The sequence below is a fragment of the Calonectris borealis genome, unplaced genomic scaffold, assembly GCF_964195595.1.
Source record: "Calonectris borealis unplaced genomic scaffold, bCalBor7.hap1.2 HAP1_SCAFFOLD_272, whole genome shotgun sequence".
Lineage (NCBI taxonomy): Eukaryota > Metazoa > Chordata > Aves > Procellariiformes > Procellariidae > Calonectris > Calonectris borealis.
Window position 1 is genome coordinate 1 of NW_027441656.1, and position 50,630 is coordinate 50,630.

Consider the following 50,630-nt stretch of genomic DNA (forward strand, 5'->3'; position numbering starts at 1 on the left):
CCCCTCTGCCCCTCCCAGCCCCCCAGACCCCCCCATTGACCCCCCCAGCCCCCCGTGACCCCCCCTGCCCCCCCAGCCCCCCCCATTGCCCCCCCTGACCCCTAATTGCCCCCCCCAGCCCCCCCCATTGCCCCCCCCGACCCCCAATTGCCCCCCCAGCCCCCCCGACCCCCCCGACCCCCCATTGCCCCCCCTGCCCCCCCCTTGCCCCCCCAGCCCCCCCTGACCCCCCCATTGCCCCCCCTGACCCCCTGACCCCCCAGCCCCCCCCATTGCCCCCCCCGACCCCCAATTGCCCCCCCGACCCCCCCTTGCCCCCCCTGACCCCCCCTTGCCCCCCCAGCCGGGGCCCTGCCCCCCCAGCGCCGCGGGGCCGCCCTGCGGCAGCTCCACGCCCTCCTGGCCCCCCAATACTGCCCCGAGGAGGGGGGGCCCCCAGGTGAGGGGGGGGGGAATGGGGGGCTGGGGGGGGCCCTGGGGGGTTGGGGGGGGCGGTTGGGGTCCGGGGGGGGGGGGGTCAATTGGAGGTCGGGGAGTTTGGGGGGCCTGGGGGGGGTCCTGGGGGGTCCGGGGGGGTCCTTGGGGGGGGCCTGGGGGTTCTGGGGGGGTCTGGGGGGGTGTTTGTGGGAATCTGGGGGGTCTGGGGGGGTCCGGGGGGGTCAGTTGGGGGTTGGGGGGTCCCGGGGGGGTCGGGGGGGTCAGTTGGGAGTTGGGGGTCCTGGGAGGGTCCTGAGGGGCCCGGGGGGGGTCCTGAGGGGGTCCTGGAGGGGGTCCGTGGGGGTCTGGGGGGCCCGGGGGGCCCAGGGGGGTCCGTGGGGGTCAGTTGGGAGTTGGGGGGTTCTGTGGGAATCTGGGGGGGGTCAGTTGGGGCCCGGGGGGGTCTGTGGGGGTCCGGGGGGGGGGTCAGGTGGGAATTGGGGGGTCCGGGGGGTCCAGGGGGGTCCTGGGGGGCCTGGGGGGGTCCGGGGGGGGTCTGTGGGGGTCTGTGGGGATCTGGGGGGGTCTGTGGGGTCTGGGGGGGTCTGTGGGGATCTGGGGGGGTCCGTGGGGGGTCAGTTGGGAATTGGGGTCCCCCGGGGGTCCCCGGGGGTCCCGGGGGCCGGCGGTGACGGCGCGGCAGGGCCCCCCCCCGGGGCGGGGCTGTGCTACGCGGCGCTGGGGACCCACACGGGCTGCGCCCTCCTGCGCCCCGACCTCCTGCTGCTGCTGCTGCTGCCCCCCCGCGCCCCCCGCCCCCGCCTGCGGCCCCTCGCCCTGCGCGCCCTGCGCGCCCTGCGCCCCCCCTGAGCCCGCGGGGCGCCCCGACACCGGGGGGCCCCGACCGGGACACCTGGGACCCCCGACATCGGGGACCCCCAACGTTGGGGACCCCCGACATCGGGGACCCTTGACCTGGACACCTGGGACCCCCGACATTGGGGACCCCCAACGTTGGGGACCCCCGACATTGGGGACCCCCTGACCTGGGCCCTGGGACCCCCAACATCAGGGACCCCTGATATTGGGGACCCCCCATATTGGGGACCCCCGACATTGGGGACCCCCTGACCTGGATACCTGAGACCCCCGACATCGGGGACCCCTGATATTGGGGACCCCCAATATTGGGGACCCTCGACCTGGACACCTGGGACCCCCAACATTGGGGACCCCCAACGTTGGGGACCCCCGACATTGGGGACCCCCTGACCTGGACACCTGGGACCCCCGACATCGGGGACCCCTGATATTGGGGACCCCCAATATTGGGGACCCTCGACCTGGACACCTGGGACCCCCGACATCGGGGACCCCTGGTATTGGGGACCCCCGATATTGGGGACCCCTGACATTGGGGACCCCCTGACCTGGATACCTGAGACCCCCGATATTGGGGACCCCCTGATCTGGACACTTGGGTCCCCCAACATTGGGGACCCCCGACATCGGGGACCCCTGACCTGGGCCCTGGGACCCCCAACATCAGGGACCTCCAATGTTGGGGACCCCTGACATTGGGGACCCCCTGACCTGGACACCTGAGACCCCCGACATTGGGGACCCCCAACTCCGGGACCCCCCAGTCACGGGGGTCCCCACCTGCACAATAAACGTGTTGGCTCAGCCAGCGAGTCCTGGGGGGGGGGGGCTATGGGGCAGGGGGGGACCCTATGGGGCAGAGGAGGGGCTCTATGGGGCAGCTTTAGGGCTCTATGGGGCAGAGGGGGGCCCTATGGGGCAGCTTTAGGGCCCTGTGGGGCAGGGGGGGGGATCTATGGGGCAGTGAGGGGCCCTATGGGGCGGGGGGGGCCCTATGGGGCAGCTTTAGGGCTCTATGGGGCAGAGGGGGGGATCTATGGGGCAGTGGGGGTGCCCTATGGGGCAGAGGGGGCCCTATGGGGCAGGGGGGGGCCCTATGGGGCAGCTTTAGGGCCCTATGGGACAGGTTTAGAGCTCTATGGGGCAGAGGGGGGCCCTATGGGGCAGCTTTAGGGCCCTATGGGGCAGACGGGGGCCCTGTGGGGCAGCTTTAGGGCTCTATGGGGCAGGTTTAGAGCTCTATGGGGCAGAGCGGGGCCCTATGGGGCAGAGGGGGTCCATGGGGCAGCGTTGGGGGTCTATGGGGCAGTGTGGGGGGGCTGTGGGGCAGCTCTGGGGCGCGTGGGGCAGCCGTGGGGCAGAGGGGGCCGGGTTTGGGGGCCGGGGCCCCCCTTTATTCACAAGAGCGACAGACGCGGCGCGAGACGACGGACGAGACACAGCTCAACGCACGGCACGGCGCGACCCACGGCGCGACCCACGGCGCGACCCACGGCCTGCCCCACGGAGCGCCCCACGGCGGGGGAGGGGGGGCGGTCCCAGTCCAGGGGACGCCCCTCGGGGGCTGGGGCCCGTGGGGCAGCCCCACGGCAGTTGGGGTCCCCGCGGGGCAGTGGGGTGCCCCACAGCGGTTGGGGGTCCCCGTGGGGCACCCCGCTATGGCGTGGGGGTCGCTATGGGGCAGCCCCACGGCGGTTGGGGGTCCGGGTGCCCCCCTAGAACTGCAGCGCCAGGAGATCGCAGAGGTGCTTCGACACCGACTCCTTGCTCGTCCGCAGCGTCAGCCGGTACATCTGTGGGGCAGCCCCACGGCGTGACCCACGGCGCGTGTCCCCAGCCCCACGGCGCGTCCCCAGCCCCACGGCGCAGCCCCACGGCGCCCCACAGACCTGGGCCTGGGCGTTGGGCTCCAGCCGCAGCAGGCAGCCCCCCACCCCACGGCGCATCCCCCCAGCCCCACAGCGCCCCACAGACCTGGGCCTGGGCGTTGGGCTCCAGCCGCAGCAGGCAGCCCCCCACCCCACGGCGCGTCCCCAGCCCCACAGCTGCCCCCCCAGCCCCACAGCAGCCCCCCAGCCCCACGGCGCGTCCCCAGCCCCACGGCGCAGCCCCACAGACCTGGGCCTGGGCGTTGGGCTCCAGCCGCAGCAGGCAGCCCCCCACCCCACGGCGCGTCCCCAGCCCCACGGCAGCCCCCCAGCCCCACAGCAGCCCCCCAGCCCCACGGCGCGTCCCCAGCCCCACGGCGCAGCCCCACAGACCTGGGCCTGGGCGTTGGGCTCCAGCCGCAGCAGGCAGCCCCCCACCCCACGGCGCGTCCCCAGCCCCACGGCGCGTCCCCCCCAGCCCCACGGCGCCCCACAGACCTGGGCCTGGGCGTTGGGCTCCAGCCGCAGCAGGCAGCCCCCCACCCCACGGCGCGTCCCCAGCCCCACGGCGCCCCCCCAGCCCCACAGCAGCCCCCCAGCCCCACGGCGCGTCCCCAGCCCCACGGCGCGTCCCCAGCCCCACGGCGCAGCCCCACAGACCTGGGCCTGGGCGTTGGGCTCCAGCCGCAGCAGGCAGCCCCCCACCCCACGGCGCGTCCCCAGCCCCACGGCGCGTCCCCAGCCCCACGGCGCAGCCCCACAGACCTGGGCCTGGGCGTTGGGCTCCAGCCGCAGCAGGCAGCCCCCCACCCCACGGCGCGTCCCCAGCCCCACGGCGCCCCCCCAGCCCCACAGCAGCCCCCCAGCCCCATGGCGCGTCCCCAGCCCCACGGCGCGTCCCCAGCCCCACGGCGCAGCCCCACAGACCTGGGCCTGGGCGTTGGGCTCCAGCCGCAGCAGGCAGCCCACCTGCAGGCTCTTGGTCTGGATGATTCCGGCGCCCACGAAGTTGTCGGGGTTGGGGTCCACCCCCTCCAGGAGGGCGCTGCCGAAGCCCAGCAGCTGGGGCCGGGGGGCGGGGTCAGCCGCGACCCCAGCGAGGGACCCCCGCCATGGGGGGGGGGGGACCCCCGGACCCCCAAAAAGCAGGGGGGCAGCCGGCATCCCCCTCTGCCCCCCAGCAGGGGATGCAGCAGTTGGGGGGACCCCCCTGAGTTAGGGGATCCAGGGGTTTGGCCCCCCCAAGTGTGGGTCCAGACACCCCCAAGTGTGGGTCCCAGCCCCCCAAATGTGGGTCAGGCCCCCCAAGTGTGGGTCCTGGGCCCCCAAGTGTGGGTCTGGCCGCCAAGTGTGGGTCCAGACACCCCCAAGTGTGGGTCCCGGCCCCCCCAAGTGTGGGTCCCAGCCCCCCAAATGTGGGTCAGGCCCCCCAAGTGTGCGTCGGGCCCCCCCAAGTGTGGGTCTGGCCCCCTCAAGTGTGGGTCGGGCCCCAAAATGTGGGTTGGGCCCCCCAAGTGTGGGTCTGGCCCCCCCAAGTGTGGGTCGGGCCCCCCCACGTGTGGGTCTGGCCCCCCCAAGTGTGGGTCGGGCCCCCCAAGTGTGGGTCTGGCCCCCCCAAGTGTGGGTCCCAGCCCCTCAAGTGTGGGTCCCAGCCCCCCAAATGTGGGTCAGGCCCCCCAAGTGTGGGTCGGGCCCCCCAAGTGTGGGTCCCGGGCCCCCAAGTGTGGGTCAGGCCCCCCAAGTGTGGGTCTGGCCCCCCCAAGTGTGGGTCTGGCCCCCTCAAGTGTGGGTCCCAGCCCCCCAAATGTGGGTCAGGCCCCCCAAGTGTGGGTCGGGCCCCCTCAAGTGTGGGTCCCAGCCCCCCAAGTGTGGGTCGGGCCCCCCAAGTGTGGGTCTGGCCCCCTCAAGTGTGGGTCGGGCCCCCCAAGTGTGGGTCGGGCCCCCCCACGTGTGGGTCTGTCCCCCCCAAGTGTGGGTCGGGCCCCCCAAGTGTGGGTCTGGCCCCCCCAAGTGTGGGTCGGGCCCCCCAAGTGTGGGTCGGGCCCCCTCAAGTGTGGGTCCCAGCCCCCCAAGTGTGGGTCGGGCCCCCCAAGTGTGGGTCGGGCCCCCACCTTGGCCTTGGTCACCTCGGGGTCCATGGGGTGAGCGGCCTGAAGATCTTCTGGGCCTCCTGCTGCGGCCTGGGGGGAGGGGAGATGGGGGGCAGAGGGGGTGGGGGAGGGGATGGGGGGGTAAAAGGGGGGCACAGGGAGGTAAATGGGGGGCACGGGGGAGGGGAAGAGGGGGTGCGCTCCCCAACCCCCCTTGGCAGCCCCTCTGCCCCACACGCAGCCCCTGCGACCCCCAAGTGCCCCCAGGACCCCCAAGTGCCCCCAAACCCCCCCAATGACCCCCCCAGCCCCCCAAGTGCCCCCCCAGCCCCCCCAAAGCCCCCCCCAACAACCCCCCCAGGCCCCCAATGACCGCCCCAGGCCCCCAATGACCGCCCCAGCCCCCCGAGAGCCCCCCAGCCCCCCAAGTGCCCCTCAAGTGCCCCCCCAGCCCCTCCAAAGCCCCCCCCAACGACCCCCCCAGCCCCCCAAAGCCCCCCAAGTGCCCCCCCAGCCCCCCCAAAGCCCCCCCAACAACCCCCCCAGCCCAACGACCCCCCAAGTGCCCCCCAAAGCCCCCCCCAGCCCCCCAAGTGCCCCCCAAGTGGCCCCCACCCCCCAAAGCCCCCCCAGCCCCCCAAGGGCCCCCCTCGCCCCCAAAGCCCCCCCAGCCCCCCAAGTGCCCCCCAAGTGCCCCCCCGCCCCCCAAAGCCCCCCCCAAAGCCCCCCCCAGCCCCCAAGTGCCCCTCAACGACCACCCCAGCCCCCCAAGTGCCCCCCAAGTGCCCCTCCCGCCCCCCAAAGCCCCCCCCAGCCCCCCAAGTGCCCCCCAACGACCCCCCCAGCCCCCAAGTGCCCCCCCAGCCCCCCAAAGCCCCCCCCAGCCCCCCAAGTGCCCCCCAAGTGCCCCCCAACGACCCCCCAGCCCCCCAAGTGCCCCCCAAGTGCCCCCCCCGCCCCCCAAAGCCCCCCCCAGCCCCCCAAGTGCCCCCCCAAGTGCCCCCCCCGCCCCTCCAAAGCCCCCTCCAGCCCCCCAAGGGCCCCCCCCGCCCCCCAAAGCCCCCCCCAGCCCCCCAAGTGCCCCGCAAGTGCCCCCCCCGCCCCCCAAAGCCCCCCCCAAAGCCCCCCCCAGCCCCCCAAGTGCCCCTCAACGACCACCCCAGCCCCCCCAAAGCCCCCCCAGCCCCCCAAGGGCCCCCCCAAGGGCCCCCCCAGCCCCCCAACGACCCCCCCAGCCCCCCCAAAGCCCCCCCCAGCCCCCCAAGGGCCCCCCCAAAGCCCCCCCAGCCCCCCAAGGGCCCCCCCAGCCCCCCCAAAGCCCCCCCAGCCCCCCAAGGGCCCCCCCAGCCCCCCAAGGCCCCCCCCCACATGCTGAGCTGCTTCCAGCGCTGGAAGAAGTCCTGGGCCCCCATCTCGCTGGCCTGGAAGAACTTGTTGAGGGTGACGGGGAGCTTCAGGGTGAGGCTTTGGGGGGCCCCCCCGTGCCTGGGGGGGGGGGGGAGGGTCAGGGGCACCCCAAAACCTGCCCATCCCCCCTGGAGCACCTGGAACACCCCCCAGGGCTGAGCCCCCCCCCCCCTCCTGCCCGGGACCCTCGGGGCACCCTGAGACCCCCCCCCCCCTCCCCGCATCTCCAAAATGGCCCTGGAGAGTCTGGGGGGCACCCCCAGGGCCCCCCAAATCCCCCCAAGCCCCCCCAAAGTCCCCCAGGACCCCCCAAAATCCCTCCAAGACCCCTCCAAACACCTTCAGGACCCCCAGGACCCCCCAAAATCCCCCTAAGCCCCCCCCAAGTCCCCCAGGACCCCCCAAAATCCCTCCAGGACCCCCCAGGACCCCCCAACCCCCCCCCAGAATCCCCCAAATCCCCCCAAGCCCCCCCAAACACCTCCAGGACCCCCCAAAATCCCTCCAAGACCCCTCCAAACACCTCCAGGACCCCCCCAGGACCCCCCAACCCCCCCAGGACCCCCCCCACCCCCCCCCCCCAGAATCCCCCAAATCCCCCCTGGACCTCCCCAGGACCCCCCAAAATCCCCCTAAGCCCCCCCCAAGTTCCCCAGGACCCCCCAAAATCCCTCCAAGAACCCCTCCAAACACCTTCAGGACCCCCCAGGACCCCCCAAAATCCCCCTAAGCCCCCCCCAAGTCCCCCAGGACCCCCCAAAATCCCTCCAGGACCCCCCAGGACCCCCCCAACCCCCCCCAGAATCCCCCAAATCCCCCCAAGCCCCCCCAAACACCTCCAGGACCCCCCAAAATCCCTCCAAGACCCCTCCAAACACCTCCAGGACCCCCAGGACCCCCCCGGACCCCCCCGGACCCCCCCTCACCGGAAGCGCAGGGCGAGCAGGGGGGGGTCGCTGAAGTCCCCCAGGCACTCGATGTTCAGGACCTGCTGCACCTGCGCCCCCCCCTCCACCCCCGGCTCCACCGCCCGCGTCTGCACCGCCAGCTGTGGGGGGGGCTAAGGAAGCACCCCAAAACCTGATGGGACCCCCCCCCCCCGCACCCCAAAACCCACCGGGACCCCCCTCAGCACCCCTACACCCCATCCCTGCACCCCAAAACCTGCTGGGACTCCCCCGGGACCCCCACTCCCTCTGCACCCCAAGACCTGATGGGACCCCTCCGGCACCCCAAAACCCACTGGGACCCCCCCAGGGCACCCCGACCCCCCCCCGCACCCCAAAACCCACTGGGACCCCCTCCGGCACCCCTACACCGCCCTGCACCCCAAAACCCGCTGGGACCCCCCCCAGGGCACCCTGACCCCCGCCCTGCACCCCAAAATCCCCCCCCAGCACCCCCAGTCTCTGCCCCCCCCCATGTCCCCCCCTGTCGTCCCCCCCCGTCCCCCCTGTCCCTTTCTGTCCCTCCCCGTCCCCATGTCCCCCCTGTCCCCCTCTGTCCCCCCCTGTCCCCTCCTGCCCCCCCCCCCGTGTCCCCCCTGTGTCCCCCCCCGTGCCCCCACAGGACCTGGCCCTGCAGCCCCCCCTGTCCCCCCCTGTCCCCCCGTCCCCCCCTGTCCCCCGCTGTCCCCTTCTGTCCCCCCTTGTCCCCCCCCGTCCCCCCCCCAGGATATGGCCCTGCAGCCCTGCCTGTCCCCCCCTGTCCCCCCTGTCCCCCCATCCCCCTCCATCCCCCCCTGTCCCCCTGTCCCCCCCCGTCCCCCTGTCCCCCCCTGTCCCCCCATGTCCCCCCTGTCCCCCCATCCCCCCTGTCCCCCCCTGTCCCCCCCCGTCCCCCCCGTCCCCCCCCAGGATATGGCCCTGCAGCCCCCCTGTCCCCCCCCGCCCCCCTGTCCCCTGTCCCCTGTCCCCCCCCCCGTCCCTCCCCCCCCAGGATATGGCCCTGCAGCCCCCCCTGTCCCCCCCTGTCCCCCTGTCCCCTGTCCCCCCTGTCCCCCCCCCCAGGATATGGCCCTGCAGCCCCCCCTGTCCCCCTGTCCCCTGTCCCCCCCTGTCCCCCCCGTCCCCCCCCTGTCCCCCCCCCCCAGGATATGGCCCTGCAGCCCCCCGGGGCAGGTGATGGTGGGGACGAAGCCCTGGAAGGGGACGGAGGTCTTGTTCCCGTAGAACAGGTACATGCGGCCTGGGGGGGGGGGGGGGGGGACGGGGGGGGACAGGGGGGGACAGGGGGGACAGGGGGGACGGGGGGGGATGGGGGGACAGGGGGGGACAGGGGGGGACAGGGGGGACAGGGGACAGGGGGGACAGGGGGATGGGGGGGGACAGGGGGACAGGGGGGACGGGGGGATGGGGGGGGACAGGGGGACAGGGGGGACGGGGGGACAGGGGGACGGGGGGACGGGGGGGGACGGGGGGACAGGGGGGACAGGGGGGACAGGGGGACACGGGGAGCACCAGAGAGCACAGCCCGGGGGGGGGGACGGGACGACAGAGTCAGCTGGGACAGCGAGGATGCAGCCCCCGGTGGCCCCCCATCCCCAATGTCCCCATGTCCCCCATGTCCCCAATGTCCCCATGTCCCCCATGTCCCCAATGTCCCCTGTGTCCCCCCTGCATCCCCCATGTCCCCCCATGTCCCCCATGTCCCCCATGCCCCCAATGTCCCCCCATGCCCCCAATGTCCCCCAATGTCCCCTGTGTCCCCCCATGTCCCCAATGTCCCCCATGTCCCCATGTCCCAAATGTCCCCAATGTCCCTGATGTCCCCCACGTCCCCAATGTCCCCATGTCCCCATGTCCCCAATGTCCCCCATGTCCCCATGTCCCCAATGTCCCCCACGTCTCCCATGTCCCCAATGTCCCTGATGTCCCCCACGTCCCCAATGTCCCTGCTGTCCCCCGTGTCCCCCCGTGTCCCCAATGTCCCCCCATGTCCCCAATGTCCCCCATGCCCCTGCTGTCCCCATGTCCCCGCTGTCCCCCCATGTCCCCCCCATGTCCCCCCATGTCCCCAATGTCCCCGTGTCCCCCCCGTGTCCCCAATGTCCCCCCATGTCCCCCCATGTCCCCAATGTCCCCAATGTCCCCGTGTCCCCGTGTCCCCGTCTCCCCCCGCCTCACCCAGGTTCTGCCTGAACTCGGACTTGACCCCGACCTGCAGCACCCGGTTCTCGAAGAGCACCCCGCTGCTCCTGCAGACGAACCTGGGGGGCGGGGGGGGCCGGGGGGGGCCGGGCGCTGCGTCAGGGCCCCACGCCCCCCCCGGGGGGAAATGGGGCGCGGGGGGGGGCCCAGGGACCCCTGTTTTATTTTGGGGGGGGGGGAGCACCCCTTACTTGTTGAGCAGCTCGTCGGCCTCAGGCAGGGGCAGGGGGGGGTCCTCGGGGGGGGCGGCCCCGCCCTGCGGAGAGAGGGGGGTTCTGGGGGGACCCAGGCGTCCTGGATACCCCCCCCCCCCCCCAAAAACTGAGGAGACCCCCAGGGTGCCCCCCCACCCCAGGGGACGCCCATGTGCCCCCCCCAGGTGACCCCCAGCCCAGGGCCCCCCCCCCCCCCAAACCTCCAGGGACCCCCACCCCATAGACACCCCCCCAAACTCCCAGGGACCCCCATGGACCCCCCCAGGTGACCCCCAGCCCCTCACCCACCTCAGGGTGCCCCCCCAAACCCCCAGGGACCCCCATGGACCCCCCACCCCAGGGACCCCCCCCCTAAACCCCCAGGGACCCCCACATCCCCACCCAGGTGCTTCCCTACCCCCCCACCCCACCCCATAGACCCCCCCAAGCCCCCGGGGACCCCCCTGGGGTGACCCCCAGCCCCCCCCTACCCCAGAGTGCCCCCCCAAACCCCCAGGGACCCCCATATTCCCCTCCCAGGTGACCCCCAGTCCCCCCCCCACCCCATAGACCCCCCCCAAACCCCCGGGGACCCCCACAGACCCCCCCGGGGTGACCCCCAGTCCCCCTCCCCCCCCCGAGTGCCCCCCCAAACCCCCGGGGACCCCCATATCCCCCCCCCAGGTGACTCCCAGTCCTCCCCCACCCCATAGACCCCCCCCAAACCCCCAGGGACCCCCATATCCCCCCCCCAGGTGACCCCCAGTCCCCCCCACACCCCATAGACCCCCCCCCCCAAACCCCCGGGGACCCCCATATCCCCCCCCCAGGGTGACTCCCAGCCCCTCCCCACCCCATAGACCCCCCCCAAACCCCCGGGGACCCCCCCCAGCCCCCCGGGGGTGCCCCCCAGCACCCACCCGAGGAAGGCGTCGTCGGGGGGCCCCCCCGGGGGGGCGGGGGGGGTCTCCACGTCCACCAGGAGGCTGCTGCCGGCGGGGGGGCGGGGGGGGCCCCGGCGGGGGGAGGGGCGGCCCCCCGCAGCCCCAGCAGGTCGGCGGAGGGCGACGGCGTCGACTGGGGGGGGGGGGGGGAGGAGGGGGGTCAGGGGGGACCCGGGGGTCCGGGTGCCCCCCCCCCCCCAAAAGGGGACCCAGGTGTTTGGGACCCCTCCCAAAAGGCATCCAGGTGTAGGGGACCCCCCCCGAGGGCACCCAGGGGTTTGGGACCCCCCCCCAAAAGGGCACCCAGGTATAGGGAACCCCCCCCGAGGGCACCCAGGTCCCTGGGACCCCCCCCAAAAGGGCACCCAGGTGTAGGGGACCCCCCCAAGGGCACCCAGGTCCCTGGGACCCCCCCCAAAAGGGCACCCAGGTGTAGGGCACCCCCCCAAGGGCCCCCAGATATTTGGGACCCCCCCCAAAAGGACACCCAGGTGTAGGGGACCCCCTCCAAGGGCACCCAGGTCCCTGGCACCCCCCCAAAAGGGCCCCCAGGTGTAGGGGACCCCCCCAAGGACCCCCAGATATTTGGGACCCCCCCAAAAGGGCCCCCAGGTGTAGGGGACCCCCTCCAAGGGCACCCAGGTCCCTGGGACCCCCCCAAAAGGGCCCCCAGGTGTAGGGGACCCCCCCAAGGGCCCCCAGATATTTGGGACCCCCCCCAAAAGGACACCCAGGTGTAGGGGACCCCCCCCGAGGACACCCAGGTCCCCGGGACCCCCCCGCCCCCTCCCCCAAGGGCCCCCCGTTGTCCGCCCCCCTCCCCCCGGCCCCGCCCCCCTCCCCCCGGCCCCGCCCCCCTCCCTCCGGCCCCGCCCCCCTCCCTCCGGTCCCGCCCCCCTCCCCCGGCCCCGCCCCCCTCCCTCCGGTCCCGGCCCCTCCGCCCGGTCCCGGCCCCGCCTCTCCCCCGGCCCCGCCCCCTCCCCGGCCCCGCCCCCCCGCGCTCACGGCGGCGCTGGGCGCTGGCTCCGCCCCCCCGTTGAGCTCGGCCCCGCCCTCGGGCCCCGCCCCCGGGCCGCGGCGCCGCTGCAGCTTGGCCAGGATGGAGGATTCGCGCTCGGGGAAGGGCGGCATCTCCTCCAGCACCGTCGCCTGCGGGCCGGGGTCCCCGCGGTCCCCCAGTGTCCCCAGGGTCCCCAGAGTCCCCCACGATGTCCCCAAGTGTCCCCAAGTGTCCCCAGGGTCCCCCACGATGTCCCCGGGTGTCCCCAGGGTCCCCCAGTGTCCCCAGGGTCCCCCACAATGTCCCCAAATGTCCCCAGGGTCCCCACGATGTCCCCGGGTGTCCCCAGGGTCCCCCCCGGTGTCCCCAGGGTCCCCACGATGTCCCCGCGGTCCCCCAGTGTCCCCAGGGTCCCCACGATGTCCCCAGGGTCCCCCGGGGTCCCCAGGGTCCCCAGAGTCCCCCGCAATGTCCCCCAGTGTCCCCAGGGTCCCCCACGATGTCCCCGGGTGTCCCCAGGGTCCCCCCCGGTGTCCCCAGGGTCCCCAGAGTCCCCCACAATGTCCCCCAGTGTCCCCAGGGTCCCCCCCGGTGTCCCCAGGGTCCCCCATGATGTCCCCCAGTGTCCCCAGGGTCCCCCCCGGTGTCCCCCACAATGTCCCCAAGTGTCCCCAGGGTCCCCAAGTGTCCCCAGGGTCCCCCACGATGTCCCCGGGTGTCCCCAGGGTCCCCCCCGGTGTCCCCAGGGTCCCCAGAGTCCCCCACAATGTCCCCAAGTGTCCCCAGGATCCCCCACGATGTCCCCAGGTGTCCCCAGGGTCCCCCCCGGTGTCCTCAGGGTCCCCAGGGTCCCCACGATGTCCCCAGGGTCCCCCACGATGTCCCCAGGTGTCCCCAGGGTCCCCACGATGTCCCCAGGGTCCCCCACGATGTCCCCAAGTGTCCCCAGTGTCCCCAAGTGTCCCCAGGGTCCCCCATGATGTCCCCAAGTGTCCCCAGTGTCCCCCACGATGTCCCCGGGTGTCCCCAGCGTCCCCCGGTATCCCCAGGGTCCCCAGAGTCCCCCACAATGTCCCCAAGTGTCCCCAGGGTCCCCCACGATGTCCCCAAGTGTCTCCAGGGTGCCCCGGTGTCCCCAGGGTCCCCACAACGTCCCCAGGGTCCCCCACAATGTCCCCAAGTGTCCCCACGATGTCCCCAGGGTCCCCCACAATGTCCCCAGGTGTCCCCAGGGTCCCCACGATGTCCCCGGTGTCCCCCAGTGTCCCCAGGGTCCCCCACAATGTCCATGGTGTCCCCAGGAGTCCCCAGTATCCCCAAGTGTCCCCCAGTGTCCCCACATGTCCCCAAGGGTCCCCCACGATGTCCCCAGGGGTCCCCCACAATGTCCCCAGAGTCCCCAGTGTCCCCACGATGTCCCCAGTGTCCCCAGAGTCCGCCACAATGTCCCCAGAGTCCCCAGTGTCCCCACTATGTCCCCAGGTGTCCCCAGTGTCCCCCAGTGTCCCCAGAGTCCCCCACAATGTCCCCAGATGTCCCCAGTGTCCCCACTATGTCCCCAGGTGTCCCCAGTGTCCTCCAGTGTCCCCAGTCCCCCACAATGTCCCCAAGTGTCCCCAGGTGTCCCCATGATATCCCCAGGGTCCCGAAGTGTCCCCCAGTGTCCCCACGATGTCCCCAGGGGTCCCCCATGAGGTCCCCCGGGGTCCCCAGGGTCCCCCAGTGTCCCCACGATGTCCCCCACTGTCCCCCACAATGTTCTCAGGTGTCCCCCAAGGTCCCCAAGTGTCCCCAAATGTCCCCAAGTGTCCCCAAGTGTCCCCAAGTGTCCCCAAATGTCCCCAAGTGTCCCCAAATGTCCCCAGAGCTCACCAGGACGTCGGTGCTGGTGACGGAGCTGAGCTCGAGTCACCCAAGGGCGCTGCTGCAGCTCCACGTCGGTGCTGTTGGCGCCTCTGCCCCCGTCCCCGTGTCCCCCCAGTGTCCCCAAGTGTCCCCAAATGTCCCCCAAGTGTCCCCAAGTGTCCCCAAGTGTCCCCAGAGCTCACCAGGACGTCGGTGCTGGTGACAGAGCCGAGCTCGAGTCACCCAAGGGCGCTGCTGCAGCTCCACGTCGGTGCTGTGCACCCTCCTGCCCCCGTCCCCGTGTCCCCCCAGTGTCCCCAAGTGTCCCCAAATGTCCCCAAACGTCCCCAAGTGTCCCCAGAGCTCACCAGGACGTCGGTGCTGGTGACAGAGCTGAGCTCGAGTCACCCAAGGGCGCTGCTGCAGCTCCACGTCGGTGCTGTGCATCCTCCTGCCCCCGTCCCCGTGTCCCCCCAGTGTCCCCAAGTGTCCCCAAGTGTCCCCAAACATCCCCAAGTGTCCCCAAACGTCCCCAAGTGTCCCCAGAGCTCACCAGGACGTCGGTGCTGGTGACAGAGCTGAGCTCGAGTCACCCAAGGGCGCTGCTGCAGCTCCACGTCGGTGCTGTTGGCCCCTCTGCCCCCGTCCCCGTGTCCCCCCAGTGTCCCCCAGTGTCCCCAAATGTCCCCAAATGTCCCCAAGTGTCCCCCAGTGTCCCCAAACGTCCCCAGAGCTCACCAGGACGTCGGTGCTGGTGACAGAGCTGAGCTCGAGTCACCCAAGGGCGCTGCTGCAGCTCCACGTCGGTGCTGTGCACCCTACTGCCCCCGTCCCCGTGTCCCCCCAGTGTCCCCAAATGTCCCCCAGTGTCCCCAAATGTCCCCCCAGTGTCCCCCAGTGTCCCCAAGTGTCCCCAGAGCTCACCAGGACGTCGGTGCTGGCGACGGAGCTGAGCTCGAGTCACCCAAGGGCGCTGCTGCAGCTCCACGTTGGTGCTGTTGGCGCCTCTGCCCCCGTCCCCGTGTCCCCCCAGTGTCCCCAAGTGTCCCCAAATGTCCCCAAACGTCCCCAAATGTCCCCAAGTGTCCCCAGAGCTCACCAGGACGTCGGTGCTGGCGATGGAGCTGAGCTCGAGTCACCCAAGGGCGCTGCTGCAGCTCCACGTCGCTGCTGTGCACCCTCCTGCCCCCATCCCCGTGTCCCCCCAGTGTCCCCCAGTGTCCCCAAGTGTCCCCCAGTGTCCCCAAGTGTCCCCAAGTGTCCCCAGAGCTCACCAGGACGTCGGTGCTGGCGACGGAGCTGAGCGTCAGGTACTCGACGGCGCTGCTGCAGCTCCACGTCGGTGCTGTTGGTGCCTCTGCCCCTGTCCCCGTGTCCCCCCAGTGTCCCCAAGTGTCCCCAAGTGTCCCCAAACGTCCCCCCAGTGTCCCCAAGTGTCCCCAAGTGTCCCCAAACGTCCCCAAGTGTCCCCAGAGCTCACCAGGACGTCGGTGCTGGTGACAGAGCCGAGCTCGAGTCACCCAAGGGCGCTGCTGCGGCTCCACGTCGGTGCTGTGCACCCTCCTGCCCCCGTCCCCGTGTCCCCCCAGTGTCCCCAAGTGTCCCCAAATGTCCCCAAACGTCCCCAAGTGTCCCCAAACATCCCCAAACGTCCCCAAGTGTCCCCAGAGCTCACCAGGACGTCGGTGCTGGCGACGGAGCTGAGCTCGAGTCACCCAAGGGCGCTGCTGCAGCTCCACGTCGGTGCTGTTGGTGCCTCTGCCCCCGTCCCTGTGTCCCCCCAGTGTCCCCAAATGTCCCCAAGTGTCCCCAAGTGTCCCCAAATGTCCCCAAACGTCCCCAAGTGTCCCCAGAGCTCACCAGGACGTCGGTGCTGGCGACGGAGCTGAGCGTCAGGTACTCGACGGCGCTGCTGCAGCTCCACGTCGGTGCTGTGCACCCTCCTGCCCCCGTCCCCGTGTCCCCCCAGTGTCCCCAAACGTCCCCAAATGTCCCCAAGTGTCCCCAAACGTCCCCAAGTGTCCCCAGAGCTCACCAGGACGTCGGTGCTGGCGACGGAGCTGAGCGTCAGGTACTCGACGGCGCTGCTGCAGCTCCACGTCGGTGCTGTGCACCCTCCTGCCCCCGTCCCCGTGTCCCCCCAGTGTCCCCCAGTGTCCCCAAGTGTCCCCAAGTGTCCCCAAGTGTCCCCAAATGTCCCCAAGTGTCCCCAAACGTCCCCAAGTGTCCCCAGAGCTCACCAGGACGTCGGTGCTGGCGACGGAGCTGAGCTCGAGTCACCCAAGGGCGCTGCTGCAGCTCCACGTCGGTGCTGTGCACCCTCCTGCCCCCGTCCCCGTGTCCCCCCAGTGTCCCCCAGTGTCCCCAAATGTCCCCAAGTGTCCCCAAGTGTCCCCAAGTGTCCCCCAGTGTCCCCAAGTGTCCCCAAGTGTCCCCAGAGCTCACCAGGACGTCGGTGCTGGCGACGGAGCTGAGCGTCAGGTACTCGACGGCGCTGCTGCAGCTCCACGTCGGTGCTGTGCACCCTCCTGCCCCTGTCCCCGTGTCCCCCCAGTGTCCCCAAGTGTCCCCAAGTGTCCCCAAACGTCCCCCCAGTGTCCCCAAGTGTCCCCAAGTGTCCCCAAACGTCCCCAAGTGTCCCCAGAGCTCACCAGGACGTCGGTGCTGGTGACAGAGCCGAGCTCGAGTCACCCAAGGGCGCTGCTGCGGCTCCACGTCGGTGCTGTGCACCCTCCTGCCCCCGTCCCCGTGTCCCCCCAGTGTCCCCAAGTGTCCCCAAATGTCCCCAAACGTCCCCAAGTGTCCCCAAACATCCCCAAACGTCCCCAAGTGTCCCCAGAGCTCACCAGGACGTCGGTGCTGGCGACGGAGCTGAGCTCGAGTCACCCAAGGGCGCTGCTGCAGCTCCACGTCGGTGCTGTTGGTGCCTCTGCCCCCGTCCCTGTGTCCCCCCAGTGTCCCCAAATGTCCCCAAGTGTCCCCAAGTGTCCCCAAATGTCCCCAAACGTCCCCAAGTGTCCCCAGAGCTCACCAGGACGTCGGTGCTGGCGACGGAGCTGAGCGTCAGGTACTCGACGGCGCTGCTGCAGCTCCACGTCGGTGCTGTGCACCCTCCTGCCCCCGTCCCCGTGTCCCCCCAGTGTCCCCAAATGTCCCCAAGTGTCCCCAAGTGTCCCCAGAGCTCACCAGGACGTCGGTGCTGGCGACGGAGCTGAGCGTCAGGTACTCGACGGCGCGCTGCTGCAGCTCCACGTCGGCGTTGCGCAGCTGGCTGCCGGCCCGCAGCACCTCCTGCACGGTGCCCTTGGTCTCGGGGAAGAGGTTGATGAACTTGACGTAGGCGGAGAGCAGCAGCGCCCGGGTGGCCCCGCTGCAGAGGTGGAACTTGGAGTGCAGCAGCCCGAACTGCACCAGGGGGCTGCGGGGACAGCGGGGACGCTGGGGACACTGGGGACACTGGGGACACTGGGGCAGAGTCCCCATGGAGCCCCTGAACCAGCCCAAACTGCAGTGGGGGAGAGCGTGGGGACACTGGGGACACTGGGGACACCGGGGCAGAGTCCCCATGGAGCCCCTGAACCAGCCCGAACTGCACCAGGGGGCTGCGGGGACAGCGGGGACGCTGGGGACACTGGGGACACTGGGGACGCTGGGGCAGAGTCCCCATGGAGCCCCTGAACCAGCCCGAACTGCAGTGGGGGAGAGCGTGGGGACACTGGGGACACTGGGGACACTGGGGACACCGGGGCAGAGTCCCCATGGAGCCCCTGAACCCGCCCGAACTGCAGTGGGGGAGAGTGTGGGGACACTGGGGACACTGGGGACACCGGGGACACTGGGGACACCGCGGCAGAGTCCCCAGGGACCCCCTGAACCAGCCCGAACTGCACCAGGGGGCTGCGGGGACAGCGGGGACGCTGGGGACACTGGGGACACTGGGGACACTGGGGCAGAGTCCCCATGGAGCCCCCGAACCAGCCCAAACTGCAGTGGGGGAGAGCGTGGGGACACTGGGGACACTGGGGACACTGGGGACACCGGGGCAGAGTCCCCAGGGACCCCCCGAACCAGCCCGAACTGCACCAGGGGGCTGCGGGGACAGCGGGGACGCTGGGGACACTGGGGACACTGGGGACACTGGGGCAGAGTCCCCATGGATCCCCCGAACCAGCCCGAACTGCACCAGGGGGCTGCGGGGACAGCGGGGACGCTGGGGACACTGGGGACGCTGGGGACACCGGGGACACCGGGGACACTGGGGCAGAGTCCCCAGGGAGCCCCTGAACACGCCTGAACTGCACCAGGGGGCTGCGGGGACACTGGGGACACTGGGGACACTGGGGACACCGGGGACACTGGGGACACTGGGGCAGAGTCCCCATGGAGCCCCTGAACCAGCCCACACTGCAGTGGGGGAGAGCGTGGGGACACTGGGGACACTGGGGACACTGGGGACACTGGGGCAGAGTCCCCATGGAGCCCCTGAACCAGCCCGAACTGCAGTGGGGGAGAGCGTGGGGACACTGGGGACACTGGGGACACTGGGGACACCGGGGCAGTGTCCCCATGGAGCCCCCGAACCAGCCCACACTGCAGTGGGGGAGAGCGTGGGGACACTGGGGACACTGGGGCAGAGTCCCCATGGAGCCCCCGAACCATCCCGAACTGCACCAGGGGGCTGCGGGGACAGCAGGGACACTGGGGACACTGGGGACACTGGGGACACTGGGGCAGAGTCCCCATGGAGCCCCTGAACCAGCCCGAACTGCACCAGGGGGCTGCGGGGACAGCGGGGACGCTGGGGACACTGGGGACACTGGGGACACTGGGGACACTGGGGCAGAGTCCCCAGGGACCCCCTGAACCAGCCCACACTGCAGTGGGGGAGAGCGTGGGGACACTGGGGACACTGGGGACACTGGGGACACTGGGGACACCGGGGCAGAGTCCCCAGGGACCCCCTGAACCAGCCCGAACTGCACCAGGGGGCTGCGGGGACAGCGGGGACGCTGGGGACACTGGGGACACTGGGGACACTGGGGCAGAGTCCCCATGGAGCCCCTGAACCAGCCCACACTGCAGTGGGGGAGAGCGTGGGGACACTGGGGACACTGGGGACACTGGGGACACCAGGTTGGGGGCAGAGGCCCCAGCTGCCGTGGGGTCCATGGGGACACCGAGGTGACAGCGTGGGGACACCGTGACACAGCGCCCCCCCCCCAGAACCTCAAGGCTTTGGGGGGGCCAGGGGAGGGAACCCCTGCCCCAGAGGGGAAGCAGCCACCAGGGTCCCCCAAACCCACCCTGGGGGCCACCGATTGTCCCCAAACCCACCTGGGGGCCACCGAGCGTCCCCAAACCCACCCTGGGTGCCACCGAGCGTCCCCAAACCCTCCCTGGGTGCCACCGAGTGTCCCCGAACCCTCCCTGCGGCACCACCGATTGTCCCCGAACCCACCCTGGCTGCCACCGAGTGTCCCCGAACCCTCCCTGGGTGCCACCGAGTGTCCCCGAACCCTCCCTGGGTGCCACCGATTGTCCCCGAACCCTCCCTGGGTGCCACCAAGCGTCTCCGAACCCGCCCTGGGTACCACCGGTGTCCCCAAACCCGCCCTGGGTGCCACCGAGCGTCCCCAAACCCACCCTGGGTGTCACCGAGCGTCCCCAAACCCGCCCTGGGTGTCACCGAGTGTCCCCAAACCCTCCCTGGGTGCCACCGGTGTCCCCAAACCCACCCTGGGTGTCACCGAGTGTCCCCAAACCCACCCTGGGTGTCACCGATTGTCCCCAAACCCACCCTGGGTGTCACCGAGTGTCCCCAAACCCACCCTGGGTACCACCGATTGTCCCCAAACCCTCCCTGGGTGCCACCGGTGTCCCCAAACCCACCCTGGGTGCCACCGATTGTCCCCAAACCCTCCCTGGGTGCCACCGAGTGTCCCCAAACCCACCCTGGGTACCACCGAGCGTCCCCAAACCCTCCCTGGGTGCCACCGAGTGTCCCCAAACCCACCCTGGGTGCCACCGAGCGTCCCCAAACCCACCCTGGGTGCCACCAAGCGTCCCCAAACCCTCCCTGGGTGCCACCGATGTCCCCCGAGTGTCCCCCTTACCTGGAGCGGGGGTCCCCCGCGATGAGGTTCCCGAACTCCCCCAGGATGTAGCCCCCCACCTTCACCATGTTCTCGTGGCAGGCGGGCGCCTGCAGAGCCTAGGGGGGGGGGGGGGACGACACCCGATGACATTTTGGGGGGGGTGGGTGTCATTCTAGGGCTCCTTTCGAGGCGGGGGGAGGGTGCCGGGGGGGTGCCCCCCTCACCTCGAAGACGGTTTTGGCGGCGTAGCCCTGGACGTCCTCGCGGTTGATGACGATCTGGATGACGCGGTACCAGACCTCCTCGCTGACGTAGTCCCCCGCGATGCGGATCAGGTTGAGGATGGTGTCCACGTACCAGCTGTACTCCACCGCGTACTTCTCCGCCAGGATGGCCACCTTCAGCACCTGGGGGGGGGGGTTTGGGGGGTCCCTGGGGGGGTTTGGGGGACCTGGGGGGGTTTGGGGCGTCCCTTTGGGGGGTTTGGGGGTCCTTTGAGGGGTTTGGGGGGTCCCTGGGGGGGTTTGGGGGGCCCTTTGGGGGGTTTAGGGGTCCCTTTGGGGGTTTGGGGGGTCCTTTGGGGGGTTTGGGGGGTCCTTTGGGGGGTTTGGGGGTCCCTGGGGGGGTTTGGGAGGTCCTTTGGGGGGTCCCTTTGGGGCTTTGGGAGGTCCTTTGGGGGGTTTGGGGGGACCTGGGGGGGTTTGGGGGGTCCTTCAGAGGGTCCTTCAGGGGGTTTGAGGGGTCCTTTGGGGGTCCCTTTGGGGGTTTGGGGGGTCCCTGGGGGGGTTTGGGGGTCCCTTTGGGGGTTTGGGGGGTCCTTTGGGGGGTTTAGGGGTCCCTGGAGGGGTTTGGGGGGTCCCTTTGGGGGGTTTGGGGGGTCCTTTGGGGGGTTTGGGGGGCCCTGGGGGGGTTTGGAGGGTCCTTTGGGGGGTTTGGGGGGTCCTTTGCGGGGTTTGGGGGTCTCTTTGGGGGGTTTGGGGGTCCCTTCGGGGGTTTGGGGGGGTCCTTTGGGGGGTTTGGGGAGTCCCTGGGGGGGTTTGGGAGGTCCTTTGGGGGGTTTGGGGGATCCTTTGGGGGGTTTAGGGGTCCTTGGGGGGGTTTGGGGGGTCCCTTTGGGGGGTTTGGGGGGTCCTTTGGGGGGTTTAGGGGTCCTTGGGGGGGTTTGGGGGGTCCTTGAGGGGGTTTGGGAGGTCCCTGGGGGGGTTTGGGAGGTCCTTTGGGGGGTCCCTTTGGGGCTTTGGGAGGTCCTTTGGGGGGTTTGGGGGGACCTGGGGGGGTTTGGGGGGTCCTTCAGAGGGTCCTTCAGGGGGTTTGAGGGGTCCTTTGGGGGTCCCTTTGGGGGTTTGGGGGGTCCCTGGGGGGGTTTGGGGGTCCCTTTGGGGGTTTGGGGGGTCCTTTGGGGGGTTTGGGGGGTCCCTGGGGGGGTTTGGGGGTCCCAGGGGGGTTTGGGAGATCCCTGGGGGGGTTTGGGGGGACCTGGGGGGGTTAGGGGGGTCCTTTGGGGGGTTTGGGGGGCCCTGGGGGGGTTTGGGGGGTCCTTCAGGGGGTTTGGGGGTCCCTTTGGGGGGTTTGAGGGATCCTTTGGGGGTCTCTTTGGGGGTTTGGGGGGTCCCTGGGGGGGTTTGGGGGGTCCCTGGGGGGGTTTGGAGGGTCCTTTGGGGGTCCCTTTGGGGGTTTGGGGGGTCCCTTTGGGGGGTTTGGGGGTCCCTTTGGGGGTTTGGGGGGTCCTTTGGGGGGTTTAGGGGTCCCTTCGGGGGTTTGGGGGGTCCTTTGGGGGGTTTGGGGGGTCCCTGGGGTCTTTTGGGGGTCCCTTTGGGGGTTTGGGGGGTCCCTGGGGGGGTTTGGGGGTCCCTTTGGGGGTTTGGGGGGTCCTTTGGGGGGTTTAGGGGTCCCTTTGGGGGGTCCCTTTGGGGGGTTTGGGGGTCCCTTTGGGGGTTTGGGGGGTCCTTTGGGGGGTTTGGGGGTCCCTGGGGGGGTTTGGGGGTCCCTGGGGGGGTTTGGGGGGTCCTTTGGGGGGTTTAGGGGTCCCTGGGGGGGTTTGGAGGGTCCTTTGGGGGGTCCTTTGGGGGGTTTGGGGGGTCCCTTTGGGGGGTTTGGGGGGTCCTTTGGGGGTTTGGGGGGTCCTTTGGGGGGTTTAGGGGTCCCTGGGGGGGTTTGGGGGGTCCTTTGGGGGGTTTAGGGGTCCCTTTGGGGGGTTTGGGGGGTCCTTTGGGGGGTTTAGGGGTCCCTGGGGGGGTTTGGGGGGTCCTTTGGGGGGTTTGGGGGGTCCCTTTGGGGGTTTGGGGGGTCCTTTGGGGGGTTTGGGGGTCCCTGGGGGGTTTGGGGGGTCCTTTGGGGGGTTTGGGGGTCCCTTTGGGGGTTTGGTGGTCCCTTTGGGGGGTTTGGGGGTCTCTTTGGGGGGTTTGGGGGTCCCTTTGGGGGGTTTAGGGGTCCCTTCGGGGGTTTGGGGGTCCCTTTGGGGGTTTGGGGGGTCCTTTGGGGGGTTTGGGGATCCCTGGGGGGGTTTCGGGGGTCCTTTGGGGGGTTTAGGGGTCCCTGGGGGGGTTTGGAGGGTCCTTTGGGGGGTTTAGGGGTCCCTTTGGGGGTTTGGGGGGTCCTTTGGGGGGTTTGGGGGGTCCCTTTGGGGGTTTGGGGGGTCCTTTGGGGGGTTTGGGGGGTCCCTGGGGGGGTTTGGGGGGTCCTTTGGGGGGTTTGGGGGTCCCTTTGGGGGTTTGGGGGTCCCTTTGGGGGGTTTGGGGGGTCCTTTGGGGGGTTTGGGGGGTCCCTGGGGGGGTTTGGGGGTTCCTTTGGGGGGTTTGGGGGTCCCTTTGGGGGTTTGGGGGGTCCTTTGGGGGGTTTGGGGGGTCCCTGGGGGGGTTTGGGGGGTCCTTTGGGGGGTCCTTTGGGGGGTCCTTTGGGGGGTTTAGGGGTCCTTGGGGGGGTTTGGGGGGTCCCTTTGGGGGATTTGGGGGGTCCTTTGGGGGGTTTGGGGGTCCCTTTGGGGGTTTGGGGGGTCCTTTGGGGGTCCCTTTGGGGGTTTGGGGGGTCCTTTGGGGGGTTTGGGGGTCCCTGGGGGGGTTTGGGGGGTCCTTTGAGGGGTTTGGGGGGTCCCTTTGGGGGGTTTGGGGGGTCCTTTGGGGGGTTTAGGGGTCCCTGGGGGGGTTTGGGGGGTCCCTTTGGGGGGTTTGGGGGTCCCTTTAGGGGGTTGGGGGGTCCTTTGGGGGGTTTAGGGGGTCCTTCGGGGGGTTTGGGGGGTCCCTTGGGGGTCTCTTTGGGGGTTTGGGGGGTCCCTGGGGGGGTTTGGGGGGTCCTTTGGGGGGTTTAGGGGTCCCTTTGGGGGGTCCTTTGCGGGGTTTGGGGGTCCCTTTGGGGGTTTGGGGGGTCCTTTGGGGGGTTGGGGGGTCCCCTTGGAGTCTACAGGGGGCCTTTAGGGCTTTTAGGTGGTCTCCTGGGGCTTTTGGGGGTCCCTTGGGGGTCCTCTTGGGGCTTTTGGGGGTCCCCTTGAGGTCTAGGGGGGGCCCTTGGAGGTTTTGGGGGTCCCCCGGGGTTCCTCTTGGGGCTTTTGGGGGTTCCTCGGAGTTTTGAGGTGTCCCCTTGGGGGTTTTCATGGCTTCCTCGGGGCTTTTGGGGGTCCCTTGGGGGTCCTCTTGGGGGTCCCCTTGAGGTCTAGGGCAGGCCGTTGGAGGTTTTGGGGGTCCCCTGGGGTTCCTCTTGGGGCTTTTGGGGGTCCCCTTGGGGCTTCTGGGGGTCCCTCAGGGTTTTGGGGTGTCGCCTTGGGGGTTTTCTGGGGTTCCTCGGGGCTTTTGGGGGTCCCTTGCGGGTCCTCTTGGGGCTTTTGGGGGTCCCCTTGAGGTCTAGGAGGGGCCCTTGGTGCTTTTGGGGTGTCCCCCAGGTGTTTTGGGGGTCCCTTGGGGATACCTCTTGGGGCTTTTGGGTGTCCCTTGGGGTTCCCCTTGGAGGTTTTGGGGGTCCCTTGGGGTTCCCCTTGGGGGTTTTGGGGGTCCATTGGGGCTTTTGGGGGTCCCTTGGGGTTCCTCTTGGGGATTTTGGGGATCACTTAAGGCTTTTAGGGATCCCCCAGGGGTTTTGGGGGCTCCGCCTGGGGCTTTTAGGTGGTCTCCTGGGGCTTTTGGGGGTCCCTCGGGGTTCCTCTTGGGGCTTTTGGGGGGTCCCTCAGGGCTTTTGGGGGTCCCTCGGGGTTTTGGGGTGTCCCCTTGGGGGTTTTCTGGGGGTCCTCGGGGCTTTTGGGGGTCCCCTTGGGGGTCCTCTTGGGGGTTTGGGGGATCATTTGGGGCTTTTGGGGGTCCCCTTGAGGTCTAAGGGGGGCCCTTGGGGCTTTTAGGGGGTTCCTTCGGGGTTTTGGGGATCCCTCGGGGCTTTTGAGGATCTCATTGGCGTCTACAGGGGGCTCCTGGGGGTCCCTTGGAGGTCCCCTTGGGGCTTTTGGGGGTTCCTCAGGGTTTTAGGGTGTCCCCTTGGGGGTTTTCAGGGGTTCCTCGGGGCTTTTGGGGGTCCCTTGGGGTTCCCCTTGAGGGTTTTGAGAGGCCCCTTGGGGGTTTTGAGGGGTCCCCTCGGGGGTTTTGAGGGTCCTCAGGGGTATCGGGGGGGTCCCTGGGGGTCTAGGGAGGCCCCTAGGGGGGGTTGGGGCATCCCCTTGAGGATTTTGGGGGACCCTCCGCAGTTTGGGGGATCCCCTCGGAGTCTTGGGAGCATCCCCTTGGGGTACTGGGACATCTTTGGGGGTCTTCGGGGTCTCCTGGGGGTCTTGGGGGGGGGGGGGGGGCCCTCAGGGGTCTTGGGGGTCCCGTGGGGGGGGTTGGGGGTCCCGTGGGGGGTTTCGGGGGTCCCGCGGGGGGTGTTGGGGGGCCCCAGGACCCACGATCTCCTCGCGGATGGCGTAGTCGGCCGTCTCCAGGTAGCTCAGCATCTCGGCCACGATTTGCTGGGCGGTGCTGCGGTCGCACATGGCGTAGAGCAGGTCGGCCGCCCGCTGCCGCACGCTCACGTCCCGCTCCGTCTGGGGGGGGGGGCGGGGCGTTAAACCACGCCCCTTCCCTAGGCCACGCCCCTTCTGAGAAGCACACCCCCCCCCCCCCAGTTTCCCTCCTTGGATCCCACTGAGGTTGCACAAAGCTCCACCCCCAACCGCTTGCCCCACCCCCAAGCCTTGGCCACTCCCCCTTCGCTGGGCCCCGCCCCATCTGTGAGACTCCGCCTCCTCTGTTAGGCACCGCCCTCTTTATATAGCCCCACCCCCCCAGGCTTCTCCTGCCTTGGCTGGCATTGAGGAGGCAGCACACTAAGACCTGCCCCCAAGCCTTGGCCACGCCCCTGTGCCAAGCCCCACCTCCTCCAGCTTCCGCCCCTCCATGGCTGGCATGAAAGAGGTAGCACCAAGGCCTAGCCCCGCCCCCTCGGCTAGACTCCACCCCCATTTGTGAGGCCCCACCCCCTCACAGTCCCAGCAGAAGGCAGAGGGGGAAGCACCAGGCCCCGCCTCCGGGGCCTGGCCCCTCCCCCATGAGTCCCCACCCCCTCAGCGCTCTCCACCAGGCCCCACCCCTTCAACTTACCTTGAGGGCCAAGCTCCGCCTCCACACCAAGGCCCCACCCCCACCACACCCACCCTGTGGGTCAGGCCCCACCTCCACCCTGCCCAGACCCCAGCCCCAGCCCCACCTGCCCTTGAGGGCAGCCATGACGCTCAGGCCCCACCCACTCACAAGCTCCACCCCCAGGACCTCACCCAACCTCAGGGCTCCGCCCCCCCATCATGACAGCATTGATGTGGGAGGACTTGCGGCTGGCCCCGCCTCTCCCCTAGGCCCACCCACCTCCAAAGCTCCGCCCCTCACATTGTCAACGTGGGTATTGATGGGAAAAACTCAGAGCTGGACAGGCCCCGCCTCCATGACCGCGCCCACCGCCCCAGGCCCCGCCCCCCGCCCCAGGCCCCGCCCCTCACCTTGAGGGCCCCGATGACGGTGTCGATGTGGGTCTTGACGGCCTCGTGGGAGAACTGGGAGCTGGCCAGGCCCCGCCTCCCCGGGACAAGCCCCGCCCCACGGCCCCACCCACCGCCCCAGGCCCCGCCCCTCACCTTGTCAATGTGGGTCTTGAAGGGAAGAACTCAGAGCTGGCCAGGCCCCGCCTCCATGACCGCGCCCACTGCCTCAGGCCCCGCCCCTCACCTTGTCAATGTGGGTCTTGAAGGGAAGAACTCGGAGCTGGCCAGGCCCCGCCTCCATGACTGCGCCCACCGCCCCAGGCCCCGCCCCACGACCCCGCCCCCTGCCCCAGGCCCCGCCCCTCACCTTGAGGGCCCCGATGACGGTGTCGATGTGGGTCTTGACGGCCTCGTGGGAGAACTCGGAGCTGGCCAGGCCCCGCCTCCCCACCCCACGGCCCCGCCCCACGGCCCAGGCCCCGCCCCTCACCTTGAGGGCCCCGATGACGGTGTCGATGTGGGTCTTGACGGCCTCGTGGGAGAACTGGGAGCTGGCCAGGCCCCGCCTCCCCGGGACAAGCCCCGCCCCACGGCCCCGCCCACTGCCCCAGGCCCCGCCCCTCACCTTGAGGGCCCCAATGACGGTGTCGATGTGGGTCTTGACGGCCTCGTGGGAGAACTCGGAGCTGGCCAGGCCCCGCCTCCCCGGGCCAGGCCCCGCCCCACGGCCCCGCCCACCGCCCCAGGCCCCGCCCCTCACCTTGAGGGCCCCGATGACGGTGTCGATGTGGGTCTTGACGGCCTCGTGGGAGAACTCGGAGCTGGCCAGGCCCCGCCTCCCCGGGCCAGGCCCCGCCCCACGGCCCCGCCCCACGGCCCAGGCCCCGCCCCTCACCTTGAGGGCCCCGATGACGGTGTCGATGTGGGTCTTGACGGCCTCGTGGGAGAACTCGGAGCTGGCCAGGGCGCACATGGACTCCAGCGCCAGGTAGCGCAGGTTGGTCTCGCGGTGCTGCAGGAACTGCCCCAGCTGGTTGCAGGCCCGGACCAGCAGGTTGGGCTCGCTGAGGGGACAGGGGGGTCAGCGGGGGGGGGGGCAGGGGACGTCGTGGGGGGATGTGGGGGATGGGGACATCGTGGGGGACAGGGGACATCATGGTGGGGACACATGGGGGGACAGGGGACATCATGGGGAGGACACATGGGGGGTCAGGGGACATCATGGGGGACACATGGGGGGACAGGGGACATTGTGGGGGACAAGGGACATGGGGAGACGAGACATCATGGGGGAACGTGTGGGGGCACAAGGGACATCATGGGGGGGACACATGGGGGGACAGGGGACATCATGGGGGGACACATGGGGGGACAGGGGACATCATGGGGGGACACATCGGGGGACAGGGGACATCGTGGGGGACAGGGGACATGGGGGCACAAGGGACATTATGGGGGGACACATCGGGGGACAGGGGACATCGTGGAGAGACACGTGGGGGGACAGGGGACATTGTGGGGGACAAGGGACATGGGGGGACAGGGGACATCATGGGAAAAACGTGAAGGACAGGGGACATCATGGGGGGATATGTGGGGGCACAAGGGACATCATGGGGGGGGACACGTGGGGGCACAGGGGCCATCCTGGGGGACAAGGGACATGGGGGGACGTGATGTGATGGAGGGACACTTGGGGGGACAGGGGACATCATGGGGGGACACGTGGGGGGACAGGGGACATCATGGGGGGGACACGTGGGGGGACAGGGGACATCATGGGGGACAGGGGACATCATGGGGGACACATGGGGGTCAGGGGACATCATGGGGGGGACACTTGGGGGGCAGGGGACATCATGGGGGACACGTGGGGGGTCAAGGGACATCATGGGGGGGACACGTGGGGGGACAGGGGACATCATGGGGGACAGGGGACATCATGGGGGACACGTGGGGGGTCAGGGGACATCATGGGGGGGACACGTGGGGGGTCAGGGGACATCATGGGGGGGACACTTGGGGGGCAGGGGACATCATGGGGGACACGTGGGGGGTCAGGGGACATCGTGGGGGGGACACGTGGGGGTCGGGACATCGTGGGGGACACATGGGGGGTCAGGGGACATCATGGGGGGACACACATGGGGGGACAGGGGACATCATGGGGGACACATGGGGGGTCAGGGGACATCGTGGGGGACACATGGGGGGTCAGGGGACATCGTGGGGGACAAGGGACATGGGGGGACAAAGGACATCATGGGGGAACGTGTGGGGGCACAAGGGACATCATGGGGGGGACATGTGGGGGGTCAGGGGACATCATGGGGGGGACATGGGGGGTCAGGGGACATCATGGGGGGGACACATGGGGGGTCAGGGGACATCATGGGGGGACACATGGGGGTACAGAGAACATCATGGGGGACAAGGGACATGGGGGGACAAAGGACATCATGGGGGAACGTGTGGGGGCACAAGGGACATCACGGGGGGGACACATGGGGGGACAGGGGACATCATGGGGGGACACATGGGGGGACAGGGGACATCATGGGGGGACATGGGGGGTCAGGGGACATCATGGGGGGGACACATGGGGGTCAGGGGACATCATGGGGGGGACATGGGGGGTCAGGGGACATCATGGGGGACAAGGGACATGGGGGAACGTGTGGGGGCACAAGGGACATCACGGGGGGGACGGGGGGAGACAGAGGAGATGGAGGGGGATGCAGAGGGGACGGGGGGGACGCAGAGGGGACGGGGGGGACATGGGGGGGACACAGAGGGGACGGGGGGGACACAGAGGGGACGGGGGGGACACAGAGGGGACACAGAGGGGACGGGGGGGACACAGAGGGGGACACAGAGGGGACGGGGGGGACACGGGGGGATACAGAGGGGACGGGGGGGAACACGGGGGGACACAGAGGGGACGGGGGGGGACATGGGGGGGACACAGAGGGGACGGGGGGGACGCGGGGGGTGGCACCTGTCGTAGTGGATGATGAGGCTGATGGCCTCGAAGAGGATGGCGTTCTTGGCGTTGGAGTGCTGGACCTTCTTGGACTTGGGGGGCTCCTGGGCCTTGTTCAGCACCGTCTCCAGGCACTCCACCAGCCGCCCCTTCACCGCCGCCTCCTCTGGGGGGGCACCCAGCCGTGGGGGGGCACCCCGGGGTCTGGGGACCCCCCCGCAGGGGACCGGGGGGCACCCAGGGGACTCGGGACACCCAGGGGACCCCAGGGTTTGGGGACCCCCCCAAGGTAGCAAGGGCACCCCGGGGACTGGGGACACCCAGGGGGCTGGGGACACCCAGGGGTTAAGGGGGGCACCCAGGGGTGGGACCCAGGCACCCGGGGGGATCTGGGGGGGCACCCAGGTGCCCAGGGGGTCACCTGGGGATGGGACCCAGGCATCCAGGGGGGTATGGGGGGCACCCAGGTGCCTGGCAGGGCACCCAGGGGTGGGACCCAGGTACCTGGGGGGGCCTGGGGGGCACCCAGGTGCCTGGGGGGGCACCCAGGAACGGGACCCAGGCACCCGGGGGGGCCTGGGGGGCACCCAGGCACCCGAGGGGACACCCAGAGATGGGACCCAGGCTCTGGGGGGGTTTGTGGGGACACCCAGGGATGGGACCCAGGCACCCGGGGGGGGTTGTGGGGGTCTGGGGGGCACCCAGATACCCTGGGGGTACCCAGGGATGGGACCCAGGCACCTGGGGGGTGTGGGGGCACCCAGACGCCTGGGGGGGACACCCAGAGGTGAGACCCAGGCACCTGGGGGGGGTTGGGGGGGTCTGGGGGACACCCAGGAACCCGGAGAAGCACCCAGGTGTGGGACCCAGGCACCCAGGCGGGTCTGGGGGGCACCCAGAGATGGGACCCAGGCTCCCGTGAGGGCCTGGGGGATTCTGGGGGCACCCAGATACCCCGGGGGTACCCAGGGACGGGACCCAGGCACCCGGGGGGGTCTGGGGGGCACCCAGATACCCTGGGGGTACCCAGCGGTGGGACCCAGGCACCCGGGGGGGTTTGAGAGGGTCTGGGGGGCACCCAGATACCCTGGGGGTACCCAGCGGTGGGACCCAGGCACCCGGGGGGGTCTGGGGGGCACGCAGGCACCTGAGGGGGCACCCAGGGACGGGACCCAGGCACCCGGGGGGGGTCTGGGGGGCACCCAGATACCCTGGGGGTACCCAGGGGCAGGACCCAGGCACCCGGGGGAGTCTGGGGGGCACCCAGATACCCTGGGGGTACCCAGGGGCAGGACCCAGGCACCCGGGGGGGGGTCTGGGTGGCACCCAGATACCCTGGGGGTACCCAGGGGCAGGACCCAGGCACCCGGGGGAGTCTGGGGGGCACCCAGATACCCTGGGTGTACCCAGGGGCGGGGACCCAGGCACCCGGGGGGGGTCTGGGGGGCACCCAGATACCCTGGGGGTACCCAGGGGCGGGACCCAGGCACCCGGGGGGGTCTGGGGGGCACCCAGATACCCTGGGTGTACCCAGGGGCGGGAGCCAGGCACCCGGGGGGGGTCTGGGGGGCACCCAGATACCCTGGGGGTACCCAGGGGCGGGAGCCAGGCACCCGGGGGGGTCTGGGGGGCACCCAGATACCCTGGGGGTATCCAGGGGCGGGACCCAGGCACCTGGGGGGGTCTGGGGGGCACCCAGATACCCTGGGGGTACCCAGGGGCGGGACCCAGGCACCCGGGGGGGGTCTGGGGGGCACCCAGATACCCTGGGGGTACCCAGGGGCGGGGACCCAGGCACCCGGGGGGGGGTCTGGGGGGCACCCAGATACCCTGGGTGTACCCAGGGGCGGGACCCAAGCACCCGGGGCGGGTCTGGGTGGCACCCAGATACCCTGGGGGTACCCAGGGGCGGGACCCAGGCACCCGGGGGGGTTTGAGGGGGTCTGGGGGGCACCCAGATACCCTGGGGGTACCCAGGGGTGGGACCCAGGCACCCGGGGGGGGTCTGGGGGGCACCCAGATACCCTGGGGGTACCCAGGGGCGGGACCCAGGCACCCGGGGGGGGGTCTGGGGGGCACCCAGATACCCTGGGGGTACCCAGGGGCGGGACCCAGGCACCCGGGGGGGTTTGAGGGGGTCTGGGGGGCACCCAGATACCCTGGGGGTACCCAGGGGTGGGACCCAGGCACCCGGGGGGGGTCTGGGGGGCACCCAGATACCCTGGGGGTACCCAGGGGCGGGACCCAGGCACCCGGGGGGGGTCTGGGTGGCACCCAGATACCCTGGGTGTACCCAGGGGCGGGGACCCAGGCACCCGGAGGGGCACCCAGGGGTGGGACCCCGGCACTTGGGGGGACGTGGGGGGCACCCATGCGCCCGGGGGTCCCTACCCGGGGGGGGGTAGCACTGGAGCAGGCGCAGCAGCTTGACGGAGAGCCAGGGGGCCGGCACGAAGTAGTAGGTGTAATCCTGCAGGTCGGTGGAGGCCGAGGACACGATCTGGGGGGGGGGACACGGGGACAGGGGTGTCACCGGGGACTCTGGGGGGGGCCCCGGGGGGCACCCAGGTGTCCCCCAGCCCGAGGGGTCCTCACCCGGCTGAGGCGGGAGACGGCGAGGGAGACGCAGGTCTTGAAGTCGTCGGGGTTCTTCTTGCAGAGGCAGGTGATGAGGCTGACGGCTGCTGTCACCACCCCCTGGGGACGGGGACAGCGGGGTCAGGGAGACGGCGGGGGGGGGCAGGGGGCGCAAGGGGACATGGCCCCTTGGGGGGGACACAAGGGGACATGGCCCTGGGGGAAGGGGACACAAGGGGACACGGCCCCTGGGGAAGGGGGACAGGGGACACTAGGGGACATGGCCCCTGGGGGAAGGGGACACAAGGGGACACAAGGGGACATGGCCCCTGGGGGGGGACACAAGGGGTCATGGCCCCTGGGGGGGGACGACAGGGGACACTAGGGGACATGGCCCTGGGAGGGGACAGGGGACACAAGGGGACATGGCCCCTGGGGAGGGGACAGGGGACACAAGGGGACATGGCCCCTTGGGGGGGGACACAAGGGGTCATGGCCCCTGGGGGGGGGGGACAGGGGACACTAGGGGACATGGCCCTGGGGAGGGGACAGGGGACACTAGGGGACATGGCCCCTGGGGGAAGGGGACACAAGGGGACACGGCCCCTGGGGAAGGGGGACAGGGGACACTAGGGGACATGGCCCCTTGGGGGGGACACAAGGGGACATGGCCCGTGGGGAAGGGGGACAGGGGACACTAGGGGACATGGCCTCTGGGGGAAGGGGGACAGGGGACACTAGGGGACATGGCCCTGGGGGAAGGGGGACACTAGGGGACATGGCCCCTGGGGAGGGGACATGGGGGACACGTGGCCATGGGGGGGACAGGGGGAGGGACGCAGCCCCTGGGGGGCACAAGGGACAGACATGGGGGGGGGACACTGGGGGGGGGACACTGGGGGGGGGACACTGGGGGGGCTGGACTGTACCACAGCCAGGGATGGGGGGGGGGCACCCGGGGTGTATCAACACCTGATACAGGGGGACAGCGGGTGACACCCGGGCCGTACCACAGCCAGGGATGGGGGGGACAGTGGGTGACACCTGGGCCGTACCACAGCCAGGGATAGGGGGGGACAGCAGGTGACACCTGGGCTGTACCACAGCCAGGGATGGGGGGGACAGCAGGTGACACCCGGGCCGTACCACAGCCAGGGATGCGGGGGAACACCCGCCCTGTACCACAGCCAGGGATAGGGGGGGACAGTGGGTGACACCCGGGCCGTACCACAGCCAGGGATGGGGGGGAACACCCGCCCTGTACCACAGCCAGGGATGGCGAGGGGACACCCGGGCTGTACCAACACCTGATACAGGGGGACAGCAGGTGACACCTGGGCTGTACCACAGCCAGAGATAGGGGGGGACAGTGGGTGACACCTGGGCCGTACCACAGCCAGGGATGGGGGGGACAGCAGGTGACACCTGGGCCGTACCACAGCCAGGGATGGGGGGGACAGCGGGTGACACCTGGGCTGTACCACAGCCAGGGATGGGGGGGACAGTGGGTGACACCTGGGCTGTGCCACAGCCAGGGATGGGGGGGACAGCAGGTGACACCTGGGCTGTACCACAGCCAGGGATGGGGGGGACAGCGGGTGACACCCGGGCCGTACCACAGCCAGGGATGGGGGGGACAGCGGGTGACACCCGGGCCGTACCACAGCCAGGGATGGGGGGGAACACCCGCCCTGTACCACAGCCAGGGATAGGGGGGGACAGTGGGTGACACCTGGGCCGTACCACAGCCAGGGATGGGGGGGGACACCCGCCCTGTACCACAGCCAGGGATGGCGAGGGGACACTCGGGCTGTACCAACACCTGATACAGGGGGACAGCAGGTGACACCTGGGCTGTACCACAGCCAGGGATAGGGGGGGACAGTGGGTGACACCTGGGCCGTACCACAGCCAGGGATGGGGGGGACAGCAGGTGACACCTGGGCCGTACCACAGCCAGGGATGGGGGGGACAGCGGGTGACACCTGGGCTGTACCACAGCCAGGGATGGGGGGGACAGTGGGTGACACCTGGGCTGTGCCACAGCCAGGGATGGGGGGGACAGCAGGTGACACCTGGGCTGTACCACAGCCAGGGATGGGGGGGACAGCGGGTGACACCCGGGCCGTACCACAGCCAGGGATGGGGGGGACAGCGGGTGACACCCGGGCCGTACCACAGCCAGGGATGGGGGGGAACACCCGCCCTGTACCACAGCCAGGGATAGGGGGGGACAGTGGGTGACACCTGGGCCGTACCACAGCCAGGGATGGGGGGGGACACCCGCCCTGTACCACAGCCAGGGATGGCGAGGGGACACCCGGGCTGTACCAACACCTGATACAGGGGGACAGCAGGTGACACCTGGGCTGTACCACAGCCAGGGATAGGGGGGGACAGTGGGTGACACCTGGGCCGTACCACAGCCAGGGATGGGGGGGACAGCAGGTGACACCTGGGCCGTACCACAGCCAGGGATGGGGGGGACAGTGGGTGACACCTGGGCCGTACCACAGCCAGGGATGGGGGGGAACACCCGCCCTGTACCACAGCCAGGGATGGCGGGAGTCACCTGGGCTGTACCACAGCCAGAGATAGGGGGGACAGTGGGTGACACCTGGGCTGTACCACAGCCAGAGATAGGGGGGGACAGTGGGTGACACCTGGGCCGTACCACAGCCAGGGATGGGGGGGACAGCAGGTGACACCTGGGCCGTACCACAGCCAGGGATGGGGGGGACAGTGGGTGACACCTGGGCTGTGCCACAGCCAGGGATGGGGGGGACAGCAGGTGACACCTGGGCTGTACCACAGCCAGGGATGGGGGGACAGCGGGTGACACCCGGGCCGTACCACAGCCAGGGATGGGGGGGGACACCCGCCCTGTACCACAGCCAGGGATAGGGGGGGACAGTGGGTGACACCTGGGCCGTACCACAGCCAGGGATGGGGGGGACACCCGGGCTGTACCAACACCCGGCCCAGGGGGACAGCGGGTGACAGGCGGGCGCACCACCGCCCCGCGGCGGGGGTCCCTACCATGTGCTGGTCGTTGAGCAGGTGCACCACGCGCGCCGTCCACTCCCCGACGGGCACCAGGTCGGGGCAGGCCTTGTGCAGGCGCAGCAGGCACAGCGCCGCGCTCTGCTTCACGCTGTCCATCGTGTCCCTGGGGGCGGGGCAGCGCTCAGCCACGCCACGCCCCCCGCGGGCCCGCCCCGCCCCCCCGGGGACCCTGCACGGCTCCTCCGGTTTCCCCACTAACTCTCCAGGCCTCCCCCCTCCCAGTAACCACCAGTGCCCCCCAGTAACCACCCTGGGGCCATCAGTCTCGCCCAGTAACGCTCCTGGGGCCTCCAGTCTCCCCCAGTCTCCCCCAGCAACCCCCCCTAGAGCCACCAGTCTTCCCCAGTAACTAGCAGTGCCCCCCCAGTACTCCCAGTAACCCCCCCTGGGGCCACCAGTAACCCCCTCTGTGGCCTCCAGTGTCCCCCAGCAATCCCCCTGGGACCACCAGTCTCCCCCAGTATCCCCCTTCGGGCCACCAGTCTCCCCCAGTACCCCCAGTAACCCCCTCTGGGGCCACCAGTCTCCCCCAGTCTCCCCCAGTAACCCCCCCTGGGCCATCAGTCTTCCCCAGTATCCCCCCTGAGGCCTCCAGTCTCCCCCAGCAACCCCCCTGGGGCCACCAGTCTTCCCCAGTATCCCCCCAGTGCCCCCAGTAACCCCCTCTGGGGCCACCAGTCTCCCCCAGTAACCCCCCCTGGGCCACCAGTCTCCCCCAGTACACCCCAGTGCCCTCAGTAACCCTCCTGGGACCACCAGTCTCCCCCAGTACCCCCCCAGTGCCCCAAGTAACCCCCTCTGTGGCTTTCAGTCTCCCCCAGCAACCCCCCTGGGACCACCAATCTCCCCCAGTATCCCCCTTAGGGCCACCAGTACCCCCCCCCCAGTGCCACCCCGCCAGGGGCTCACCCCGCCACCAGGACGCGGGGCACCTCGGCGGCGAAGGCCTCGGCCATCTCGCGGCTGCCGACGTTGGCGATGCAGTGCAGGGCCAGGCACATGAAGGTGGGGTTGCGGCTGGCCAGGTCGTTCTTGATGCCGTTATTGATCAGGCGGATCAATTCGCTGTTGGAGTTCACCAGCACCGAGATAAACAGGTAGCCCTGGGGGTGGGGGGGGGGGGCGCACAGGCAGGGGGGTGTCAGCGGCGAGGGGGGACACCCCCAAATCCCTGCGGGGGGTGCCCCACTTTGCCCCACTCACGATCTGCTTCTCGGTGTATTTGTTGGAGCTGAGAAGGTTGACGGCCTCCATGTGCCCGAAGTCGATGTCGTGGCCCAGGAGGAAGATGAAGAGCAGCTTGCAGACGTACTTCTTCTTGCTGTAACCGTCCAGCGCCTTGTCCCCTGCGGGGAGGGGGGGGGGACAGCGGGGGGGTTTGGGGGGGCCCTTGGGGGGGGTTTGGGGACCCCATGGCCCCCCCTGGACTCACCCTTGAACTTGGAGCGGATGTTGGCCAGCTCCTTGTTGATGCGCTTGATCTCGGCCTCTTTGCTCTTGCCTGGGGGGGGGGGCCGAAAGAGGAGGTGAATGTCCCCCCAAAACCGCCCCCATCTCCCCTCAGAGACCCCCCAAAACTGCCCCCAACTCCCCTCAGAGATCCCCAAAACCGCCCCCATCTCCCCTCAGAGACCCCCCAAATCTGCCCCCATCTCCCCTCAGAGACTGCCCAAAACTGCCCTCATCTCCCCTCAGAGACCCCCCAAAACCGCCCCCATCTCCCCTCAGAGACCCCCCAAAACTGCCCCATCTCCCTCAGAGCGCCCCAAAACCGTCCCCATCTCCCCTCAGAGACCCCCAAAATCGCCCCCATCTCCCCTCAGAGACCCCCAAAACCGCCCCCATCTCCCCTCAGAGCCCCCGAAAACCGCCCCATCTCCCCTCAGAGCCCCCCAAATCTGCCCCATCTCCCCTCAGAGACCCCCCAAAACCGCCCCCATCTCCCCTCAGAGACCCCCAAACTGCCCCATCTCCCCTCAGAGCCCCCCAAATCCGCCCCATCTCCCCTCAGAGACCCCCAAAACCGCGCCCATCTCCCCTCAGAACCCCCCCAAACCCAACTTTTTCCATCACAGACCACCAAAACGCATCTTTTCTCCTCAAAAATACCAACACCCCCGCCCCGAGCCACCCCCAACCGCCTCCTCCTGCCTCAGAGACCCCCCAAACCCCAACTTTTCCCCACACAGACCCCCCAAAAATGGACCTTTTCTCCTCAGAAATACCTCCTTCCCTCTCAGACTTTCCCCCAAACCCGTCTTTTTCTCTCACAGACCCCCAAAATGGACCTTTTCTCCTCAGAAATATCTGCTGCCCCACCAGAACCCCCCCAAACCACCTCCTCCCTCCTCACGCACCCCCAAAATCCACCTGCTCCCCTCAAAGACACCAAAAACGCATCTTTTCTTCTCAGAAATACCCCCTACTGCCTCAGGGACCCCCCAAACCCACCTTTTTCTCTCAGAGAAAGCAGATTTTTTTCTTCCCAGAAATACTCTTCTCTCTCAGATCACCTCCTCCCCCCTCAGGGACCCCCGAAAACGGACCTTTTCTCCTCAGAAATCCCTTCTTCTTCCTCAAAGCCCCCCAAAATCCCCTCTCCCCCCCCCCCAGCCCCCACAAACCCCCTCTTGGCTTCACTGACAGCCCTAAAACGGACTTTTTCTCCTCAGAAATAGCTTCTCCCCCCACAAAGCCCCCCCAAACCTCCTCCTCCCCACTCACAGACTCTCAAAATGGGACTTTTCCTCTCAGATACCCCCCAAAAAGGACCTTTTCTCCTCAGAAACACCCACCCCCTCCCAGAGACAACCCCAAAACCCCTTTTCCCACCTGGGAGAGCCCCAAAATGCAGCTTTTCTGCTCAGAAATACCTTCTCCCCCACCAGAACCCCCCCAAACCGCCTCCTCCCTCCTCACGGACCCCCAAAATCCACCTACTCACCTCATAGACACCAAAAACAGATCTTTTCTCCTCAGAAATGTCCCCTACTGCCTCAGGGACGCCCCCAAACCCACCTTTTTCTCTCAGAAACCCCCACAATGCAGTTTTTCTCCTCACAAATACTCTTCCCCTCAAAACCACCTCCTCCCCCCTCAGGGACCCCTAAAACCCAACTTTTCCCCTCACAGACCCCCAAAAACGCATCTTTTCGCCTCAGAGCCCTCCCAAGCCGCCACCTTTCCCCACAGAGCCCCCCAAAATGGACCTTTTTGCCTCAAAAATAGCATCTCCCCCCTCACAGACCCATAAATCGCCTCCTCTCCCATAACAGACCCCAAAAACGGACTCCTCCTCCTCAGAAATACGCTTTTTTTCCTCAAAACCCCCCAAAACCGCCCCCTGGCCTCACTGACAGCCCTAAAACTCACTTTTTCTCCTCAGAAACAGCTTTCCCCCCTCAGAGCCCCCCCAAACCACGTCCTCCCCCTCAAGGACTGTCAAAGCGGGGCTTTTCCTCTCAAACACCCCCCAAAAAAGGACCTTTTCTCCTCAAAAAGAGCGTCTCCTCCCTCAGAGCCACCCCAAACCGCCTCCTCCCTCCTCACGCACCCCCAAAATCCACCTACTCACCTCATAGACACCAAAAACACATCTTTTCTTCTCAGAAATACCCCCTACTGCCTCAGGGACACCCCCAAACCCACCTTTTTCTTTCAGAGACCCCCAAAACGCAGTTTTTTCTCCTTAGAAATACCCTTCCATGCAAAACCACCTCCTCCCCCCTCAGGGATCCCTAAAACCCAACTTTTCCCCTCACAGACCCCCAAAAACGCATCTTTTTGTCTCAGAAATACCTAATCCCCCCTCAGAGCCCTCCCAAGCCGCCACCTTTCCCCACAGAGTCCCCCAAAATGGACCTTTTCGCCTCAAAAATAGCATCTTTCCCCTCACAGAACCCCCAAACTGCCACCTCTCCCCTCACGGACCCCCAAAATGGACTTTTTCTCCTCAGAAATAGCTTCCCCCCCCTCAGAGCCCCCCCAAACCACCTCCTCACCCCTCACACACCCTCAAACGGAGGCTTTTCCTCTCAAACAGCCCCAAAAATGGATCTTTCCTCCTCAGAAATACCTCCCCTCTCCCAGAGACCCCCCAAATCCCCTCTTCTCCCCTCAGAGAGGGCATCTCCTCGCTCAGAGCCCCCCCAAAACACCTCCTCCTCTTCACGGACCCCCAAATCCACCTACTGCCCTTAAAAACACTAAAACCAGATCTTTTCTCCTCAGAAATACCCCCTACTGCCTCGGGGACACCCCCAAACCCACCTTTTTCTCTCAGAACCCCCAAAATGCAGTTTTTTCTCCTCACAAATACCCTTCCCCTCAAACCGCCTCCTCTCCCCTCAGGGACCCCTAAACCCCAACTTTTCCCCTCACAGACTCCCAAAACCACATCTTTTCGCCTCAGAAATACCTAATCCCCCCTCAGAGCCCTCCCAAGCCACCTCCTTTCCCCACAGAGTCCCCCAAAATGGACCTTTTTGCCTCAAAAATAGCATCTCCCCCCTCACAGACCCTTCAAATCACCTCCTCTCCCATAACAGACCCCAAAATGGACTTTTCCTCATCAGAAATACGCTTTTTTTCCTCAAAACTCCCCAAAACCACCCCCCGGCCTCACTGACAGCCCCAAAATGGACCTTTTCCCCTCAGAAATAGCTTCTCCCCCCTCAGAGCCCCCCAAAACCGCCTCCTCACCCCTCACACACCCTCAAACTGGGCTTTTCCTCTCAAACACCCACAAAACCGGACCTTTTCTCCTCAAAAAGAGCATCTCCTCCCACAGAGCCACCCCAAACCGCCTCCTCCCTCCTCACGCACCCCCAAAATCCACCTACTCACCTCATAGACACCAAAAACCCATCTTTTCTCCTCAGAAATACCCCCTACTGCCTCAGGGACCCCCCAAACCCACCTTTTTCTTTCAGAGGCCCCCAAAACGCAGTTTTTTCTCCTCACAAATACCCTTCCCCGCAGAACAGCCTCCTCCCCCCTCAGGGACCCCTAAAACCCAACTTTTCCCCTCACAGACCCCCAAAAACGCATCTTTTTGTCTCAGAAATACCTAATCACCCCTCAGAGCCCTCCCAAGCCACCCCCTTTCCCCACAGAGTCCCCCAAAATGGACCTTTTTGCCTCAAAAATAGCATCTCCCCCCTCACAGACCCATAAATCGCCTCCTCTCCCATAACAGACCCCAAAAACGGACTCTTCCTCCTCAGAAATACGCTTTTTTTCCTCAAAACTCCCCAAAACCACCCCCTGGCCTCACTGACAGCCCCAAATGGACCTTTTCCCCTCAGAAGTAGCTTCTCCCCCCTCAGAGCCCCCCAAAACCACCTCCTCACCCCTCACACACCCTCAAATCGGGGCTTTTCCTCTCAAACACCCCAAAACCGGACCTTTTCTCCTCAAAAAGAGCATCTCCTCCCTCAGAACCCCCCAAACCGCCTCCTCCCTCCTCACGCACCCCCAAAATCCACCTACTCACCTCATAGACACCAAAAACCCATCTTTTCTCCTCAGAAATACCCCCTACTGCCTCAGGGACACCCCCAAACCCGCCTTTTTCTCTCTCAGAAACCCCCAAAATGCATTTTTTCTCCTCACAAACACCCTTCCCTGCAAAACCACCTCCTCCCCCCTCAGGGACCCCTAAAACCCAACTTTTCCCCTCACAGACCCCCAAAAACGCATCTTTTCGCCTCAGAGCCCTCCCAAGCCGCCCCCTTTCCCCACAGAGTCCCCCAAAATGGACCTTTTTGCCTCAAAAATAGCATCTCCCCCCTCACAGACCCATAAATCGCCTCCTCTCACATAACAGACCCCAAAAACAGACTCTTCCTCCTCAGAAATACGCTTTTCTTCCTCAAAACCCCCCAAAATTGCCCCCCGGCCTCACTGACAGCCCCAAAATGGACCTTTTCCCCTCAGAAATAGCTTCCCCCCTCAGAGCCCCCAAAACCGCCTCCTCACCCCTCACACACCCTCAAACTGGGGCTTTTCCCCTCAAACACCCACAAAAAAGGACCTTTTCTCCTCAAAAAGAGCATCTCCTCCCTCAGAGCCACCCCAAACCGCCTCCTCCCTCCTCACGCACCCCCAAAATCCACCTACTCACCTCATAGACACCAAAAACACATCTTTTCTCCTAAGAAATACCTCCTACTGCCTCAGGGACACCCCAAACCCACCTTTTTCTCTCAGAAACCCCCAATACGCAGTTTTTTCTCCTCACAAATACCCTTCCCCGCAGAACAGCCTCCTCCCCCTCAGGGACCCCTAAAACCCAACTTTTCCCCTCACAGACCCCCAAAAACCGCAACTTTTCACCTCAGAAATACCTAATCCCCCCCTCAGAGCCCTCCCAAAATGGACCTTTTTGCCTCAAAAATAGCATCTCCCCCCTCACAGACCCATAAATCGCCTCCTCTCCCATAACAGACCCCAAAAACGGACTTTTCCTCCTCAGAAATACGCTTTTTTTCCTCAAAGCCCCCAAAACCGCCCCCTGGCCTCACTGACAGCCCTAAAACTCACTTTTTCTCCTCAGAAACAGCTTTCCCCCCCCCAGAGCCCCCCCAAACCACGTCCTCCCCCTCAAGGACTGTCAAACCAGGGCTTTTCCTCTCAAACACCCCCAAAAAAGGACCTTTTCTCCTCAGAAACACTCACCCCCTCCCAGAGACAACCCCAAAACTCTTCTCCCCTCAGAGATCCCCAAAATGGACCTTTTCTCCTCAGAAATAGCTTCTCCCTCACCAGAACCCCCCAAACCACCTCCTTCTCCTCACGGACCCCCAAAATCCACCTACTCACCTCATAGACACCAAAACCACATCTTTTCTCCTCAGAAATACCCCCTACTGCCTCAGGGACACCCCCAAACCCACCTTTTTCTCTCAGAGACCCCCAATACGCATTTTTTTCTGCTCACAAATACCCTTCCCCCTCAATCCACCTCCTCCCCCCTCAGGGACCCCTAAAACCTAACATTTCCCCTCACAGACCCCCAAAAACGCATCTTTTCGCCTCAGAAATACCTAATCCCCCCTCAGAGCTCTCCCAAGCCGCCCCCTTTCTCCCCAGAGCCCCCCAAAATGGACCTTTTTGCCTCAAAAATAGCATCTCCCCCCTCACAGACCCCTCAAATTGTCTCCTCCTCCGTAAGGGATCCCCAAAACTGGACCTTTTCACCTCAGAAATCCCTTCTTCTTCCTCAAACCCCACCAAATCGCCTCTCCCCCCCCCTCACAGCCCCCTCAAACCACCTCCTGGCTTCACTGACAGCCCTAAACCGGACTTTTTCTCCTCAGAAACAGCTTCTCCCACCTCAGAGCCCCCCCCCAGACCGCCTCCTCCCCCCTCACGGAGCCTTAAACGGGGGGTTTTACTCTCGAACACCCCCAAAAACGCATCTTTTCTCCTCAGAAACACCCACCCCCTCCCAGAGACCCCCCCAAACCCCTCTTCTCCCCTCTGATACCCTCAAAACGGACTTTTTCTCCTCAGAAATAGCTACTCCCCCCTCAGAGCCCCCTCAACCGCCGCTTCCCCCCTCAGAGCCCCCCCAAAACAGACCTTTTCACCTCAGAAATCCCTTCTTCTTCCTCAAAGCCCCCCCAAACTGCCTCTCTCTCCTCCCCAGCCCCCTCAAACCGCCTCCTGGCCCCACTGACAGCCCTAAACCTGACTTCTTCTCCTCAGAAACAGCTTCTCCCCCCTCAGAGCCCCCCCCAAACAGCCCTTTTCTCCTCAGACGCCCCCCCGCTCCCCCTCAGGGACCCCCGGGCCGCCCCCTCTCCCCTCAGGGACCCCCCCCGGCCGCCCCCGCTCACAGTTGCGGATGTCGGAGATGAAGACCGCCAGTCCCCGCATCCCGTCGCCCTTGGACACGGCCGGCATGGCGGCGGCCCCTTGCTCCGGCCCGGTTCGGCCCCGCTCCCACCTGCCCCGCACCGCTCCGGTCGCCCTGCGCCTCCGCCGCTGCCGCCGCCGCTACCGCCGGCCAACGCCCGTTCCCATTGGCCGTCGCCGCCGCCACTCACAGCAGCGCCGCCGTTCCCATTGGGCGCCGCCGCCGCTGCACCGCCCCCGCCGCCTCCGCCTTGGCGCCGCCGAACGTCAATCACAGGCAGCCCCGCCTTCCCCTGGTCTCAGCCGTGCTGCCCCCATTGGTGGAGCGACAGCTCGTTCACGAGAAGGCCCGCCTTCGCTCTCTTTCTATTGGCTGAAGCTCGCCGGCCCGCCCCCTCACCGCCTTTTGATTGGCTGCGCTTGCTGCAAGGTCTGAAATGCTCACGCCCATTGGCTGGGCGTGACGCTCCCCCTCCCCGCCCCCTCGTCCCCGCCGCAGCCTCATTGGATGCGCCCCTCACCGCTCTCCTCCAGCCCCGCCCCCGCCGCAAGCGCACCCACTGATTGGCCCGTCCCACGGCCGTGGGCGGTGCCACCGCCCCGTTCGCACCTGCTGATTGGATAGTGGAGACCCGCAGTTCCGGGGTGGGTGCGAGGGGGCGGTGCCTGGGGGGCGGGTCACAGGGCGGGGCCTCTATCGGGGGCTAGAGCGGGGTGGGCGGGGCCCCCAGTGCTCCCAGTATAACCCCCCCAGTGCTCCCAGTGCTCCCAGTAACCCCCCTAGTAACCTCCAGTGCTCCCAGTAACCCCCAGTGCTCCCAGTATAACCCCCCCAGGGCTCCCAGTGCTCCCAGTAACCCCCCTAGTAACCTCCAGTGCTCCCAGTAACCCCCAGTGCTCCCAGTATAACCCCCCCAGGGCTCCCAGTGCTCCCAGTAATCCCCCCAGTAACCCCCAGTAACCCCCAGTGCTCCCAGTATAACCCCCCCCAGGACCCCCCAGTAACCCCAAACCAGTACGGACACCTCCAAACCAGTATAAGCACCCCCTTAACTCTAATAGACGGGGTGTCCATACTGGTTTGGGGGTGCCTGTACTGGTTTGGGGGTGACTGTACTGGTTTTGGGGTGTCTGCACTGGTTTATGGACGTCTATACTGGTTTGGGGATGCCTGTACTGGTTTCGGGGTGCCCATACTGGTTTGGGGGTGTCTGTACTGGTTTTGGGGTGCATGTAGTGGTTTGGGGGTGTCCCTACTGGTTTGGGGGTGCCTATACTGGTTTGGAGATATCCATACTGGTTTTGGGGTGCCTGTACTGGTTTTGGGGTGCCTGTACTCGTTTGGGAGCATCCGTACTGGTTTGGGGGTATGTATACTGGTTCGGCAGTGTCTGTACTGGTCTGGGGGTGCCTATACTGGTATTAGGGTGTCCACACGGCTTTTGGGGTGCCTATACTGGTTTGGGGGTGTCTATACTGGTTTGGGGGTGTTCATACTGGTTTGGGGGTGCCTATACCAGTTTGGGGGTGTCCATAGCGGTTTGGAGGAGTCCGTACTGGTTTATGGGTGCCTGTACTGGTTTCGGGGTGTCTATACTGGTTTTGGGGTGTCTGTACTGGTTTGGGGAGGTCCGCACTGGTCTGAAGGGGTCCGCACTGGTTTTGGGGTGCCTATACTGGTTTGGGGGTGCCTATACTGGTATTAGGGTGTCCACACTGCTTTTGGGGTGCCTATACTGGTTTGGGGGTGTCTGTACTGGTTTGGACATGTTCATACTGGTTTGGGGGTGCCTATACTGGTTTGGGGGTGTCTGTACTGGTTTATGGGTACCTGTACTGGTTTTGGGGTGCTTCTACTGGTTTGGGGGTGTTCATACTGGTTTTGGGGTGCCTATACTGGTTTGGGGGTGTCCACACTGCTTTTGGGGTGCCTATACTGGTTTGGGGGTGTCTGTACTGGTTTGGACGCGTTATTACTGGTTTGGGGGTGCCTATACTGGTTTGGGGGTGTCTGTACTGGTTGGGGGGTGCCTATACTGGTTTGGGGATGTCTGTACTGGTTTGGATGTGTTCATACTGGTTTGGGGGTGCCTATACTGGTTTGGGGATGTCTGTACTGGTTTGGATGTGTTCATACTGGTTTGGGGGTGCCTATACTGGTTTGGGGGTGTCTGTACTGGTTTGGACGTGTTATTACTGGTTTGGGGGTGCCTATACTGGTTTGGGGGTGTCTGTACTGGTTTGGACGTGTTATTACTGGTTTGGGGGTGCCTATACTGGTTTGAGGGTGTCTGTACTGGTTTATGGGTACCTGTACTGGTTTTGGGGTGCCTCTACTGGTTTGGGGGTGTCCATACTGGTTTTGGGGTGGCTATACTAGTGTTTGGGGGTGTCCACACTGGTTTGGGGGTGTTCATACTGGGGGGTGTCCACACTGTTTTTGGGGTGCCTATACTGGTTTGGGGGTGTCTGTACTGGTTGGGGGGTGCCTATACTGGTTTGGGGGTGTCTGTACTGGTTTATGGGTACCTGTACTGGTTTTGGGGTGCTTCTACTGGTTTGGGGGTGTTCATACTGGTTTTGGGGTGCCTATACTGGTTTGGGGATGTCCACACTGCTTTTGGGGTGCCTATACTGGTTTGGGGGTGTCTGTACTGGTTTGGACGTGTTATTACTGGTTTGGGGGTGCCTATACTGGTTTGGGGGTGTCTGTACTGGTTGGGGGGTGCCTATACTGGTTTGGGGATGTCTGTACTGGTTTGGATGTGTTCATACTGGTTTGGGGGTGCCTATACTGGTTTGGGGTGTCTGTACTGGTTTGGATGTGTTCATACTGGTTTGGGGGTGCCTATACTGGTTTGGGGGTGTCTGTACTGGTTTGGACATGTTATTACTGGTTCGGGGGTGCCTATACTGGTTTGGGGGTGTCTGTACTGGTTGGGGGGTGCCTATACTGGTTTGGGGATGTCTGTACTGGTTTATGGGTACCTGTACTGGTTTTGGGGTGCCTCTACTGGTTTGGGGGTGTCCATACTGGTTTTGGAGTGCCTCTACTGGTTTTGGGGTATCCATACTGGTTTTGGGGTGCCTGCACTGGTTTGGGGTGTCCGTACTGGGCGGGCAGGGACCCCTGGCGTCGGGGCCCCCCAAAAACCCCCCGGCTCGGGCGGCTCCCACACTTTAATGCAGCACAAGGGGGGGGCCCCCCCAAAACAGCGTCCGCTTCGGGGGGGCCCCAGTTTCGGGGTGTCCCCCCCCCGCCAGGAGGGGACCCAGCCCCCTCCCCCCCCCCCGAATTGGGGGTGCTGGGGGTGGGGGGGCCCCCCTAGAGCGGGGGGGTCCCTCCGGGCGGGGCAGCGGGGGGGTCCCCGGCGCTGTCGGGGTGCAGGGGGGGGCGCGGGGGGGGCCCCCCCAGTCCCAGCAGCTCCTGCAGGGGGGGGGGCAGCTCCTGGGGGAGAGACAGCGCTGGGGGCGGGGCGGGGGGCTTGGGGGCGGGGCTGGGGGCGGGGCTTGGGGTGAGGGGCAGGGTTTGGGGCGGGTTTGGGGGCGGGGTTTGGGGTTTGGCAAGGCGGGGTTTGGGGCATGGGCGGGGTTTGGGGGTGGGGTTGGGGCGGAGGGCGGGGTTAGGGACGGGGGAGGGTATGGGGGCGGGGTTTGGGGCGGGGCGGGATTGGGGTGGGGTTTGGGGAGGGGTTTGGGGCGGGGCGGGATTGGGGTGGGGTTTGGGGAGGGGTTTGGGGCGGGGCGGGATTGGGGGTGGGGTTTGGGGCGGGGTTTGAGGGTGGGGTGGGCGCAGAATTTGGGGGGGTGGGGTTGGGGGCTTGGGGGCGGGGTTTGGGATCTGGCAAGGCGGGGTTTGGGATGGGGCGGGGTTTGGGGCGGGGTTTGGGGCGGGGTTTGGGGCAGGGGCGGGGTTTGGGGCAGGGGCGGGGTTTGGGTGGGATGGAGGCGGGGTTTGGGGCGGGGTTTGGGGTGGGTTTGGGGGCGGGGTTTAGGGCAGGGGCGGGGTTTGGAAGCAGGGCGGGGGCGGGGTTGGGGGCAGGGTTTGGGGGGCGGGGTCAGGGGGCTCGGGGGGGTCACTGGGGGGGTCGGGGGGGCACTGGGGGGGTCAGTGGGGGGGGTCGGGGGGGCACTGGGAGGTTCAGTTTGGGGGGGGTCGGGGGGGCACTGGGGGGGTCAGTGGGGGGGTCAGTTTGGGGGGGCGGGGGGGCACTGGGGGGGTCAGTTTGGGGGGGGCTCGGGGGCGGACTGGGGAGGGGGGGCACTGGGGGGGTCAGTGGGGGGGTCGGGGGGGGTCGGGGGGGCACTGGGGGGGTCAGTGGGGGGGTCGGGGGGGCGGGGGGGCAGTGGGGGGGTCAGTGGGGGGGTCGGGGGGGTCGGGGGGGCACTGGGGGGGGTCAGTGGGGGGGTCGGGGGGGTCGGGGGGGCACTGGGGGGGGTCAGTGGGGGGGTCGGGGGGGTCAGGGGGGCACTGGGGGGGTCAGTGGGGGGTCGGGGGGGTCGGGGGGGGGCTCACGGGGGCGGCCGCCAGCTGCAGGAAGAGCCCCTCCGCCCGGCTCAGCACCTCCTCCGCGTCCAGCGCCGGCCACGCCCCGGGGGGGGGGCTGGGGACAGCGGGGCCACCGTCACCGCGGGGGGCGCGTCCCCAACCCCCCCGGGTCCCCAACCCCCCCTGGTGTCCCCAACCCCCTCCTGGTGTCCCCAACCCCCCCCTGGTGTCCCCAACCCCCCCGGGTCCCCAACCCCCCCCGGTGTCCCCAACCCCCCCCGGGTCCCCAAGCCCCCTGGTGTCCCCAACCCCCCCGGGTCCCCAACCCCCCCCGGTCCCCAACCCCCCCCGGGTCCCCAAGCCCCCCCTGGTGTCCCCAACCCCCCGGGTCCCCAACCCTGTCACTGACCCCGTCCCCATGACCCCGACCCCCTCCCAACGTCCCCAACCCCGTCCCTACGGCCCCAACCCTGTCCCCAACCCTGTCCTTGTGTCCCCAACCCCATCCTGGTGTCCCCAACCCTGTCCCCATGGCCCCAACCCTGTGTCCTTGTCCCCAACCCTGTCCCCGTGTCCCCAACCCTGTCCCCAACCCTGTCCCCATGGCCCCAGCCCCATCCTGGTGTCCCCAACCCCGTCCTTATGGCCCCAACCCTGTCCCCATGGTCCCAACCCCCTCCCAGTGTCCCCAACCTCATCCCTACGGCCCCAACTCTGTCCCCAACCCTGTCCCCAACCCCATCTTGGTGTCCCCAACCCCCTCCCCATGTCCCCAACCCTGTCCCTATCGCCCCAACCCTGTCCCCACCCGTGTCCCCACGTCCCCAACCCCATCTTGATGTCCCCAACCCTGTCCCCAACCCCATCTTGGTGTCCCCAACCCCCCTCCCCATGTCCCCAACCCTGTCCCTGTGTCCCCAACTCTGTTCCCAACCCTGTCCCTATGGCCCCAACCCTGTCCCCAACCCTGTCCCCACGTCCCCAACCCCATCCTGGTGTCCCCAACCCTGTCCCCATCCCCGTCCCCCACCTCCAGGCCACCCCTGCACGACCCCACGCCACGCGTCCCCGTGTCCTCACCTCGTCCCCGTCGCTGTCCTTGTCCGTGTCCCCATGGGTGTCCCCGGGGGTGTCCCCGCGGGTGTCCCCGGGGCGCGGGGGGACGTCCCCGGCCGCCTCCAGGAGGGCGCAGCTCAGCAGGAGGTGGAAGTTGGGGCAGGGCAGCCCCGTCCACAGCACCTGGGGACAGCGGGGACACCTTGGGGACACCTTGGGGACACCTTGGGGACACCCTGGGGACAGCGGGGACACCTTGGGGACACCCTGGGGACACCTTGGGGACACCCTGGGGACAGCGGGGACACCTTGGGGACACCCTGGGGACACCTTGGGGACACCCTGGGGACAGCGGGGACACCTTGGGGACACCCTGGGGACACCTTGGGGACACCTTGGGGACACCCTGGGGACACCCTGGGGACAGTGGGGACACCTTGGGGACACCCTGGGGACACCCTGGGGACACCCTGGGGACAGCGGGGACACCTTGGGGACACCCTGGGGACACCCTGGGGACAGCGGGGACACCTTGGGGACACCTTGGGGACAGCGGGGACACCCTGGGGACACCCTGGGGACACCTTGGGGACACCCTGGGGACACCCTGGGGACACCTTGGGGACAGCGGGGACACCTTGGGGACACCTTGGGGACAGCGGGGACACCCTGGGGACACCTTGGGGACACCCTGGGGACACCCTGGGGACACCGGAGACACCTTGGGGACACCCTGGGGACAGCGGGGACACCCTGGGGACACCCTGGGGACACCCTGGGGACAGCAGGGACACCTTGGGGACACCCTGAGGACAGTGGGGACACCCTGGGGACACCTTGGGGACACCCTGGGGACACCCTGGGGACAGTGGGGACACTCTGGGGACACCCTGGGGACACCCTGGGGACACCCTGGGGACACCCCGGGCTGTCCCCACCGCCCCCCCCCACACCCTGTCCCCTCGTGTCCTTCCAGCGTCCCCGCGTGTCCCCAACGTCCCTGCACCCCCCTTCTCGTGTCCCCAGAGCTCCTTGGAGCCCCCTCCTCCCGCTGTCCCCAATGTCCCCAATGTCCCCAGCGTCCCCCACGTCCCCGTGTCCCCCCCACGTCCCCCGGTCCTCCTGATGTCCCCGTGTCCCCCCGTGTCCCCCCATGTCCCCTGCTGTTCCCCAGGTCCCTGTCCCCACGTGTCCCCACCATGTCCCTGTGTCCCCCCAGTCCCCCAGTCCCCCCATGTGCGCCCATGTCCCCGTCCCCCAATGTCCCCATGTCCCCATGTCCCTGTCCCCCCATCTCCCCCGATGTCCCTGTGTCCTCCCAGTTTCCCCCTGTCCCCATGTCCCCATGTCCCCCCCATCCCCATGTCCCCCTGTCCTCTCCATGTCCCCGTGCCCCCCACGTCCCCCGATGTCCCCGTGCCCCCTGTACCCCCCCCGTACACCCCCTGTCCCCCCACGTCCCCCGATGTCCCCGTACCCCCCATGTCCCCCCCTGTCCCCATGTCCCCCACGTCCCCCCATGTCCCCGTACCCCCCATGTCCCCCACGTCCCCCCCACGTCCCCCCATGTCCCCCCATGTCCCCCGATGTCCCCGTACCCCCCCGTCCCCCCACATCCCCCCATGTCCCCATGTCCCCCGATGTCCCCGTGTCCCCCCACGTCCCCCGATGTCCCCGTGTCCCCCCACGTCCCCCACGTCCCCGTATCCCCCGTCCCCCCCTGTCCCCCCACGTCCCCCGATGTCCCCGTACCCCCCCTGTCCCCCCCTGTCCCCCCATGTCCCCTCCTGTCCCCCCATGTCCCCGCGTCCCCCCCACGTCCCCGTGCCCCCCCCGCACCTCGCAGAGCCGCAGGGTCCCCTGGAGCCCGAAGTGGGGCTGGAAGCGGAGCTGGAGCCAGCGGGAGCAGCACCCAAGGGTGCCCCTGGCCTCTGGGGGGGGGGGGGGGGGGACCCGTTACCATGGCAACAAGGTACTGATGGGGATGGGGGGGGCATTTTGGGGTGCCGGGGGGGGCATATACCCCCCCGGAGAGCTGATTTGGGGGGGCTTCCCCTATTTTGGGGTTCCATACACCCACAGGGACCTGATTTTGGGGGGCTCCCCCCCCGTTTTGGGGTGCCAAGGTGCCATATACCCCCCCAGGGAAGTGCTTTTGGGGTGCTCCTCCTCATTTTGGGGTGCTGCGGCACCGTATACCCCCCCAAAGAGCTGGTTTTGGGGTGCTTTCCCCCCATTTCGGGGTGTCATGGTGCCATACATCCCCCCGAAGGAGCTGATTTTGGGGGGTTTCCTCCCATTTTGGGGTATCACGGTGCCTTTTATACCCCAGGGGCCTGATTTTGGGGGGCTTTCCCCCATTTTGGGGTGTCAGGGTGCCATATACCCCCCCAGGCAGCTGATTTTGGGGGGTTTCTGCCTGTTTTGGGGTTCCATAGACCCCCAGGGGCCTGATTTTGGGGGGCTTCCTGCCATTTTGGGGTGTCAGACTGCCATATACCCCCCCAGCCAGCTGATTTTGGGGGGCTTAAGCCCGTTTTGGGGTTCCATAGACCCCCAGGGAGCTGATTTTGGGGGGTTTTCCCCCATTTTGCGGTGCCAAGGTACCATATACACCCCAGGGGCCTGATTTTGGGGGGTTTCCTCCCATTTTGGGGTACCACGGTGCCCTTTATACCCCAGGGAGCTGATTTTGGGGGGCTCCCCCCCATTTTGGGGTCCCAAGGTGCCGTCCACCCCCCCCCAAGAGCTGATTTTGGGGGGCTTCCCCCCATTTTAAGGT

At 67.9% G+C, this 50,630-nt stretch overlaps 1 protein-coding gene across 1 annotated transcript; it reads right to left on the minus strand.

The window, feature by feature from the left end:
• Positions 1 to 2,667: 2,667 nt before the first annotated feature.
• LOC142077483 (AP-2 complex subunit alpha-1-like) lies at positions 2,668 to 42,522 on the minus strand. The gene is given in 25 exon segments (XM_075139449.1): positions 2,668 to 3,092; positions 4,095 to 4,229; positions 5,279 to 5,319; positions 5,322 to 5,347; positions 6,626 to 6,742; positions 7,591 to 7,714; positions 8,762 to 8,851; positions 9,790 to 9,872; positions 10,005 to 10,069; positions 10,924 to 10,997; positions 11,000 to 11,084; positions 11,957 to 12,100; positions 16,983 to 17,214; positions 19,910 to 20,007; positions 20,116 to 20,298; positions 24,750 to 24,887; positions 26,713 to 26,881; positions 28,816 to 28,966; positions 31,192 to 31,300; positions 31,396 to 31,497; positions 34,417 to 34,546; positions 35,353 to 35,546; positions 35,647 to 35,789; positions 35,876 to 35,944; positions 42,285 to 42,522. Coding segments are annotated over 25 exon segments (2,847 nt in total). The 5' UTR covers positions 42,352 to 42,522; the 3' UTR covers positions 2,668 to 3,014.
• Between the last annotated feature and the right edge of the window lie 8,108 nt (positions 42,523 to 50,630).